The 72,089-nt window shown below is 44.4% G+C and overlaps 1 long non-coding RNA gene across 1 annotated transcript; it reads left to right on the top strand.

Annotated features, from left to right (window-relative positions):
* The first annotated feature begins 16,505 nt into the window (after nt 1-16,505).
* LOC132250069 (uncharacterized) lies at nt 16,506-36,468 on the top strand. Its single transcript, XR_009461662.1, has 3 exons — nt 16,506-16,612; nt 17,225-17,280; nt 35,434-36,468. It is a non-coding gene; the product is annotated as an uncharacterized LOC132250069 (long non-coding RNA).
* Nucleotides 36,469-72,089: the final 35,621 nt, after the last annotated feature.

Below are 72,089 nucleotides of genomic sequence, written 5' to 3'. Positions count from 1 at the left end.
TAATCCTATGCACACACCTTTTATGAAGTTATGCTGCTGCCATTCAGTGTTACAGTTATTAATAACAGCAACATCAATAGTAATAAAAGCAGTAATAAAAAGCCACACTGTAGTGTTCCCAGTTAGCTTAGGGAGGTTGTAAAGTTGTTTCCTTCATTCCTTCCTTTCCCTGCTGATTTTCCATTCTTTTCTGTTGACAGATTCCTAGAGGGTGCCCGTGCTTCTCAGTCTGAGGGAGACTGTTTAGACAGTGGAGTGACACAACAGATTCAGACATGCTGAAAAAGAAAACTCTCACAAGGATCAGACAGATCTAGTACTTCATGACACCTCTAGATGTCCTTCTTGAGTAGCAAATGGATACTCAATTTTTTTCATTCCTGCTAGTGATGATTGAGCCTTAGAGTTTCCCAGTTTGTTTGGATTAGTGCAATAGTTCAGATGTATTTTGCAAAATGTTGGAAGACTTGCAGCTTGGAAGGACATGAGACCAGGCCAGTAACATAACTAGGGTAGGATGAGCAGGGCGCCAATTCAGTGGCAGCTTTCAAGTGCTTAGTGTCAGGTCTTTCAGTGCCAGGGGCTTTCAAGTGCTTAGTGTAGGGTGCCAAAGTGGCTAGTTATGCCTCTGAGCCAGGCTCTCTCATAGCATGTGTTACTTCAACTTCAGATTCCATCAAGGACCAGGAGGAACTGGGGGATGTACAAAAATTTTAGTTAAGCAGGATTCTTTTAATCTTAAAGAAGATATCCCTGAAGCATGGCAAAAAGTTTTGTGTTGGTTCTAACTCCTGAACTGACTCACGAATCATTAGTATAGTCACAATCCATGCTTCATGTGCAGGGCCAAGTTTCCCTTCAGTGGGACGGAGATGCATATTGTTTCTATTTGTGCTATCCTTAGGGGCATTAGAGAGGAACTGCCATCTGGGGCTTCACCACATAAGGGCAGCATTCACATTCATAGCAAATGACACAGGCGCTGCATTGGTATAGGCTGCTTTGGAAATGCCATTTGCCCAGCCACGGTCTGAGCCATCTGAGCCAGTGTTACGTATTTCTTTACCTGTCCTGGTAGCATGTGAGCAGAAACGTAACTAACTCCTCTGATGCCCTTGGAAAAGTGGAGGGGAGAAGGCAGGATGCTATGTGGGAAAAGCAAGTCTTACCTCACTGGGAGACTTGAGGACTGTGGTGGCTACTTCTGTGATGTGATGTCACCACACTCTGGATGCAGCACCTGATGCACTGGGGGTGAAGGATGGTGGTGGCTGCTGCTGTGGTGGACTTAGACTGTTCCTGCTGCTGTAGTATAGTGTCCCAAACAGCAGTTTCAGCAGCCTCTCCCCCTCCATTCTGGTACTCAACCCCTCCATCTGCACCTAGGGCTGATGCCTCATCAGCCATCATCCACCCCTACCGTTTCCACTGCCTGTGAGCTGCTTCTATAGCACAACCTCACTTAGCCTATGGTGGCATTTCTAACTCCAAGGGCCCCTGCCAGCTACACTGGCAAAATATACCCTCCAGTCAAGTGAATCTGCCTTTCGGTGCCTCCTGTGTAATTCCATGAGTGAAAGCGAGTGATGATAAGCATGTGCATCAATTTAAGCTCTACTTAGGCCTGTCTGTTAATATTGGACATGTCTCTTGGAAGATCTTCCTGTCTCCATTTTTTTGCCTTCATTTACACTAATGCAATCTCTGCTTCAGCAGCATTTCATGGAAATGAGCAAAGAATTTCTCCCAAAGGGAAATAATATTGTTGGTGATTGGCCCTTCAGGCTTCCCCTCTTTAGGTTGTCCTTCAGGTTTCCCTGCTTTGCTGCCAGTAAAGATGTGATAATTTTTGGTTACCCGTTCCAAGCTGTTAACTAGCTGCTACTATAATATACAGTTAACCATGAAGGGCCTAGAAAATTGTCTTGGATAAACATAGAGGTGCTTTCAGGCCCTTGTATTAACTTCCCCTTTTCATTCAGACAGGGTGTTGGCTGCCATGGTTTTCCTGGTTTACCTGAGACAGGTTAGGGTATTTGCTCTGTCTTGCATTGTGTCAGGGTTGATGATAGTATTATAAAAAGTTTAGATTATGAATTTATGAAGCATGGTTTGGATAGGAATGATTCTGCCTGAGGTAGGGGTTTGGACTAGATGACCCTGGAGGTTCCTTGCCTGCTGATTATTGCGCCCCCCCGTCAGGAGGGAACAGCACGAGAGAGAAAGGGGGTGAGTCTGGCAGTGCGGGGGGGGGGGGGACACAAGGCCAGCACTGGTGGTCCTGCCCCACCCCGCACGATGTCCTGACCCCTCCCCACCCTGTGTTGCCACCACCACCTCCCAGGAGGAAGGGGGTGCCCCCATTTTGTCTGCTCTGTTGCCACTGTCCCTCACCCCCTGCTCTGTCCCCTGTGTCCCCATCATCATGGCAGCACTCCACTGCACCACCACCTCCTGTCCGAATGCTGTATTCACACTCTGATTGGTTGTTTCCATCAGCCAATCAGAGTGTGAATAAAGCATTATAGACAGACAGACAGATAGACAGACAGACTATGGCTTTTATCATATTAGACCGATACTAACCTGGTTAGCATTTTCCATCCCCTGTTTAGTATACTCTTCAGTGAGGTCCATTATATTATAGCCTTTCCTCTTTTTTGGGCCCTCTCTCACTTCTTCCTTTCCAGCTTCATACAACTCTTCTCATGTTGTGCAGCCTTTTTCTTTCCATGCTTTGTGACTTCAGGGTCCTACAACTAAGGACGCGCCAAATTGGGGCGAGATGAAGGGAGCCAATTTTGCGGTCTTTCTGCCGTAGCCCCGCCCCCCAATGCCAATTGGCCAATGGGCCCTGGCAGCCCTGCCCCTCACCCAAGAGGCCGATCACTCATCTTCAGACTTCAGAATTGCTGCAGCTTTGCATCTGGCTTCTTAAAATATGGCACTTAAATGGTTTTTGCTTTCCTGTCTAGCACCTTCACTAAGTCTATGGTAGTAGCTCAGCCTCTCAGTAGCTCTTTCTCAAATCAGGTGCTATATAGCTGCAGGAATTGCTGTGCTTTCTTTGTATTCTGGTAAGCTTTTATTTTTCTTGGGCAATTCCATGCAAATCGCAGGAAACTCCATTTCTCGTGGTGATCGCAGAAACTGCTGTTTTTCATTTTCCGTGAAAATCACAGAAGCATGATTTAAGTAGGTCCCTACCTATAACTTTTCTTCCTTTGAGGGTCCTGCAGTAAATTCCCTCACTTCTGCCAAAAAATAAGGATCCACTCTTTAGTCTCTCAACATGTATTTCTCTCGCTTGGTTTGTGTGTGGTTCATACATACCATGAGGCATAGTAGCTGGTAACTAGTTGAGCTGTGTTTCTGCCCATGATTCACAAGTACCTAAAGCAGACTGTACAAGGTTGTCCAGAAGTGATTCTACAAGGGTATCCAATTTACACATCTGCTTGTGTATTCCTGAGGGCCTCAATTTGAAATTATTTGGCTAAGGAGCATTCATCAGTTCCCTGAAGTGTGTTCCACAATCTGATATTCACAGTAAGGAAACATCCTTATATTCAGCCTGCATTTTCCTTTACTCAATGCTATTGCATTAATCCTGGCTTTAGCCTGTGGCTAACCCAAGGGGATTAATTAGGAAGGGATTACGAGCAGATACTGTTGCACAGCCTTATCAGATATCTCTTAGGAAAAAAATCTGTTAAAGAATATGCTGGAAACAAAGGATAAATTTGAGCAAAACTCCCTGTCATAGGATGAGCTGGCCCAGGATGAGGCCCTGGAAAGAGAGGAAGGGCAAGAGTGTAGTCAGACCTGATAACCTATTTCATTGTTCAGTTCCACAAAATTTGAACATTTGATAGTGTTCTAGTTTTCTTTGACTTGCAGTGATGAGCGGGGCACAATGATGTAGTAGGGAGTGGGAGGAGGTCCTTGTTTGAAAAAGGCCTTTTTAAAATAGGACTTAAATTTTGACTAACTCCATTGACTACCAGCATCATGGAAACTTAGGGCCATGTTACACGATCACTTTGGGTGGCTTCTGGAGCTCTTAGGACCTGGACTATCTGCACATTAACACCTGAAAGTAATTTTAATTCATTTAACTCACTATGCAGCTCAAAGTTATCACTCCAGAGCAGGATTATCTCTGATCTGTATTACCCAGCTTGTGTTCCATTAATGTGTAACCACTCCCCACAGATGGGCCACCCAGGTTGCAGTCCTCCAGTGTCTGAGCATGCGGTGGTCCTTCCCCAACCCTCTGTTCTGTGTGGACAGACTTTCCATTCCCTGCATTTTACTACATAGGGGGCAGTTCTGGCACCAAGCCAACTTCCCCTTCTGCCCCTGGAGGTGCAACCCCATGCAAAGAGCCTGCAGATTACATGCTAGCTAGCAACACACATACTTTTTGTTGATTAATGTCCAACTCACTTGGCAGGCATGAGCCAAAGGATTCCACCCTGGACTCTGTAAGGCAGACATCTAATTTAAACTGTGGAGAGGACTATTGCAACTACAGTGAAGGAAACTAAAAGGAATCAGCAGAATCGGGCCCTTTATGAGAGGACTGTGGCGCAGATAGTGACACAGGGGCATCAGCAGGCCCTGGCTCCAAGTCAGGATCAAGATAAAGTCCCTGAAATCCCTCCACATGAAGGGCAGGGACTCCAACAGGGGATCAGGGTCCTGACTGCCCCAGACATCCTTCTGCAATTGAGCTCGCAGAGATCCTTGAGAAGGATCATGCTGTGGCTCCTCACCACACAGTCCGATGCACAGCCTCAGGGCCAGTCTGCTGTGACAAGCAAGAAAGGGACAGCAGTGAAGCAGCAGCCAACTTCCCCCCCCCCCCCCCCCCAAAAAAAAAAAAAAAAAAAAGTTCTGAGGACCTGGTGTTCTCTGTGATCCTCTTCCTGAGCCCCATTGCTGAACTTGGAACTCAGGAGACCCAGGAGATGGACCTGGGACAGGATGGTGGCATCTCAAATGATGTGGAACTCTACATGAAACCTTTCTGGTAAGTCAGGGTTTGGGTTGGGGAACAAGTGGCTGGTCTTCAACTGGTGTTGTTGTGTTTGGCACCTTTGGAAGGTGGTGGGTGGGAGCTTGGGCAGGGGGGCTTCAGGCTTTGGTCAGGGCTTAGCTTGGGGTATTTCTGGGCCCTAGCAGGGGTGTGGGCAACTTTGCACACTGGGCTAGCTAAGTGCTGGGGTTGCAGGCAATGCTGATTGCTGGGGTGGAGGGGAAATCAATTGACCAGGGAGGCACAATCAGTGGCACACCCATGTATTCCATGGTCATCCAGCCAGGCTTGTTCAAGCATTAATGATTTAATTCTTGGGCCATCCCCATTCCTATCCCCATCCACCTCCCCTGACCATGGTCCAGCATGGCCCAATCTCTCCCAATACAGCAAGCCCTGCCTGTGGGCTCTACCCTGTCCCACTGGCCTCCAGTCTTGTTTATCCTGGCCCCTCCTTCTGACTGGTTCCTGCCCTGTGACCTTGCCAGCTAGCCTCCATGCTGCCTGGAGCAGTTGTGGGAAAATTTCAAATAACCATGGGCAACTGCAGTGTATTGAAATGGACATGACTGCCTGCTGCTGGGAGCTCATTGCTTTGCCAGAGCCCTGCTAGGCCTGGAGGCTATTTGGGACCTGCCATAACTTTCCCCTGCTCCCTGGGGCTTGGGGGGAGGGAGGGGGTGTTGGGACTGGCTCATCTGGATGGACTTGGTGCTGGTGGGGAAAGGTGCTTTGCCAGCTGTTCCCTGACTGGACAGCTGTGGGACAAAAGCCCTGATATTGGGCTCTTCCCCACTTCCCAGGGCTCAGGGGTGATGGCCAATGACCCCTACTTGGATGGGCTTGGCACTAGTAGGGAGAGGTGCCCCCACCAGCTGGGAACAGGGGAAGGGAAAAGCTGTGGCTGCAGTCTCTAGATCACTGCACTGAGCAGCCTGGAGTGGGAAAGTCCAAACTGGCCCCCAGCCTTGTTCCATTTCCCCCCATGCCAGCCCCCCCCCCCCCGGACAGATCCCTAGCCTGCAACCTGGCCAGCCAGCCTCCACACCAACTGGGTGGCTATGGGAAATTACAATGAACTGTGGATTCAAGGCCTTCCCCTACCTCCCCCCTTCCCCCCACCTTTCACCCCTTCTCACAACTATAACCGTCTCCAGCTGATCTGAGCTACCAGGGAGATTGGCCACATGCTCTCTGCTTCCCCACTTCCATCCCTGGCCAGCAGTTGCCACCTGGTGTTCACTGGGACTATCAGGATGCTCCACAGGTGCAATGTGTACATGCCTTCTCATGTTACAGCCCTCACAATCCCTGTTATGCTGCCATCCCCCAAGGATGATAAAATAGCAAGTAGGAAGTGTGGGTCTGAGTGGCATGTCCAGAAGGGGCAGCCCTTCTTCCCTTTCCAGGGGGGCAGGGAATGCCACTGGCATCCCTGATGCCTGCACCCCAACAGGGATGGAGTGCCGTCAAAAGATGGCTGTTAAGCTTTGGTGATGACCTGACTCAGCTCCCCAGCTTGCAGAGCCAGAACACCCCACCATGCAGATGCACCTCTCAAACCCTGAGAAGCCCCTCATGTCAGGCTGGGGTGAGGTGCAGCCAGTGTGCCACAGAACTCAGACACCAGGGGAAACAGAAGCCAGCCCATTCTCTGTGTCATGGTTTTGTTTTGCAGTTTGCACTGTGTTTTGCTGTTTGCATATATGCAGGTTTGTTTATGATTATTGGGGGTTTGCAGTTTTTGTACACGTCTACACTGAACTATTTGTGCTTCTTGCCCATGTGCCCTCTCCAGCTCAAGGCCCCAAATATGCCTTATAGGTTCCCCACACGCTTCCCTCCAGCCTGAAGCTGGGTAGGTTTTGGGAGGGGGCACAAGATGAGCTGACAACTGTGTACCTCAGTTTCCCCTCAAACTTGAGGCCACAAATGCACCCTGTGCTATTCTCCAAATTCTCCCCTCCAGCTTGCATGTGTCACCTCCATGCCCCACCCTGGCGTCTCAAGACCTTCACTCCCACCTATGGAAGCTTCACTGCTAGGCTGGCTTCTTTCCCAGGAGACATGTCCTGTCCTGTACATGCACCCTCCTTCCACACTGTGGGGCAGTTGTTATGGGGGCATGAACTGCAAGCACAATGCTGCAATACATAAGTCTTCCATGATGTATCTGGAGAGAGAGCCCTCGCCAGTCTTAGGACAGGAATGCACCAGTGAGCACATTGACCACTGCCAGTCAATCCTCATGCCCCCTGCCCGTGCCAGGCCAGACTAGCTCCCAAAGCCTTGTGTTCCACTCCTGTCATAGAACCCTGGAAACCCTGCTTCCTGCCCCCACCTGAAACACCCAAAATGGGGAACATCATGTTCTGCTACTGAAATAAAAGGCATTTATTGAGAGGAAAGTTTCAATGCTCAGTTCAGTTGACCCTCCTGCCCCTCCCCTGAAGCATCACATTCTTGCAAAAAGTAGTTGGCCAGGGCTTCCCTATGAAGTGTCCCCATGGTAGGCCTGCTTGTGGAACTTGTCTGGGGGCCCCCCTTTACTGGGGCCACCATGTGTCCTTGGCTCAGGAGGCTGCCCAGAAGGACCAGTACCCAGCGCCCTGATGTCTGGAAAGGCTTCCCCCTATAACTTGAACACATTATATAAGATGCATGCTGCAGCCATGAAGGTGGGAACTGCAGCTGGATCTCAGGGCAGACACCCAGGGACTTCCAGTGTGCCTTTAATTGCTCTAATTGACCACCATCGAAGTAGCTGCTCAGGCTGTAGTTAAAGTTCTTCTTCCTGGGGTCCAGCTGGGCACTGTACAGTTTCATGAGCCATGGAAGGAGCAGGTAGGCTGGATCTCAGATGATTGGGGGTGGGATGGACTAACCAGCCAACTCCGTGGTGGGAGCCCCAGGAATGAATTCTTCCCATTCTCTCATGTCTGGGAACCCAGAGTTCCTAAATACATGGGCATCATGGACCTATCCTGACTACTCAACATTTATATCGGTGAGCCAGGCCCAGCGGTCCATGACATCCTGAAGAATGACAGAGAAGAAGCTCTTTCTGTTGATGTAATCTGAGGCATGGTGAGAGGGGTGCAGAATGGGGGTGGGGGTCCCATTAATGGCCCCCACACAGTTTGGCAAACCCATCTGCTCCAATCCAGCAATCGCTTCTTCCGGATCCCCGAGCCGGAGCATCCAAGGCCCCAACTACTGCAGAATTGCCTTGCACACTTCATTCTTGACAAGCTTCATTGTTATCTGCCCCACACCAACTGGTTGGCTATGCATTGGGGGCTGTCAGAATTTGTTGGCTTCCAGATTACCATTGTAGCCCAATTCTTCATACTCACAGGGCACTGGGGCCCAATGACCCAGGACAGGGGGATGAGCTTGGAGCAAAGGTCTGTGAATGTGCCAGAGGACATTCTGAAATTCTGTATCCATTGATCGTGGTCCCAGGTCCTGAGCATGAACTGCTTCCACCAGTTTGAGCTCACAGGTAGAGCCCAGCATCCTAGTAGGATCTGAAATTAGGCACACAGAGCTGTGGCTTCAAGGTAGTGATCCTGTGCCAGCAGGACACCCACAGAAACATTGTTGTTCCTAGCTATCCAGGTCAGGCAGCAGGCAAGGATGGTGCTTTTTTTGTCTGAAAAGTTTAGCCAAGGCTATGATTTCTGCAGCTCCACTGGCTGCTGTCTCAAGGATCCAAAGCTTGTTAGAGTAGTCAGCTTGGTCAGGGAGATTATGATTGGACCAAACCAGTGCCTGACCATGGGGTTTGAATGCTCAGCTATCAGTGGTTGACCAATCAGTGCATTTTGGTTCTCTCATATGTCTGGGTTTTCCTGGACATGTCCTCTTTTTTGGACCCCCGTCCGGGTGGGTTTTTAAAATGCGAGCAAATGTCTGGGTTTTTGTTTTGCCTCAGCTTTCCCAGGCTGGCTGCTTGGTGCTGGGAGCAGCAGACAAGGTGATTGGCTGTTAGGGGTCACATGGTCTCTGTGTGGGCCCCGGTGAACTGCTCCCAGGTGTTTGTGTGCACGTGTGATGTGTGGACAGCAGGGTTGGGGTGGCAGGGGCTGCAGGTTGGAAGTGAAGTGCACTAGCAGGGCTGGGGGGGGCTGTGGGTCAGGAGTGTGAGGCACCAGCAGCCCTGGGGGTACAGGGGCTTGGGAGTGAGGGGCAGAGGCAGGGCACAGGAAAATCACTGCCCCCCACATCATATACCCCTACCCCCTCTCCTTCTCCCCCTCCCCTCCCTGCTGCCCGCAGGTGTCCACTTTTTTGGTACTGGAAATATGGTAACCCTACCTCAGCCAGCCCAGCCAGGCAAAAGATAGCTCACACAAAGAGCCTGGTGTCTGTTTTCCTCTGTGAGCTTGGCAGGGGGGAGACAGCACAGCAAAACAGTTTTGAAAGCATCTCTTATATTTATCTCAGAGGACCCCATCATACTGTACTGTATATTCAATTCCATTAAAAAAAATAGCACCATTTTCTAATGGTTTTGCTTTCTTTAAAAGGGCAAACAGCATTTACATTTCCACCTCTCAGCCCATCCTGGTGACTGATCAGTGCCTGCCCTCCCAACCCCAAGCTCTGGGGTGCAGGAAAGAGCCCTGACGAGCAGCAGTCAGTCAGTCTTATAAGTTTCAAAAGAACAGTGTTTACAAGCGGTTAAATTAAACTTTCCCACAGCCGCTGAGGCAGCTGCCAGTCTGGTCGCAGGGCACTGGCCAATCAGAGTGCGAGGAGGCTGCTGGGAGGGGAGCAGGGGTCAAAACTGGGGGAACAGGACACAGGGTTGTATCAGACTTTCCCTTCCCAGGCAGGTCAGTGGAATGGTGGGTACTCTGCTCACGGCTCCCTCCCTCCCCAACCCATACTAGGTGTGTGGGATGGAAGCCATCACCAGCCCTCTAGTGGCAAGTTACAGCTGTGCAGGTGGGGGACAGTCAGGGAAGGTTTTTAGCCTTAAGGTGTGACTGCTCCAAACTCCAGCTAGCACTAATACTGATCAATGTTTGTGTGGCTCAAAGTACCGCGTGTAACAAGGCCCTCAGGTAGCAGCCTCTTCGTAACAGAGACTCAGGCTATTGCAATGGTTGAGGAAATCACTTGTAATCAGTGCTGCTTGATCATAGCCATGCTGTTTATGAAACAGAAAGCTCCCCAAATTAGTAATGTGCACAGAGGTCAAATATCCACATTGTAGGAGCAGCTTGAATTCTAAAAGGGATGTTGGTGCCAAAATTGGTCAGTCAAACTTTATTTGGCTTTAATTAGTTCTCCCTGTACCACCCTCACTGCTTATAAAAAAACAGAGAAATTGTCATTGGAAGCACTAGCAATCATTTTCTAACACACTTATGTGTGTGGGAGGGGGTTGTGGAAATGTATCTTTGCAATAGACATGGGGACCAAATTCATCTCTGGCATAAAACCAAATAATAAAAAATGTTATCCAAAGGTTGAAGCAACATAGCTGACCATTGCAAAGAATAAGCAGTAAGACTGAATCCATGGTGTCATCCATCATACAATATAATGCTTTACTTTTGAACAGGCTTCTGAGAATTAGGTTTCACAATCCTTTCTGCATTTCCAGTTGACATTAGTATTCTGCAAACAAGCAACTTGATTTGTTGTGTGTTACTTGGACAAATTGCTTTCCCCAAATGGATAAATTGTGGATCTTTAAGGAGGAAAAAGCAGAGGAGGAAAAAATCGCTGAAGCCATCTTATAAATAGCTTTAGTTCCTGTGTTTTAGAAGCTTCTAATTTAAAGTTCAACAAAGAAGATCATTTATATTTACAGATAGTGATATATATACGTCAGTCCTAGATTAGGCTATATTCAGGAACCAAATTAAGACATAATGCAATGTCTCTTACTAACTTCAGTGATTGAATGGCTTGTGTCTTTAGCAACTATTTTTCCTGCTTAAAAAAAATATTGGAGTAATAGTGAATAAAAATCAACTGTTGCCTTCATACATTCATTGCATGCTCAATGGATAATGTATGCAAAGAGGAACTGAAGTGAATGGGAAAATGAGCCCCAGGGATATAGTAGAAGGAAAATGGCAAGTTCAAAAGATTAGAAAAATGTGAGGGGACAAGTAGGGATGAGAACTACAGGAAGTTCTTGGTCTTCTTTGTGTCTGTGCGTCTTATAGCCTTTTCTCAAAATACAGCAGAACTCTGGAGAGGATGGGCTTTCAAGGCAGCCATAGTGAAATGTCTAGGATGATCCTTAGAGACTACAAAGGCACCCCTTTCTGGAATGTAAAACACTATTTTTGCATATGCACGTGGAGAGGAGGAGGAGGATGGCCTACAGAGGGATGAAGGCCTCACCACAAATATAGGCTAAGCACTTGTGTTCTTGAAGTTTGAAGGATTAGAGCTCTGCTTCCTTATGGACATGATACGCCCTGTATATAAACTGAAATCATAATAGTAGTATGTGGGTATTACAAAGCCATAAGCTGACATGTGTAACAACTACTGTATACAACAACAAAGAGCACATCGTTTTATAAATCCAAGGAAAGTAGGGAGAGAGAACTTTTTTTCTCTACTGGTTCTCAGGTTGTCTTTTCTTAACGGGGAAAAAGCTGCAGTTTAGAACAATGTGTCTTTATTGGCTTAACAGAAAAAGCTTTAATGTTGTGGGCCAATGTCATGAAATAATACAGAATCCAGGAAAGCCTTGGAGTTCTTATCCTGTATTGAGGCATTGTAATGACATGGCTAGTATGCATGTTCTCGTTTGGGTGGAATCAGAGTTGTGTAGGTGGGTATGTAAGACTCCAAGTGCAGAGAATTATGAATGATTGTCCTTTAGTTCTAAGGTGAGTACCTGAAATGGGAGGATATAATTCTGCTGATGCTGTGAAGTTCCAAGTGGCAACATAGGCCAGCCTAGTGCTACCCTGTCATGTCTAAGATTGTTTAGGTACAAGCACGTTCTACCGAATGCCTTGCACCATTCACCTTGTAAGGCTCTTGTTAGCACACTCCAAGTTCTGCAGACTGCTGGTTAAAAAAATTATAAGGTGAGATCTAATTATAAGCAATAGTAGCTTCAGGCAGTGTGGCACTCTTAACACTAGACTTGAAGACTCTTTCCAAGCAGAAAGCAAATCAATACGTTTTAACATTTAAAACTACTTTAGTTCTTCACAAGGAAGAATTGGCTAGCTCTAAAGCTAGGGCTGGGTGAAAGTTTTAATACCTGTGCAGCTCCCAGCATGTAGACTAAGGAGCATCTGTGGCATGAACACTTCATAGAGACTACTAGATCTGTTAATTTGATGGAAAGGAAGTCTTGAATTTCATGCTCATCCTAATTGTTCTCTCTCTCATTGAACTGACAGTTGTGTTTTGTCTAAACACAGCAGCTGTCCTCACTGTTATTATTTGGTACTTTGTTTTATATCTTCCTGCCTGTCAATATGCTCTTGCTTTTCATAGCTGTCAAGATAAAGTTGGGTCTTATGCTTGACCTGACGTGTTAAATGGATATATTATCTTGCTGTGCATATCTTTCAACCTTCTTCCTGATGTTTGCTTTGCAATAAATTTATAGTTATAGCTATAGAAATATATAAATATAGATAGTCTCCTTATTTTCTCTCTTGGTTGGCACTAAACAAACCACCTGACAATACTGAGTAAATAAAAAGCACATTAGTGGTGCCATGGTGCATGAATAAGGAAGCACGTACTTCTGAAGAAATGGGTTCCTGTCAGTACCTTGAAAATGGCTACCCAAGACTGCTGTAGGTCTTTGGCTAATCATTGTGGCAGAGGTTCATGGTTAGGGACCTACTCAATTTGTGATTTTTGTGGAAATCAGGAAACTGGGCAATGTCTGCAAAGTCTGAGGAAAAAAATAACTTACTAAAAATAAAATGTTGGCTCCCCAGAGGGAGCCAGCAATCCTCATGGCCAGTGTGGCCCAGTTGTGCAACCCACTGGGGGAGGCGGGGTGAGGGGGGACAGCCAAAATGGCTGTTGTCCCTGGTCCTTGCCACTGACTGACTGAGAGGGCTGTCTGTTGTACAGCCCTGCCCCTCTCCACCAATCAGGGCTGAGGGGCAGGGCCACATGACGGAAAGCCCCCTCAGCCAGTCAGTGGTGAGGGGTGGGGCCATATGACGGACAACCTGTTAGCCTATCAGTGGCAAGGGGCAGGCCATCAGGCTCCCTCATCCAGAGGTTGGGGGGCACTGTGATAAGCCCATGAAAATGGTAGCCAGCCCCGTGATCTGCCAATGAAAGCAGCTGCCTGCTTCCTTGATTTGGATAGGTCCCCATTCATGATGTTATTCTGAAAGGTTTTGATACCTTGGTTAGGTGGTAGCAGAAAAACGCCTGAAAGTCAGCTGCTACTCCAGAGACTGAAGTTTCTAAACTGTCTTGGTGCCACTGGTGAACATATGTGCTATTGTTTGTCCACTGAAGTAGCCAGAAAATATGTGAACACCACACCCTGAGTCTTTAGGCCTTTGTGGACTGGAAGCCAGGCACAGGAACTTCACTGCGGGAAGCATAGGGAAGATGCACGACAGAAGGTTTCTGGAGAGTTCTGGCATTACATACTTGGACAAGCTGGAATTTCATTTCATCCCAGTGATCTTGTCCTCAGTGAGGGCTGCTAAACTCATTATAACTTTTTGAGGTGTCTTCCTGTAGCTTCTCACATGGGAACCCACAAAATTCAGTTCAACTCTTTGCAGTTGTAGAATGGTGCTGGAGTGAGCATTTTGAAGGCTGAGGGCAAGTAGTTATTGCCTCCAAAATAGCCTGGATGCCAGTCTTGTATTTGCTGTGTGCATACTTGTGGCCTGACATTTCTCATATGGCATCTGAAGCTAGAAAAGTGTATCTTGGCATAGAGCTCTGGACTCCTGAACCAATTTGCATAAGCAGAAAATGCTTCTATAGATAACAGCAGGCAAAATAAAACTAGGCATGCACCAAGTGGCAATATTAATGAGTAATCCATTTGATAATGCACATGCTGTTTTGTGGATAGCAAAATCCCATGGGCATGTTGTTGTAGTAATATGTTGCAGGGCTTCAAAATGCCTGTTGTGCTGACTTTTTAAAATTTCCTCCTGGGATTTGGGAGCTGCTAATCTCCCTGGAATAGTTTGTGCCTGATGAATGTTATAGATTGCATTAAGCAAGGGCTGATTAATTTGCCAAGCAAACAATTCTGCTTGTTTGGGGAAAAGGAGTGCCAATAGATTAACCTATGTAGACTCTCCATCTCTCATAATTTAAGTAAACCTTCTTAGCCTAGATGTGATTTCCTGTTTCCTTACTGTTAAGTGGACAAGTGCTTTGATTAAACAACTTTCCTATTCCAAGTAAAATTTGAGGACAATGCAATCAGACTACTAATCAGTGTATGCTTCTTTTATAATGATCAAAGTGCAAACTCAAACTGAAGAACAAAGAGAAATGCAAATGGCTTCAATGGTATATGATGCTTGCAGTGCTCCTGATGTTTGTTTTTTGTTTTTCTCGTTCCCTCCACAACTGTTTTGTGTGATATGCATAGTTTGAAGGAGAGAAGACTCTGCTTCTGAGTTGTTGGTAGTACCTCTAGGATTTGGGCAGCTCCAACAGTTCCACACCCTGAGCAGTGAAGGGGCAAGGGCTTGCAGTGTGCCTGAGTAAGGCCTATACATCCCTTCAGGAAACCAAGGCTAGACCTCTGTACAAACATGGACTATTGGTGGTGCCTGGCCCATGTGCAAGGGCCTGCACAGGACTGTGGGATTATGTACAGCCTGGGGATGCTCAATGCTCTGAACGGGTGCTTCATGAGTTCTAGGCTACTTCCTTTCAGTGGTTCTCTAGGTTTCTCTGCCCCGTTCTGTGGTGCTGACAGTAGCTTCTGGGCTTCTGTAGCTCTGGCTACAAATTGATGTTGCATTTGTCCTGGGAGAAACCATTTTATGCTGGGACAAAGTGCAGTTGTTCAGACGCCCATGCCAGTTGTCCTGGGACAAACCTTAAAAGGGTTCACAGGATAAGAAGTGCTAACAGTTTGTCCCAGGACATCATAAAGTATATCTGAATGGTTGTCCCAGGATTATATCATTGAATCAATGGCAGAAAAGTGGCAGTGCAGTCAGTTGCTCACTAAACCCTTATTGGAAGGACGATGTGGGTACATGCCAATCCCAGGATTTTTCTGTTCTGAGACAAATACAGGCACAACTTGTTCTAGGACAAATGCAATGTCTGTTCCTAGCCTTTGTGCAAGATCATTGGCCATCCAGATCTCAAAGTGCCAAGTCTCTTTTGGCTTTCTGGAGGGATTTCTTCAGACTTCATGGCTAGGTTTTTTTTGGTTTCTTTTTAAACTCCTCTCCCCTCTCAAAGGTCATTCTTAAAATAGATATCATGTTACCTGTCCAGAGAACAATGTTGCAGGGTATATGAATCAGAGCCTCTTGGACCAACTTGGGTTCCTGTGTGTTTTATATATGCAGAGAAGCCCATAGAGGACAAAAACACTGCAAGTACCTGAATGAAAAAGAGGTGACCTTTTAGTCGTGGAGGGTTCTCTCAATCTACAAAAAGGTGGTAAAGGGCCAGGTGGCAGGCAGGACTATACACCAGTGACTAGAGGGGTTTTGTTAACTTCAGAAGTGTATCAGCAAAGCTTATCCTACCAGATGAGCAAAATTTGACAGACTGACAGTCCTGTGCCATGACAAACCTTGTAACGATCACTTTCCCTAGGAGTGAGACACTAGGGTTGTGTCCAGATGAGCATGAACGTGTTGTATGTGGCACTGCAGACCCGTCAGTGGTGCCATATGTTGCACATGCTACACATGCAGGCATTCTCCATGCTGCTACTTTGCAGCACAAAGCTTTTTTTACCTCAGGAGATCCCAGGGTCAAAAAAATCCACACCAAAAAAAGCGGGGCAGCACACATGGCAGCAGCGTGTGCTGTCCAAAACTGGAGCTTGGCCAGCTGGAGCCACGCTCTGGCTACCAGCCAGGATCCCTGCTGCAGGAGTGCTGTGGCTACAGCTCCCAGAGATCCCCAGGACCCCAGGTAAGGCTGCTAAGGTCAGAATAGCTGCTGGCCCCAGCCTCCCCTATCCCACCCAGGCCAATGAGCCACGTGCCAGAGTGCGCATGGCATAGGTGTTCCCTGGGGACAAGTCTCATGGGGACATGCCCCCAGGCTAAGTACAGACAGTCCAAGGCTGAGTTTATTCAGTCTTTACAGGTTAGTCTAAACTTCAGAGATTAAATTGAAACAGAAGCGAACAGACATTTACCTTTGATTCAGGAAATGCAGCCACATGCCTGCAGTGGCTTAGGCCAGAAGCCAGGGGCGCTAAAGCATGGCTTTCTGGCATGTAGGCAGCATGGGCTGTGTGTTCACTTCCTCTTCCTGCTGTTCCCAAGGTCTCTGGGATTTGCAGTCCAGAGTCACAACAGGAGGACTCTGTAGGGTTGCTTATCACTTCCGCTTCCAGGTGCCTCTGGCATTTGTTGTCCACAGCTGCAGCCAGCAGTAAGTTTGAGTGGGGCAAGGGGTACTTACTACTTCTCCCTGGCCCCAAACCTTAGCCGGAGTTTGCCTTGGGGGCACAGCCCCCCTGTAGGCTGGGCTGCATCCTCAGCCAGGCTTACCTTGCCCCCTACCCTTTTGTCAGCCAGCCCTCATTGCTCCAGCTAGGGAGCAGAGGGCCAGGGCCAGCCTTGTTCTCTGGAGCAGACAGCACAGCCCAGGACTGCAAGCATTTTGGGGGACTGTGATTTAACTTGAACCAGGAAGGGTTCTGGGACAGAAGTTTCATAAACTGTTTTGATCCAAATCAGTTGTGTCTGATACTATATTCAACTAGGTTTATCTTAATCAGTTTTAGCCATTTTGAAACTGGCTTATGTGCACTGAACTTCTATTCTGTTACAGGTTTAAAACAGTTTCTGATCACTTAAACCAGTTTATGTGTAACTTCTGGCTCTGTCCCTAACCCTCTCTGTTTTAAGAATTGCCAAGGGAGATGGGAGGACAAAATTTGAGTTGTATGCTAAAAAATGATTTAGTAATTAATTGCCAGAGAGCCTGGGTGGTCACTAGAACCTTTGCCAAAACTTAATCTACTCCCTCCATCCATGACAGGCTTCTATGGAGAGATTTGCCAGGGCAGAACTGACTTCTCATAACATATATCAGTGGTAAGTCAATTGAATTTAACCCAATGAATTCAAATGCGTTTTCAAGTCTGAGTTCAATGTCAGATAAGAGGACAATTAAATGAATTCTTACTCGAAGCCTGAGAGATTGATAAAGTAGTTGCATTAAAGGAAGCAACCAGGCAATGTCTAGCTAGGTTTTCAAATTGCAGAGAATGTGATACAGGACTCTTGTTTCAATCATAACTGGCCAAACTCATCTCTAGCAGAGCTCAGCTGAGCCTTGTTGTGGCAGGGAAGAACTTGTTCACTGTTCAGTTTCTGCCCTTTTAACTAGCCAGGAGTAGGGTTAAGAATGTTATGGTCATGGAGGGTGTAATGTAGTGTTGGCACAGCTGCTCTGTATAATATGGCTTCTAGAGGGTTTTTAGTATTGCATGCTGATCTCTTTGACTCTACTTCTCCTCACACTTACTAATTGGCTACTTGAGGAACTCTGCTGAAATGGTTCAAAAGAGATTAATATTTTCAGAGTCTTATTTCAGAGGAAAATATTTTTTGGTTTCAGAGGAGTCTGTTTCTACTTCCCATTAGGACTAGAAATAATTATGTATGAAATGTCTCAATTAGAAGTTTGAAGGTCAGATCCTATAGTGCTGACGCTTTATTGATTTGAAAGAAACTACACTGCTTTCACAAGCTGTGGATATGGCCCTTAGAGAAACAAGTGAAACTGGGAAGTTAAGAGTTGAAGCTTGTTGTTTGCAGAAAATGGTCTGCCAAGTCCTAGTTCAGAGCTATTTGCTTGAACTGCATCTTGCCTGTGGGGAAAAAGTAAAGAGCTTCTGCCTCCAGTGCTGTCAAGACGTGTTAGAGGAGCTAATGCCAGATATACCAGCAATATAAATGTGAGTGGGTGGCTAGATGCTTTCCATCCAGTAGTGATGGGCCATGACAGCTGGTGCAATCTTATGTAAACAGACCTGAAAATTAAAATGTGCTTATTGATGTAGTCAGGAGAGATGCTGTCCTGCATTGGTTTCTGGAGCCTGGAAGAATTTCTCTAAGCAAATGTTTTCTTGGAGGTGCATCCTGAATTAGGAATTAAAACCATTAGTCTGTGTTAGTGATTCTCAACCAGGGTGCTGTGACACCTTGGGGTGTCTTGAGATCCTTGTAAGGGTGCTGTGGGGTGCCACACAGTGTTAGCACTGTTAGGTATGCAAACATGATTCACAAAATTAAATCCAGAGATTTCATATAGGACTCCATAGTATTAAAAACATTTGGACCTGTTGTGATATTTCTGAGTTCTTTGCAACAGAAGAGTTGCTCTATTATTCCATAGTCAAAAAAAAGAATGAAAATGAAGAACTGGTATTTTCTGAGGGATGCCTTGAGCTCGTAAAGGTTGAGAACCAGTGGTCTATACATTCTTCCTCAGAAAGAACATAATTATACATATATAGCACATTGTCCATCATAAATTCATATGACTTAACATCTTATGTAAAGGAATACATTAGTTTCAGATCCAGTTTTCCTTCTAGAAACATTGTGCAGAATTCTGGCTCAGAGAAGAAGCATGACTAATCCACTCTGGAGTCTTTTATGGCAATCTCTTACAATAGATTACAATAGTTCCATGGGAATGTGGGTTGCTGAGCTTAAATGAGAAAGGTACTGTGACTACTCTAAGTTGTTCCAAAGGGCAAATTTATGTCCCATAATGACAGAGTTGGATGGGGGTAAAATCACCTTTGTTTTCTCCTTCCCTACTCAGATTTCTGTGTGAAGAGTTTAGACTCTTGCAAAAGGATTTATTTCCCTGAGACTGGGCTCCATTTTGATTCAACAAACATGAAACACTTGGGCTAGGGATAGCTGACATCTGGCTCTGGCATCTGGTGGAGGGGACAGCAGGGTCTGCCCCACCTGGCCACAGCAGCCTCTCAGTCTACACTCAGGGCAGCATCTGGTGGAATAAGCCTCCTTCTGCCAGGGGAGCAGCAAGGGGGAAGACACCATAATGGGGGCAGCAACCCCTATCTCTGTTTCCCTAAGAGCGAGCTTCTTCCCGGCAGGGGCTGCACTGTTGAGCTGGCAGAGCTGCTGTGGGGTGTGGCGGTGCTGGTGGAGGGGGGAAGTTTGGGAGGGCTCTGGCCCATGCTGGATGCCAGTGCTGCCATGTGCAGCCCATGGTAAATCTCCCCACCTCGCAGCGCAGCACAGCACCGCGCCCCCACTGGAAAGGGGCTCACACTCCCTGACATTATGATAGGGGCTGCTGACCCCCAAGAAGGGCCCTGCCCCCTCCCGCTGCAGTGGTGGGGCAGAGGCATGGCTAGACAAGGCCCTTTGGAAGGGGGGAGGCAGGGACGGGGGTTATTCCCCCTCCCTCTGGCGTCCAGAGGAGGAGATAGCAGGGGGCTAGTCCGTCACAGGGAGTGAGCGCAGTGGCGATGGCAGACAGATCCAGCTGCCAGTAGAGTGGAGACTAACCCTCCTCCCTGCCCCCACTGCTTCAGGGGCCATGGTGCCCCGCTGCTGCAGCAGTGAGGGGGGAGCACCTGGCAGACCCAGCTCGGGTCCCTGTTGGTGGGACAGAGAGGGGGGAATGAAACCCTTCTCTGGCCAGACCCTTGCCTCTGTCTGTTCCTCTTCTGGCTGGGGAGCAGAGGGGTGGGGCTAGCCTGGCTGGGCTGGATCAGAGAGCCTAGCCCAGAAAGCATGCTGGGATGCTGGGGGAGTCTGGTTTACCTTAAATCAGGAAGGGGTCTGGGACAGACATTGCATAAACTGGTTTGAGCCAAATCAGTTAAGTATGATACTACATTCAGCCAGGTTTATCTCAAACCAGTTTCATCCCTTCTGTAAACTGGTTTATGTGCACTGAATGCCTGTTCTGTTACAGGTTTAAACCAGTTTCTGATCACTTAAACCATGTTATGTATAATGTCTGTCTCTAGCCTTAACCTACAATCCTACATAATGCCATTCTCACTGAGAGAAATCCCAAATAGGCTTTATTCAGTTTGAACAAACATTATGTCTGACTGTTCACTGTCTTTTCTCCTTATGAAGTTATTTCCTCCTATACATAGTGGGAGTCAAATACTCCCTTGTTGTAGGTGAACTGTTATTTGGCATCATCATACCACTTCTACAACACTAAGTACAAGGCACCTGAAATGTCATGTAACTTGAATTAAGCATTTTTCCCTAATAACTGAACCAGAGCAATCATAAAGTCATTAGAAGCTGTAAGACCAAACCTTTGTGATAACACTCCAGCTACTTCACAGTTTTCTTAAGGCAACCCCTGTCTGTCTCCATGCAGCCACATGTTTCTTCAGTGTAGTGACATCCATGTTCTTTATTTAGTAATACAACGACTCCTTCAATCACCAGTCTGCTTTATTCAGCAATGGAATCTAGCCATAAGCAGGAATGGGAGAAGTTTTCAGTTTAGAAGATTTAATTTTACATGTTGTATGCAAGGGACATGGGTGTGATCATCCCTACAGATACCAATAGCTTCTCTTTATGTGAAGCAGAATTTTGGGCCACATATTCAAAATTGAAGTGTAAGCAATGTGCATGTACCTATACATACTGAAAACTACCACAGGTACATATCCTATATTTACATACATCATATGTTTGTGTCTAGTTGTGTTCCTGACTGGCCATGTGCACATAAGTGTGCACATACCTCATTTATGTTTGAGCATGGTTTATTAGCACATCTAGATAGGGTGCATGTGAATAATGTTTTTAGATTGCATTTTCAAGATAGATATATTGACCTTAAGCTTAATTAAAGAATCTACATAATACTTGGCATAACTTTCTGTGGGCTGGCTTTTCACAAGTTGGAAATCCTAGTTTGAAGTTTTAAATCAGCTTTTATATATAGCAGCAAAATTCACTAATATGCGATACACCCTCTGCTAATCTGGGAATTCAGGCAAGTGCTTGAGTCTGTAGCAGATGACTTCATCTGCTAACTTTTTTTTCCCCTCTGCCTCATTATTTTAAAATTGCAATAGGTCGTGTCTCTCCTGATTTCAAAAGTCAGAATAGTTTTTGTTCAACAGAATTGGCAACCTCCATCCCTCCACAACACCCCCTTTGTGTCTCATTAGGAGTGAAGCAGGCTATTTTCACCCACAAGCAGTAATTTCTTTTTTGGTACCGCAGTTTGCAATGCATGAGCTTGAAGGGCGAAGCCTTTCTGTTTAAGGAACCAAGGCTGTAGCAAGGGCCTATGCAACTGCTTCATTAGCACAGTAAAAATAAGTTTTGTTGGTGTCTTTACCACAGAGGAGGCGGCTTTTAGGTTTTACATGCAATTTTTGTTATCCCCAAATTACTTTAGTTTTGCATCCAAAATTTAACAAACTCTCAAAGTATCCGGGTGGTTAACCACTGGAAGAGATGATCTAGAGAGGCTAAGGAATCTTCATTGGAAGTTTTTAATGACAGGTTAGATTAATATAGCTAGGGGCTTTGATTAGATGACCTCTTGAAATCCAGGCCAGCCCCATCTTGTTTATTTTGTTTTGTTTCTTCCTCTTTCCCCACCCATCTACAGATGTTTTTATAGTGTGCTCATCACAGCAGTCTCTGGACACGATCAGGTTGTGCATTAAAGTGTTGTAAGTAATGCTTGCCATAAGGTGTGCTCACCCTCACTCCTCCTAGGGGAGAAATGTGCTGTGTCCAATGCTGTGTCCCACATTGTTTAGGAAAAACAGAGCCAAAGAAGTGTCGCGCTTTGAGCAGGTGTTGATGAGATCTGTGAGAGCCTTTAGTCTTTGGGGGAGTTTGTTGCATGGTCTCCAATCTGCTTTGGGGGATGCGTGTGTGTAAATTTTGCTGTTTGGGACAATGGTCCAGTCTAGTGCAGCGATGTCAAACATAGAACCCACAGGGATAGATCATCTGGCCCACTGTGCTTCTGACTGTGGACAGAACCTCTGTCAATCCAGCTGTGAAGGAGCTAACACTGCTTCCATTTAAACCCCGCTGTATCAGCTGCTGTTGCAGCATGCAGTGGCTCTTTATTGCTGTGGCCCCTGGGGGAGTGGGAGGATGTTAACACTTTGCCTGCTTTTGCCAATACTCTGGCTCTGGCAGCTGCAGGCTGGGGTTGGATGTGGGTTGCCTTGCTCACGAGGCCAAATGAGTTTGACACCCCTGGTCTGGTGCAAGCTGTTATGCTGCATAAGCATTATGCTGCTCTCCATGAAGCCAACAGTCATACTGCTGATGTCATGCCCAGCCGAAATAGCACTAATTAAATTTTTGTTCCAGACTTCTTCTAGGTCACGTCAGAGAGTAGGATAGTACTAGTAAATGTCTGGCCTCTAAATTTAATGTATCACTTGCTAATTGGCACTGAAACCACACTTGTTTGTTTTCTTGTTTGTTTATTTATTTTAACATAAATTCCCCATCTTGCACGGCCTGTTGGGTAATACCTTGTGCTGGCGTGACTATGTAGGCCAGCACAAACTGAGGAATGACTTTGTGCCCATCCTCAGGTTGTCTAATATCTTCCCCCAAATACACATGCAGTCAGTCCAATGAAAAGGTGTGAGAAGCGAAATGTACTTGTTAACATAAGACTACCACAACAACACCGCTATGGCTCTACTACATCCATTTTTCAGAATGTTAAGTCAAAGTCAGCCATTCAGATGGATTACCAATAGAATGGGTACGTGTTTTGTTAGCATTCAAAATCATTTCTGTAATATTAAGGATCATATGTTTAAAGGAGAACTGTGATAGGTTTTTATAGAGCCCTTTCAGGAGCTGTCACCATATCTTTCTTGTATACAACATGTCCTGGAAAATAGCGTGCACCTTGTTTTATGAACAACTGAATGAAGAAAAAAAAGATCTTTACGTGTAGAAAGTAACTGGATAGTAGCAGCTAGGGAGCGGAGCCTGCTTACTGTCCTGCTCCCTGTGAGTCCATGCAGATTTTACCTTTGGTTTTAGCCAGCAAGCAGCAGAACCTGGTCTTACCATATTTTTTGCATATAGTGCATATAATGCAATTCCAAGCAGCTGGTTACTGGGTAGAAAAAGATATGTGTTGTTTTAAAGAAAATATGATAACAGGCTTTAAATTTGTGTTGGTTCACGGTAAACTGAAGACACTTTTGGGATCCAGTGTTTTTTTTTTTTTAATATTAGCCAGGAATTACTTTGTTACAGTGATTCTCTCCATTTGTCCCCCACCTGCCCTGGACTGAGTACCGATTTTGCAAAATAAGTTTTGCCACAGGAGGAGATCCCAAAAGGTAAAACAAACAAACGTATTTTAGTTGCTGAAGGAACTGAAATGGAACCTCTCCAGCTTCCCCCTCGCAGAACTTTTTCTCCTTCCTAGATGGGGAACTTGTATGTTGAATAAGGAAGAAAGGTGATATTTTTGTTTTCAAATATATGAAGTGTAAGGAGTTGCTGGCAAATATGGGATTAGATTTTTGTGGGGAAGGGAAGAGAAGAAAAATAGATTTCCCAAGACTAAAAAAAATCCTTCTTGGAGCAGGATGAAATAAAGACCTTTGGTTTAATATTGGGAGTTGGATGATTTCAAGAGACCATTCCAAAAGAGCCATTTGCCTGGTAATCAAGAATATCATCTCATAGGTGGATAGTATGGGTTCAAGTTAATGATTTCCCCCCTCCCTCCCTTCTGGATTCAAGGCTTGAATAAGAGTGTCACGTACTATAGGATACTTTGTCTATCAGGCTATTGGCTCTTTTGGGATGGTCAGCGTGTCTGACCAGAAATTCATCCTCAGTCTGCTGAAAAGTTTAATGAAAATTGGCATGTTCCTGTGACAAGCTTTTTGGTTGGATGAAGTGGTATGTTGGTGATGAAAAATTGTTTTAATCAAAAACATCCTGAGCAGGAACAGAAAAAAGCAATCTTCACTCTTAACTCAATTCTGGGTCACCTCTGGTGTGGACATTCTCTGATTGATTTCCTTCCCCCCAACATCTAATTCAAGTAATTGCCCCTTTTATAAGCTAGACCTCTGACATGCACGTGAGGGCTCAAGTAGTATTTGTCCCATAGGACATTCCTGCTATTTCAGTGAGCAGATGCAGGCATCGTTTCAAGGGAGAATGTGCTGGCAGTACTTGCACTGAGAAGGATTCCATTAGCTGTCCTTGTCTGCCTGCAGACTCGCCTCTTCACAAATTCAGGGTAAAGCAACTGACAAGCATTGTGGGAAGTTCTCAGAGTCATTTTTAAGAAGTGACACATTTTAACTGGGTAACTGGAAAGTGCAAGAACAGTTCTGGGGTTGGAATTTTTTTTTGAGTTGTGATTAGATTTTATCAGGCACACTCAGAGAAATGGGCTTAAAAGAGCCCCAACGATATCCTTCATTACTTCTCAGTCCTATACTTGCTGTAGACCAGGCCCTATGCACCTTAATAGAGCAATCTTTGAGTGTCTCTAATTTAACACAAGCTGAAATATGCGGCACAGAAACAGTGTACGGCAGAGGAGTCTGACTGCCCCATTTTCCTTACTTGTGATCCCTCTACTCTATGTCACCAATTGTGCTTTATGTAAGCAGTTGCACTGACAAGTTCTGCAGCTCCCTTGCTTTTTTAGCTTGTAAATTAACACTATTCTCCCATCAAATTCCCAATGCATGCACTTTTAGAGTCTATAGTAATTTTTGTACCATCTCCTGACTTGAATGATGAACTTATAACAGTTTGGCAAGGACTTGATACATAGGTGACTGGTAGGGGGTGCACAGGGGTGAACGTGCCCCCTGATGGCTGACACTGATGCTGTAGGTAGGGCTGGTGCCCCCCCTGACAGGGCCACTGCCATTAGCGGCATCTGCAGGTGCCCCCTGGATTCAGGAGGCACCAGTCACTCATGACTTGAAATGATGGTTTGAGTTCAGGGAAGGGTCAAAGCACCTGGAGGTATTTCAGAGACACTATCAGAACAGGCTGAAATGAGACTGTTATTATTTTAAGCACAGTAGCACAAGTGAACTTAGTGCTAGTTATTGGGCCTCATAAGGGTTCTAGTGAGTTAGAAACAAATAGATACCAAGGAAGCAACGTGGAGCAAGACAGCTAGTGAAGATAAAGAGCTTCTGAGAGGGAGCAGCTGGCTTAGTGGAATCAGTCTTCAGGCATGTGAGTCACCTGTATGCCTCTTCTGACACTGGGCCAGCCAGAGGCCAAACTTGTTCTAAGGGGTTTGTTTAATGTAATGTATACTTGGCAATTCCTAGAAGACTGAACTGTCTTCTGACCAGGGATTAGTAGAGTCTTCTGTTTTGGCACTTTAGTACTAGCTGGTTCTGATCTGCCTCCCCGTCTGATGCAAACAGAAGTCTCCCATTCCTTCCTATCCCTAGCAGTTGGTCAAAGACTCTTGTGCCATTCTTCCCAAGGTCTCACACATGGGTGGACTGAGAAATCTGGCTCAATGATTTAGCAACATGAAAGTAAACCCTTTCACGTTGCTTGATTACTAAAAATTATTGCATTTTTAGGTATCCCAATGAAAAGTGCTACCTTGTTTGCTGAATAAATGTCTGTTGGTGCTTAGTGTACCACTTTAAAAAAAGCAGGCTCCCCAGCTCGCATCTCTGACAAAGCTAATGAGTTTGGTTTTGTTAGCCAAGCTGAAAGTCCCTTGGAGCTGTGCTATATTAATAAAGCTGACAGATCATCTACTGAGCATTGTTGTCACTGTGCTCTGAGAGATGTTGCTGTCCACTGCTTTCCCACAGCAGATGCCATGAATGCTTTGGCAAGTGGAGAAACAGGATTTCAACCATTCATGAGTCACTGATGCATTTTCAGCATAGGGGGAAAAGACTCTGCCATCCCATTGGGCTCAGGAAGAGTCCTTGTGGCAGAGACAATGAGAAGCAATGGCTGCTCCAGCCCAGGTTATGCTTCTGTAAATAAGGCAGTAAAGACAGAATGATAAGGAGATGAGATGCATGGGGGTATTCCCAGATACTGCCCTGCTGGATAGGAGCACCTGTGTTTCTTATTTTGCTCTCAAGGTCCTGCTTCTAGATAGTGGTGATTCGAGGAGTGATGGAACGTGGCAGTGATGCTGAAGCTGCTGTTGATGTAGGAGCCCTCAACAGGGGAAAGACAAGCTTCATTTTTCTAGTGTATGTCTAGTTAGTATGCTGAATCCTAGGGCCAAAATCCTGCCCCACAATGAAAGTTCTGATGTCACCACTCCATGTCGCAACCTATGAACTGGAGGGGAGAGTGCTAGCAAAGAGCTTAGGCATTTGCCTTGACCAGCTGATGCTTGTTGAAAATGTGCAACTGCATGATTCTCAGTAAAATTTTAACATGCCTTAAGGTGTAAGACAGAATAAGAGACCAACTGGGAGATGAGGGGTCTGAGCATGATGGCAGATTGCACTAATGGCAAGGGTGCATCTACACAAGATGCTTACTGCGCATTGGCCTAATAACACTGCGCAGTAGCATGTCATGGCAAAAACCATACTAATAGCCTACCGTGCAGTGTTATTAGGCGAATGTGCAGTAAGCACTGCTAAATAACCGTGTCAGTGCTACTGTGCAGCAAGGTTAGGTACAGTGCATTCAGTTAGTACTTTATTAAGGAAGTACTAAACTAAATGCACCGTATCTAAGGTACATTAGTGAACGTAGACGTGTCCCATGATGCATTTTATTGGGGTTGACTTAAGCTCTTACATTCATATTGGCAGGTAAATGGTGGGGATGAGGATGGACTTTTGTAGTGCTGGTGATTGGATAGGGAAATCTAAAACAACTACACAATGTCTAAATTGGATCCCAAAGAATCCTCCCGAGGATGGAGCATTCCTCTGATTCATTTATTAATGGTGCTCTGGTTAAGCCTTATTCTGATGTTGGGCAGCCCCCAAGCGTTCAATGGATTAGTCTAAAAATTTGAATTGAAACACCCCTGAATCAGGAGGTGACATTTTTGTCACCTTCAGAGTTTCTGATCTGAATTCTTCAGTTTTCTAATCTAGTGTTGTTCCTGCCCCTAGCACAGACTCCTGCTGCAGCACAGGCAGAGATGCACAAACAATGCTGTTTTCAGGCTGTGGATTTTTTAAACAGATGGCACTGCTGCCCAGCACCATAGAAAACCAGTTCATATAAAGAAGCTAGCTCATATTAGCATGTAAAGTATAATCTGGATGTAATGCCCCCTTGAGTTTGTATGCTACACTACTGGGGAAATCTTAATATAGTGTTGGGGTTGGAAGCCACAGCAGTCCCTGAAATTTATGTAGACTTATATGAGCTAGTTTAGGTACTACGGGTCACAGCAACCCTTTGGGGAAATATTTTGGGGAGTTAACCTGCGTTAGGCTCTTTGCTACTACATTGTCATCACCAAAACCAGCTCCAGGATGCCTATAAGCTGTAGGTACTGCAATGTTGGATCTATCCTTAAAAAGTAAACACACAGTAGACTTTTTCTCTTCAGGGATCTGTTGTTGCTGTTTTAAAATGGCAGATACTAAGGATTTTGTTTCTGTGTTTGCCCAGTATGGGAATGCTGCTTCCTGCCACTGAGAAACATCCTAGGGCTGCTGCAGAATCCATTTGCGTAGTAAAAGCAGGTGACCCTTCTGCCCCATCCCCTACTCCATCTGCACGCAATACTGACACGATGCCTCTGGGTGGCAGATGGGAATAAAGCCTGTTACAGTTCAGCAAGTTTTTGGCTGAAACAAACCATCCAGGTCACCTGCCCAAAACCTAAGACAGGGTAAATGTGCCTGGGCTTTTCTGTTGGTAGTTGCCACTGGATTCCCTTAGTAGCAGGAAGGGAGCACATGTACAAAATTAATCCCTGGTGTGACTTTACTGAAAAAAGATGGAGTGTTGTATGGGGTGATAGTGACTCAGAACACAAATGGCTAATAAAAGATAGCATTTCCTGATGACCAGTCACAGAAAAATGTGGATTTTAGGTTACTTTTTTTAATCCAGAAATTGTGGATTTATTTTTATTAGAGAAAACCAGGATCCCTGATAACATTCGGAAGCTTTCCCCTGTAGCTAAATCTTTCACCTGACCATATACCTCTAGATAGAGATGTTTTATGGAAAGCACCTTTAAGACTTCAGATAAACAAAAGAAAAATCATGCTTACATAACCACAGGGTGTAAGGAAACTATTCTCCTTTTTTGTGCTGTCCTGCTCCTCTAAATGTTTGCTTTTTCTTTGTTCTTTGTATACCTTGCATGTTAATTACCGCTCACACTGACTAGCACAAATGTGTGTAACTGACACTGCTAATTATGACCTCTCTGAATTTGGCCCACCATGATAACCATAGTGCTTTTTCAGAGGACTTGCATTTCCAAAGATTATTGTGCCCTTTTCCAATTTCTAATGATAATGAAGTCCTCTAAAGTCATGGGAATACAGTACCACTCCATTTAGCTTGTTAAGTTGGGTCCATTTTAATGATTTAAAGTTTAATCTTAGTTTGTGGACTATGGCTACCTTAAGGTCATGGGACCTGAACTAACCTTAAACCTTCCCCCACATGCTTTTCCCCCACACCCCCTGTACTGTGTTGAGTATGAATTGCTCTATGTTTTCTATTAGTGATAGAAGCTGGAACACATACACACTGTTGGAAAAACATCCATACTTATGGACAAGACTGTTCTCTGTTTCCATAAGGAATAGGGAAACCATTCATTTAAGGCCAGAATATTTTTTATCGTGTGATTCCTTTAATTTCTAGTGTAAAGCTTATCTGATGTTTGCTAACTCGTTTTCTGTCTATGCAGCAAATTAAAATAATTAGCAAACAAAAGCCAGCTTGTAGACTTTCCATTGAAACTGCAAAAGTACAAACAGACGCAGCAAATACCCAGGCACTTTTTCTTCTTGTTTAAACATTACAAATGGCATTGCTCATTCTACAGAATGTAACTTGGATGGGAAAGGGGGATCTAATAGCAAAGTCAAGTTGGCAGAGGATGGTGAAAAGCCATTAGAGCACATGTTAACTCTGGTACTCCAGTTCCCACTACCAGTGACTCAAGCAAACAAGATTCTTTGTGATAGCAAATAATGAAGAATATTTGTCTAGTTCAGAGAAATGAACTGCACGGTACAGCAAACAGACCCTGAAAGACATATTCTGAAAGCCATTTTTGTTTGCCCTATAACCTTGTCACTAAGTTAAGTTACTGCCTCATGGTGGAATTCTGTCTGTTTCTCATGATAAACAGGGCAGTGTTAGGTTAGTATCCAAAGAATATATATGATACTTCAGGAAGTAAAAGCAATGGTATATTTTCAGTTAATATAGTTACGTGGTAGATGGGGAGGCTGGAAAAAAATTCTGATTACTTGTCTGTTGGTAACTAGGGCCCCAAATGTGGTTGTCTAACAAGAAAACCCAGTAGTTTCTCAGTCACGTGAGACTTTTTTGGGGAGGAAACTGAGTGCGGGGCACAGTAGATGCTTTTTTTCCAAGAAAAGTGAAACATTGTCTAAAGGCATCTCTGCCTTCTGCTCTCAGTGTTCAGATTGATGATCTTTCTGTCTCTCTTCCCTATGGCCAGAGCTGAGTTGGTATAACAGACTAGATCCTTAGTCATGCTGAGCTCCTATTACCTGCAGGTCAGGTGGCTGAAGGCAAAAGAGAATTAGCTGCCTTTTCACCTTTTTATAATTCTGGCCAGACCCTGACATGGCCTCTGGATAAAATTAGAGCAGGTAGACAATGGAGTGAACCTCATTTGGAATGATCTGCAAAGAAAAATGCCATCAGTTCAGGCTTGCCTGAATGTAGTATGTTCTGTACTTGTGACACAATCTAAAGACACAGGATATAGTTAATACTGGCTGGCTGTCCACAAATAAAACATGGACTTCTCTGTTACCATGGCTGAAACTGAATTTGTCTTTACAAATCAGTCTTACAAATATCTCAGGAATGGATGTTGCACAATTTCTATATAACTCAATGGGTAGCCCATTTCCCAATCCATTTATTTCTTTTCCATAAGATACTAAATGTGTCCATAAAACATGTGTTTTCAGGGGGAATAGGAATTCTTATATTTGCACTTGGTGTCAAATGACTCATACAATCAGTCAGTGGGTAAGAAAGTGTTAGAGAGATGGAGGCAGACATATTTTCCTGAACTGCAGCTCCTACTTTCGTTAAATGAGTCACGACACAAAAATATATGAAACTCTTGCTTTCACATCTTGTGATAAATGTTTTCAGTATGAAGAAAATAATTTTTAAATTGAAGATTTTAAAAGAAAAACCATAGATGCAAAGTTTATATCCAAATATTGGTAAACTCTAAACTGACCTCTTTTGAATTGTGCTTAACAACTTGAATTGCATTTTTTCTTCCTAAGTATAGAGATGGCTCAGTTGTGAAATGTGGGTGATGCTTGGATCCACCTATCTTGTATTCCCAGGACTTCTTTTATTTCTAAAATCCTCTTGAGCAATATTTAATAAAGAACTACTGAGAAGCATTTGATCAGATATAACATATAAGCCAAGTTCTCAGCTGGTACAAACTGGCATATTGCCATTACCTCAAAATATTTTTAGAAATAAGTAGGGAGATTACAAGGAATAGGAAAAAGGACCTCTCTGTATAATAATCCATATCTTAGAGGTCATGAAGAATAGTTTTTTTTTGCATTGCTGCAAAAAGTCAGGATGAGTTAAGTCCCATGAAACATAATGAAGCACATAGCATATTCCCTTGTTATAAATGGAGAGTAAAGAAAGAAGTAAAGCTGTAAAGCAGTGAAGATGGGCTAGAAATTAAGGATAATTGAGGTACAAACCACAAAATAAATACATGTTTTCCCTTTTTGATGCGTGTGTGTGGTGATGTTGAGTGTGTGCTGAGTGTGTGTGGTGATGTTGACCATATGACAAAGGTTAATGAGAGTGAGGGTATGGGAATAGAAATTACCACAAATAAAGTAGAGGCAAAACTCCAAGCATAGGGTACTTAAATCTAGGATGAGAAGCCACATGCTTCTGTTGAGCTATGAAAATACAGGCCTGGTAGGTTTGACCAATAGCTAGTATTGACCTGGTGATTGCTATCAGGTTGTATTTCTGTCTTGCATTTAAGGAATAGGGTGGGCAGAGGGTGATCTAAGAAACTACAGGCCCATTAGTCTGTGAGGCCTTTTAGCAAATTTTGAAAGGGTGCCTAGTTAAAGACATGGAGATGGATGGGGAATGGGATAAAATGCAGCAACGGTAAAGATTTTTCTAGGCAGAGGAAAACTGTCTGGACTTCAGTTCTGCATTTAGAATGGAACCATTTGGTAACTATTATGTAAGCCTGAGAAGATGGGAGCATCTTGAAGGTCTGTTGGACAAGTCAAACTTCAAATAAAGATATTTTGTTAAGAGCAGGCTACAGGAGGAAGCTGCTGATTAGCATCAGAAAGAGACAGTTGGAGTTTCTCAGACACATTATGAGGAAAGAGGAAATTGAAAGTCTGGTCGTAATTGGAAAGACTGAAGGAAAGAGAGATGGTGGAAGACAGAGGTTGACTTATGTCAGGAGTTTATCTAAATGGATGAATGCATTGACACTGGAAATTCTGTATGCCTCAAAGAGAAGGGATCTGTGGAAGACCAGGGTCACCAAAGGCCTGTTTGGATATGGTACCTAGAGAGAAAGAGTAAAGATGGGAACTAGTGGAACTGTGAAGTGAGTAAGGACCTGGCAAGAGGGGAAAATAAGTGTTGTGGAAAGGGGAAGGATTGGGTCAGAGGCACTTTATTGGTAGTGTCCCTCAAGGCTCAGTCTTAGGTCATGTTTTTAAAAATATTTTCATTCATGTTCTTGGCCCAAAAAGTAGAAAGCAGGCATTGAAACTTCATGTGGTGCTAAGTGAGACAACATTATCACAGGAGCATCAAGAAGAAATGGGTGACCTTGAGGATTGGAGTAATAGAACTAGAGTGAATCCAACAGGAAAAAGTGCAAGACCATACACTTAAAGGGCTACAATAAGACTTTCTGCTGGGAGGGAATGACTGAGGAGGAGAGAGAATCATGTGTGCTGGCTGACCAGAGGGTGACAAAAAGCCTCTAATGTGATTTAGATATGAAACAGGTGAGCAGGACTCTAGGCTAGCCATTTTTAAGGTGGACCTTAATCAGTTTATGAAAAGTCTTCTGTGATGTGGTCATGTGACTGGATTAGACCTAGGAGGCTCCTTCCTGTCCCATGTTCCACACTGGGGTTCTGCTGACTTACAGAGCCAAAGTCCCAGTGGCAGTAATCTTTAAAGTTGTAGCGTATCTGAAGACAAATGTAGCATTTTACACATCATGAAATGCTTTCCTTTAGAATAAACTTCATCCTCTGTGTGTGTTTTCAGGTGGTTGTTCTTGCTGTCTTCATATGCAGGGATTTTCTTCTGGATGTATCTCCATGAATAACAAGAGCTGTTCCTATTTCTGTCATTTGTGCTGCAGAAGAAGTTTAAAATAACAGTAGCCATTTATTACTTGACAATCACTAAATGAGTCATAAAATTGACAATTGCTACTTGTATTGACAAAGTTCCATCCACAGATATCAAAGCACCATTCAAAAGTCCCAAGCCATCACAGGTCCCCAGTGAGTGCTATGTGGGTCACTAGTGATCTGAAGATGACTATTTCAGAACTGATAGCAAAATGTATAAATGCCCAGTTAGCAACCAAATAACACATTTTTTTTCAGCATTTTTTTCACTTTGTGGGACATAGATTTGCATCAAACTCACTGTGTTGCACTAATACTGTGATTGGTATGAAACACTAGTACATGATGCTCAAATGGGTAGCCCCATTGAAATGTAAGAGTCTTGCTGGGAATATTGACTCCTTGGCTTTGTAAGAGGGAGGAAGGGAAGAGAAAGCTACACACCTTTCCAAAATTATCAGCTGGGAGTGTAGCTGTTCTTTCTCTTGGCAAGATGCTCATTCAGGTAAAGCCTGAATGAAATGAATGACACTTTCCTGACTGCTAAGACCTAGCAGTAGGTCTACTACTGCTAAGACCTAACAGTAGTATATTTAGGAATGAGGTAACAGAGGTGCAGACATCTGCAATGTGGATGTGCCATGCATGTACAGTGCACTCTGTGCTCACCAGCTGAGTGGGGTGGTGTCTGGCTGAAGGGGAAAGGAGGGGATGAACAACAGTGGTGATAACACTCGCCCCCTAGGTTCCAATGTTATGCAAAGACATGGTTTCAAACTAGATCTCGTGATGAGAGCTCACGTGTAGCATAGCCAAAGGGTAGTGCACCTGCCCCCATGGATCCATCTCTGAACCCTAGTCTTGGTTAAATATTTAAATAAAACTAAACAACAGGAGTCTCTTCAGGAATCTGTTCAGTCTTGAAGTTTAAGAGCAGTTTTAGATACCTCTGATCACAACTGTCATCTTAGATATGTGCATGAGGGATCACAAAATGAGTGGAAGAGGTAATGAAACCTTCTGCATGTAGACTTTTAAGGCAGATGGTTAGAAATTGTGCACATCAATGTGAATTTTCTATTACAAATGATTGCAACAGAGAGGTGGGGGATGGATATTACAAGAGTTTCTTTAGTGTGGGCGGATGGTTAACTTGTTTATGTGATGAATGCCCTTAGTGCCTTGACTTGTACGTGCTGTTGAAGGTGATGTAGTAATTTCCATATTTTCTCTGCAGTCCCCTATTCATCTTGACAAAGTGCACTGCAGCCTAAACTCCAATGCAATAACAATTCTGCCCCAGGTTGAGGTGCCCTGAAAACTGAACTTTTCTAGTGAACTAGAATAAAGAGAAGTATTTGCACATAGTCAGCAGACATTATGGAGGGCTAGATAGCAGAGCCCTGTGGCTTCAGATGCCAGACAGTGCTTCATAAGATAGTCAGGATCTGTGCCCTTAATAGCTAAGTTATGTGCCTGGTTTTGCAGTGATTTTAAGTTTCCTCCCCAGCACCAGGGTCTGATTTTGTCTCTAATGGGGGAAGGTGTTCCTCCTTTTTTTTACCCCATCCTCCAAATATCATGAGGGAACCAAGCAGTCCCCAGTTTAAAGAGCCAACTGCTATCTCTAGAATAGAGTTGTTAGCCTGAAAGAGCCCTTTAAAGCCAAAGAGTCCCCCCACCCCAATCTTTCCTCTTTAAGAACTTATTACTGATGAAACTAACATTTATTTATAATAGTAGTTGCATATCTTTGTAAAGCAGGCCATGTGTTCTGGGACCCTTGGGCATTGGGTAGCTTTGGAAGCAGGTATCTAAGAGAAGAGTGGTGGCCTGTCTTGGAACTTGTCACCTCCTTTGGATCTGAACAGCAGCATACTGGAGGGGAGGAAGCAGGAATTGCTGGGCAGTGAAGCAGAAGCAAGTGAAGGAGATGATGCCTCCTCCAGGGGAGCAATGCTGGCCCCAGCTTCTATCCCTGGTACTCCCATGGGCCACCTACTGATGGTTCATATCAAGCACAACTACACAACAGCCAGAGTAGGCTATCCCAGAGCAGAGCACTGGGGGTTGGAGGGATCTGTCCCTATGTTAAATTTTGTTGTGGAAAAACTTCCCATGACAAAAAAAAGCTTATTTTTGGAACAGCAACTTTTGTCCTGGATCCACCGTTTTGTGGTGGATCGTTCTTTTCTTAGAAAGACAAATGTCTTGAACATGTGAACAGATGTCTTTCGGCATGCTGGCAATATGCAAAATGACATATGTTTAGGACAGGGCGGGCAATTATTTTGGCTGGAGGGCCGATTAATGAGTTTTGGTGAGCTGCCAAAGGCCACAAAGGTAGCCCCACCCCTTGGTAGGTGCTCTGTCCCCTGGTTGCCATCTTGGGACTCCTGCCCCAAACCTCTGACCTTTGCCACTGGAAGTCCCTCCCCTTGCCTCCCAGAAATATTCCTTTTGGGAGGGAGGGTTGCCATCTTGGAACCAGAAAAAAGCCAAATCATATACTAAAAGTCTAACATCTATTATATAATATGTCACCGGTTAGGGTGACTATTGGCCCACTCCCTGAAGGGGCTGGATGTGCCTATTCCAGGCAGCCCATAATCCCCACTGAAGAACAGGGCTATTAATGGATTAAATTTACCTGCAGAGTCTGGAGCAGAGAGACAGGAGTGGCATGTGTCTATCTCACACCGTTTTAAAAGCACATACTCCCTGCTTATTGGAGGATGCGCAGAGAGCAATGTCATTAGAACACGCCCAGAGACAGAGAAAAGCCGGGTGCTGGAGTCAGCAAAGGGCTGCCGGGAGCCAGAACAGGATGGAAGCTCTGAAGCTCCAATCCTAACCCAAGCCTGGAGAGCTGAGCCGGGGCAAGAGTGCTGAGAGCAAGAGGAACTCCAGTAAGCCAAGCAACCAAAGGTTCTGGAGTGTGACTTCAGGAGAACCTGTATGGAGAAAACTCGGAAGAGTTTTCAATCTTAAAGAAACAGGCACAGAGAGCGGGACACCAACTGATGATCAACAGGACCGCAGATAGTCACTGAGTCGGTCATGTGAGTCAGATGGACAGCACCAAGCTGCAAGGTGACAAATCTATTTCATGTCCCTTATTTCCTATGTTATACATTTTGCTCCAAAATTAAGAGGTGTGCAAGCTAGCTGTGGCACAGCATAAGTCATTTATTATTTGGACAATATACTAAGTCGCAAGTGTGATAAGCCTGTTATGTTTTATCTATAAGTTAATCATTTGAATTCAGCAGCTTTAAAGTAATAGCATCACAAAATTACATGCATGACAAGAGACTGCCTATTGTGATCTCATACCGGGATGACACCACTATTTCACCACCATGGTTGGCAGGTGGAAGGGGTGTAGGGGAGGTGGAACCCCAAGAAACATGCTACGAGGTAACTCTTACCTAAAGGGGGGGGGGGGTGCAAAACCATATAAGTCTGGGGCCTCCTTTCTTCTTTCCAATACATAATTAAGTGATCAAATTGTGGCAGGCGAGTAAAGAGGGACTTCGTGCCCCCCACTTTTTCAGGCTAGATGCCCAGAGGGTGACGATATATTTTTGCTTTATTACAGAAAAACATTTTTGTCATGATTTGTGTTTGTATAGTGTATCTAGAGATGATTTCACAATAACTCAAAAATAGTTTTACTCTTGTATATTGTGTGTGGGGTTTGGGGTGTGGTTGGGTATATGTGTGTATTGTGGGGGTGTGTGGAGGCACCATACCTGTGTGGTGTGGCTGTGTGTGTGTGTGGGGGGGGTAATAGGGTGAGTTGGATTGTGTGTGTATATGAGGGGGTTGTGTGGACAAGGTGTGCGTGTGGGGTTTGTGGGGTGTGAGGGAGGGTGAGGGGCTGTGGGGACCCCACACACACTCCCCACTGCCATGGTGCACCACCACTGCAACTGTCAGCAGAAGCAGATGGGGATGCTTGGGGTGCTCATGCCCGGTGCAAGCTCTTCTGCCTGGCAGCTTGCAGCTCTGGCCAGTGCTGCACATAGGGGCAAGAAGCACAGCCAGGCTAGCCCAGCCCAGCTCTATCACACGGGGCTCTCCCAGTGCATGTGCAGCTCCCACAGTCATGCACCACTGTGGGAAGCCCCACGATAGAGCCAGCTGCCTTTGCTGCTCCCTGCCACACAGGTCCTGGGACTGTGCTAGAAGTGAAGGGGACCTCTGGCCCCTGCTTCCCTATGGAGTCCTGGAACCTGTGTGGTAAGGAGCAGTGAAGGCAGCCAGCTCCATCACTGGGGCTTCCCTCAGTGGTGCATGAGTATGGGAGTGCACATGTGCTGCAGGGAGCCCTGCATGATAGAGGTGGTCCAGCCTGGGTGTGCTCCTCGCTCCCATGTGCAGTGTTGGCAGGAGCCAAACATCACCACCTGTAGCATGAGTGCCCCAAGCACCCCTGCCTGCTGCTGCTGCTGCTGGCAGCAGGGCCTGTGTGCCATGGGGGGAATGTGTGGAGAGTCCCCATGCTTCCCCACCCTCCCTCACCCCCACACCCTGATCACCTAAGCTCTATGTTCCCGCCACCCCACCATGAGTGTGGGCTCTTCATTGTCACCAGCTCCAGCCCCATGCTCTGCAGCTCCCCCCTGCCTCTGCCTCCACTGCTTCCCTACCTGGTGCCTGGAGTGAGTGGGATGCTTGGGAAGTCAAGCAGGTCCCCAGGAAGCTGCAACAGTGGCAGCACCAGCCCTGCTCAGAAGCTGCATGCTGGCTTGGCCAGGCCTTTCTGTGCACAAGGGTGAGAGCAAGGAGCACAACTGTATGTGTATGTGTTGGGGGGGGGGTCGGGTCGTGTATAGCAATAGCATGCCAGGGAGGTGTATTCCTCCTTGGTGGCTGCCCCCTGCTTCTACCGTCTATAAATCTCTTTCTTTGCCCTCAGGCTTTTCTGGAGTTCCCTGTTCAGCCAAGGGGGCTTTTTTGTCCCTGCACCCCCTTTCCTGTGTAAGGGGCTATACTCCTTTTGTGCCCCAAGGATCACCTCCTTGAGAAACCTCCAACCCTCCGGGACCCCTATTTGCTCAATGCTCTTGAGTTCCACCACCTCACTAACTAGCCTTCCAAGTTTACTAAAATTGGCCCTTCTGAAGTCTAACACTTTAGCCTCACTGGATATTTTTCCCACCCTTTGCTGGATAGTGAAATCTACCAAGTGATGGTCACTATCTCCCAGGTTACTGTGAACTTGCAGGTTCCCCACAAGATCATCCCTTGTTGCTAAGACCAGGTCTAGCAAGGTGTTACCCCTGGTGGGACTAGACACCACCTGGGTTAGGTGGAGGTCCTGCACACAGCATAAGAACCTATGTGAGCGGTTTGTTTTGGCCGTGTTTTGGCCATCTGCTCCTCCCAGCATATGTCTGGGTAACTTAGATCCCCCATGACCACCGCCTCCCTCGCCTGAATGGCCTCTGAGAGCTGCCTGGAGAATACCTCGTCTAGCTCATCGTCCTGATGAGGAGGTCTGTAGTAGACCCCCACTACCAAGTCCTTTTCCCCTGGCCCCCCCTGAATCCTAACCCACAATGCCTCAGTATTCCCTTCCACTATCCCTGCCTTGATGATGCAAGATGTGTACTGCTCCCTAACATAGAGAGCTACACCCCCGCCTTTTTTCCCCACTCTGTCTCGCCTATACAACCTGTACCCCTCAATGCCTACTGCCCAGTCATGCATAGAATGACTGGGCAGTAGGCCCACCATGGTTCAGTTAAGCCGACTAGATCATACTGTGTGCTAGCAAGTAAGAGCGTGAGCTCCTCCTGCTTAATCCCCATACTCTTGGCATTTGTGTATAGACACTTTAGCCTCCCAACTTTAGCCCCTCACATTTTGCCAGCTGGAATCACATCTTTGTCTGGTGATATACTCAGAAAAGATGGATCCCCCTTTCTGTCAATTGGGAAAGCCTGTACTGTCAAATCCTTGGGAATCACAGATATCGTTGACACTAAGTGGTTTATAAAAAGATAAGAAAAATGATTTATTATAAGAAGCAAGAATGAGCATAAGAGATCTGTAACCATACGCTGAGATACAAAAGAAAATATTAGAACAGTAACCTGTTCTTAACTGCACTTTAAATTCAAGGATGCAGTCTGTAGCCAGCGTCAACAGGTTAAAAATCAGCTTTTTCTTCTGCCCTCACTGCCAAGGCCTCCTGCAGTTTGTTCTGTCAGCTTCTTTACTCAGCTTGTTTTGCTCCGGCTAAGACTCCAGTATCTCCATCTACCCAAGGGAGACAAAGCCATCCTCTGGAGGGAGGCTTAAGTAAAGTTGCTTCTCTGCCTGTTCGCATATGTCATCTCTTGGATTCTTGGGGATCCAACACCATGTATAACTTCCACCCCCCCCTCAAAGGTGCGTGCTTGCCAGAGCAGAAATCTTTCCTGATCTAATTAAGACCAAGAGCATACGTGCTTCCTTTCAGACACTGAGATTTTCTAGTCTGTTGTGCTGTCTCTCGTCCCCCAATAGTATGACTAGCTAGGTGTTATTTCTTTTAAAATGTAAATTTCAGGGAGTAAGTAACCAATCTAAGTCAAATGCTAATTCTAAGCCATCTGCTCTTCAGCGTGTGAATAGATGAGAGCCAGGTATGTAAATCACTGCCTCACTAAAACAGCTGTGCTTATAGTATAAAGATATATCAAAATTTACACTTGTATCAAATACTACAGTGCATAGAAGCATAAGGTTGATAAGGTTACATACAGCTTGATATTACCTTTACGTAGAGATTACACATGCCATGCTAGTAAAATAACCTTAAGAAATCATTCAAGACACCCTGTAGACCCCCAGTTTGCTGCATTTTCCTAATATGCAGATTTACTGACAACATTCTCCACATATGCTAATAAATACTGTTAGAGACAAGTAGAAGGAAAATATCTTACCTTATGGCAATTGTCTCTGAAATGAAACTAATTTAAGCATTTTTAAGTTAAACTAATTTTATTCTTGCACTGTTATTTTGGGCTTTTAAAGATAACTTTTCAGATTACACTACAAAAAATATATACAAAAAGGAGGATTTTTCTGGTGCTTTTTGGTGACAGCAGCAATTCTAGGCACTTAGCTTTGTAACATAGAGGACAAGCTGTAGTATGTACATTTGAGGAAAAACAAGCAACCCATGACAATGGTTGGTTGTATCTGATCTGTCTCCTTTGCCCTGTGTTACTGGAATGTATGTATGTTTTTACTTATCACATTAAAATTGAGCAAATGACTTCTAAATGCATAATTTGTTCAGATTTTACTTTATATGAGTCTTTTTGTATCCTGTTTCTGGGCAAATTGTACTATTATATTTGTTAGTGCCTTAGACTGGTTATAGATCATTCTGAATATAAAAATAGAAACTTGAATGTGTGTAAATATGTGCTGTGAATTCTGATGTTGAATATCCAACTAACCTTTGTACACCAGACTTTATGCTATTTCACTATGTGCAGAATAGAAGTAATGTGTGTTTCACTGTAACAAGCTGAAAATAAGATTGACTATTCTTGTGCAAAACTGACAATCTGAAAATTGATTTCTGCACATATTCAGATGTGCAATCACGTAACTTATTTCTTGCTAGTAGTCATGAATGCTCATAGGAAGCTCATGAACAGAGTCACAAACAGTTAGAATTTATAGGAGGCTGGGATCTGGTCTGTCATGAACAGTAGATTCTACTACTGCAAGATACAGCATGTTTTGTTAACAGGGCTGGATTAATGCATAGGCAAACTGGGCAAATGCCTAAGGTCCTGAACTGCAGGGGAGCCTGGTTATTCCCTCCATGGTGGTGGGATGAATGGCCCCATCTGCTTCCCTTCCCTTCCCTTTCCCTCTCCACTTCTGGCTTCGCTACAGCTGTGGCTACTTCCTAGTGGCGGCTCTGAGCCTCGTTCCCCCAGGGGTGGGGAGGGTGTCTTGATCGGCTCAGAGCCCACAAGTTTGCTTGCCTAGGACCCACTAAAGAGTTAATTTGGCCCTGTTTGTTATGTGCCTGCATACTACATCAGACTTAATCTTAGTTTAGACTTCCATGAGCAAATGAAAAATGAAGGTTTAAAGGAAGAATGGAGGTTGCAGTTTTCTAGTCTTGGTACAGGTCTACTATTATACTTCCTACTAGCCTGAAATACAGGGCAACAAGAACCCTTTTATCTCATTTTTCTGAGTGAAGGTTGTTAGGGTGACAATATTTGGATCTTGGGGAACATTGAATTTGCAGCTGAATACAAGGCTTTAGCCTGTGGCCAGCAAAGCTGCTAACCACAAGGCAAAATGAGATATTAAAAGTAACATTGCAAGATGCTTAGGCAAGCATTTTCCTAACAATGGAGTAGTGTTGTAAAGATATATAGCTAATTGTGTAAGAAAAACAAGATGCAGTCCATCAGCTATCATCAGGAGACAGAGCAGAAGTAAGACCTTGGAGATGAAGAAGGAGTCAGCAAGAAACAGCAAGTGACCAGGAAGCTGGGTTCACAGTCTTGAGCATGTACTCATAGCAAAAAGTCATGTAAATAAATGAAATGCATAGGCAATTCCATGCTAATGAAGTAAACAGTAAACAGAGGCGGAGATTGAGATAGGAGGAGCATTTTTCATCTGCATTATTGTTCCAGGTGACAACATATTAAACTTGGTTTGAGGATTATTGTTTCAGTGTTACAAGCAACAATGTTTTACATAGCCTTATGCTTTTAGAACAGGCGGGGTTGGAAGGGAAATGTGAATGGTAGCAGTTTCTCCTTTTGTGCTTAATTTTTCCCTTCCAAGGTACAACATAAGGCTGCAGCCATTACTGGGGGATCATCATTCTGATGCATTCTCTTTGACCATCCCTCCTCTCCATAACTATTGGCTGGTACTTTTAAAAGCTGTAGACAAATGACTTTCCAGGTAAAAAAAAATGGATTTGAGCTTCAGTCGGGCATTTTTCTGTCCCCTTATCTAATCTTCAAAGAAACTGTGATTGTGTAATTTATCTAAAATTTATTTTCCTGTGTAAGAACTAAAAAGACTGTCTAACTATTTAAGCTACAGCTAATGAACTATGTTGCAGTGAGATTACCTTTCAGTCTCCAGTTATAAGACATCAAGTGTAGAATTAAATAGAAAAGCTGAAATATGAGGGAAAAGCAAAAATATTCATAAAAGCTTTAAATATTTTTCAGATCAATAATCTGACACTTTGAGAACCTCAGTGCACCATACTCTGAACAGTGAAGTGTCAAGAAAGCGGAGAGAAGTCTTAGATTGCTGAGTGTGCCAGGGGACACTCTCTCACCATTCAGTTCTTTGTTTGGCTTTGATAGTGGTGATTCTTGTAACCACTCTTGTAACAACACTTATTGGAAAGGAAAAAGCCCTGGTCTAACTGAAGTCAATAGGAATATTTGACAGGTTTTCACTGTGTGTCTATTATTAGTTCTATAAATGGACTGGATTCCTTGGGTAACACAATATGGTGTGATTATCCTGGTTCATTTGATGTTGTTTTAAAAAATAATGCCTTCCCACAACACCAAAAAAATTGCCAGAGCTGTGTGGCTACAAGTCCATGTGAAGCCCAGATGAGAATCTGATCAGATTATCAGCCTTGTAGGTGCTGTGTTTAGACCAGGTTCTCCCAAACATAATTAAAACTCCAAGCTTAATATGTAGAATACATTTTCATTGTTTTGCTGCAAATTCAAAAGACAGCTTTTAAAAAAAACCAAAACACCTTTAAATAATTCCAGTTGAAAGTGGCGTGTGGGGAGTATGGATAAATTCTTTTAGATAGAAAAGTGTTTTATGTAAATTTCTGTGTTATATCACTGTCTGGTACAAAACTGCAGGCAATATTTATCACTCTTGGTAAGTCCACCATACACTGAGTGGAATGAAAGGTGATTGGGTATTTGTTTGTTGTTTTGCACTGATGGCCTCTTATCTAATATCTTCTATTAAGTAATGTACTCACTGCAGTAATATCTGGGAACTGTATGTACAGTGAAACTAACTATCAATTCCATCTTCCAGTTTCCCATCACCATATAGTTTCACAGAATCATAGAAAATTAGGGTTGTAAGGGGCCTCAGGAGGTCATCTAGTCCCACCCCCTGCTCAAAGCAGGACCAGCCCCATGTAGATCATTCCAGCCAGGGATTTGTCAAGCAAGGTCTTAAACCTCCAAGCATGAAGATTCCACCACCTCCCTAGGTAACCCATTCCAGTGCTTCACCCCCCTCCTAGTGAGAAAGTTTCCTAATATACAACCTAAACCTTCCTTGCTGCAACTTGAGACCATTGCTCCTTATTCTGTCATCTACTCCTACTGAGAAAAGTTTAGCTCCATCCTCTTTGGAACCACCTTTAGGCAGTTAAAGGCTGCTATCAAATCCCCACTTTGGTCTTTTCTTCTCCAGCCTGAGAAGCCCAGTTCCCCCATCCTCTCCTCAGAAATCATGTTCCCCAGCCCCTTAATCATTTTTGTTGCGCTTCACTGGACTTTCTCCAACTTGTTCATACCCTTTCTGTAATGGGGTCCCAAAACTGGAGACAGTACTCCAAATGTGATCTCACTAATGCAGAACAGAAGGCAATAATTATTTCCCTTGATCTGCTGGCAATGCTCCTATTAATGCAGCCCAGTATGGTGTTAGCTTTCTTGGCAACAAGGACACATTGCTGACTCATGCCCAGCTTATTGCCCACTGTAACCCCAAGTCCTTTTTGTAGAGCTGCTGCTTAGCCAGTTGGTCCCAAGCCTGTAGCAGCATGTGGGATTGTTCCATCCTAAATTCAGGACTTTGCACTTGTCCTTATTGAACCTCATGAGATTGCTTTTGGCCCAATCCTCCATTTTGTCTAGGTTGCTCTGAATTCTAGACCTACCTTCCGTTGTATCTACTACATCCTCCAGCTTGGTGTTATCCATGAATTTGCTGAGGATGCACTTCATCCCATCTTCCAGATCGTTAATGAAGATAGTGAACAAAACCGGCCCCAAAACTTACTCCTGGGGCACTCCACTTGATACCGCCTAGCAACTAGACCTCAAGCCATTGATCACAACCCAAAGAGTTTGACGATCCAGCCAGCTTTCTATCCACATGGCAGTATGGGTTGGATGAATGGACTGCATCCGGTTGCTTGCAAGAATGCTGTGGGAGGCTGTATCAAAAGCCTTGCTAAAATCAAGGTAAATCACATCCATTGCTTTCCCTACATCTACAGAGCCAGTTATGTCATCATAGAAGGCAGTCAGGTTGGTCAGGCATGACTTGCCCTTGGTGAATCCATGCTGACTGTTCATAATCACTTTCTTCTCCTCCAAGTGCTTAAAAATGGATTCCTTGGGGACCTGCTACATGATTTTTCTGGGGACTGAGATGAGGCTGACTGGTCTGTGGCTCCCCAGATCTTCATTCTTCCCTTTCTTAAAGATGGGAACTCTATTTCCCCTTTTCCAATTGTCCAGGACCTATCCCAATCACCATGAATTTTCAAAGAAAATGGCCAGCAGCTCTGCAATCACATCAGTCAATTCCCTCACCACCCTCAAATACATTGTATCTGGACTTGAACATGTCCAACTTCTCTAAATAGTCCCAAACCTGTGCTTTCACCACTGAGGGCTGTTCACCTTCTCCTCAAACTGTGCTGCCTGGTGCAATAGCTTGGGAGTTGACCTGTTTGTGAAGACTGAGGTAAAAATGGCCTTGAGTACATCACATAAGCATTTTCCTCCTCATCTGTCACTAGGTTGCCTCCCCCATTCAGTAAGTGTCCCACATTTCTCTGACCTTCCTCTTGTTGCTATCATATTTGTAGAAATCCTTCTTGTTACCCTTCATGTCCCTTGCTAGCTGCAACTCCAATTGCACTTTGCTGTCCTTATTTCACCTCCTTTCTCAAAGGGGATACTCACAAGTATCCTTTCAACTGAGTTTTCTGGGTCTTTTTATTCTGTTACTTTTCTTGGGATCTGTCTGCAAACTTCAGTAAAAATAAAAGTAACAGTGGGGAATTTATGTGTGCTCCCTACTTTTGAGGACTTTTTGGAGCAGTCTGCTAAGATAGGAGATTTCTGATAGGGGCAGTTTCTTGAATAGGCTTGATTATAGTTTGGAAAGGGATTTTTCGGTTGTTCCCATAGCTTGAATCTGTGTCTCTGAACCCCCTAGGCTGTTCTAAGGAGTGAACATAAAGACTAGTTTATCTTGCTTCTGATATTTTCATGCTCTGCTCTTTGGACAACATATTAATAGCAGTTTTCACACAGGAACTGCCACAATTCCTGTTCTGAGACTTAGGGAACCCAAATCTAAACCTGTCTTTAGACCTGGAGAAAAAATGCTAGTGCAGCAAATGCTGCTACATCTATATACTCTGAAATCTAACATGATGAAGTGCTCAGTCCAGAACTGTTGATACCACTATTGAGAAACTCTTGCTACTCCTTATATTCAGCTGCTAGCTCATCTATGTCCAATATCTACATTTATCTCCCTTATAGTGTTGGTTACCTGGGCAATGCTTGGATGTTGGGTGCCAGAGTCTATTTTGTGTTAAGACTTTCTGAAGCATACATCTGATTGTAGACATTAAACAAAGGTACTGACTTCAGGAACAAGACAGAGACTAGAAAAATGTGCCTAAAATTAACATCCTGCTTTCATCTATAATGGACCAGTTTGAGAGGTGATATATTTTTACTCTAGCTTAGACTTCCATGCACTGGTGCTATGAGGGTGTGAGATTGCTTAAGTTGCTGTAATGGATATGCCAGCAGAAGATGCAAGAAGGTAGAAGTTGAAGTAGCGCTCCTTAGTTTTTAGTGTATACTTCTGTGTACCCTTCAGTTCCTTGGCATGTAAATGAGACCAGTGTTGGCTGTGCATATGTTGTGCAAGTGGATATGTAGGGTTCAGCAGAAGTGTAAAGTATGCTCACTTGCACATCATCTCACCTCAGAATTTGCTCCATAATTAATAATAATAATAATAATAATAATAATAATGTCTTCCTCTATCATGGTAATCTAGAAACAGCTAGAACCTTTTTGTCAAGCATGCCACAGACTAACTCCAATACCCTCCTGGATTTTCACTCCAATCGCTTTCCTGCTGTCCAGTCCACAGCTTTGCTTTCTGCTCCCTGCTGTGTCTGTTGCTGTGTTATCTGCTTCTTCCCTGATATGCCACATGGCCACAGACCACCCCTGGCTTAGAATAAACTGCCTGTCTTCCTAGTTTAACAGCAGTTTGTATCCAAAATGGTAGTCTGGTTAGGGATTAAATACCAGTCACATCTTTGATGTGGCTGTAGGCAAATGGTTCCTTTTCAGTTGTAAGATGAAGATTCATTATTAAAGCCTCATTTAATTTGCCTCAGTTAATGTCAAGCTATAGTCTTGTTTAGATTCCCACGTGAGTCTTGTACAGATTGTATAAATAGTGCTTTCAAAATGTGGCTGCTGTTCAATGTTCTTCTGCACAGTTTAGTTGTGACAAATTGGCACAATGCAAAATACCTGCCAGGCATCATCAAATTATCCTGCACAGACAGTCTAGACCAGTGTCCCAGCTTTGCATTACACATTCTATAGGTGTAGCTTCACACTTTCTTTTTCAGAGCTCCCAGGGATACTGAAATTCAGAGGCTTATTAAGGGCACTTTGATCTGACTCCCTTATTAAATCCTGCGGCAGTGTGTGATGCTTTAAAAGAGCGAAAAGGTCTGTCTCAGCTGCTTCAAGAGAAAGATGTCCTCATTAGTCAAAACTAACAGGCTGCTTCCCAGGTAAATTTCATGCATTCATTGCATCAAAGAATTCCCCAAAGACACTGTCCTTGCTGTAATCAGACTAAGCCAGGATGGTAGATTTCATGCTGTTGAGATGCAGTGCATTTTGTGCACGACTAAACTAACAAAAGAATAATACTCAATTTATTCACCACCTCAGGGAAAATTTGGGAAAGAGTCTGATGTGATTTGGCCTTCACAATAGGGAGGATCAAGTTTAAATTTCATTGCCTCCAATTCTTGGCTCAGTGATGTGCGTGGAAAGCTTTGATGAAAGCGAAATGTCCTATGAGGCAAGGCTTTGTTTGAGACACTGTTGTGTGGATTTCTGGGAACTGGAAAACGGAAATTAAAATCAAAACTAGACAAATGGTAGACAAGTAAGGACCTCAGGGGGTCATCTAGTTCACTACCCCTGCTCAAGACATGAAAAAAAATTGGTTTCTGTTAACCAATCCCTTTTTCCCATTTAAGAAAAGGACTAGTCTCTGAACTAGTCCGCTACTCCAGATTGGTTGGTTGGATTACCTTCAGTATCTCCAAGTTCATGGATGGGCACTACATTTGTAGTCCTTTTAAGTGCTACGAAAAGTGAGTGTTTGAGTGACTTGAACAGCTGTTCGAGTGGCTTGTTGTGGGGAAAAACACATGATGGTGCCATGAAGCAATGTTAACTCTTTCCAGCAGCATCTTCTCACCTGTGCTCAATTTTTACCAACACATGTAACTTCTGTAGAGCTATGTGTAGTGCCACAGGGCATGGCTCTGCCAACATCCCAGAAGGCTCCTTGAGCCCTACCCCAACCCCAGTGCTCCCGGGAGTCTGTCTGTCTCAGCAAATTCTACTGCTCCATGGAGGTGGGAGCTAGGTTCACAGGTAGCCATGTGAATTTTCTGCTCAGCACCATCTTTCTTTACAAACAGGATAAAATCCTTCCTGCTCAAAAAACGCAATAGGAATCTGTCCTCAAACTTCATGCTATGCAGAAAAAAAACATATTCATGTTGCATCAGAATTCCTGGTATTGTCTTTGAGCCAAGGAAAAGTAATGAACAGCAACTCATGTGTGGAACCTGTGTATGGGTACTTCAGAAAGTCAGCTTTCAGCTTTTATCAGGGTAAATACCACTGCTGGGGTGAAGGGGGACTCTTCAGTGCCTCATCTGAAGCAGAGGTCATGTCAGACCCCTGTGGGGAAGTGCCATAGGTGTTGAATAGCTGATTTAATTTATAAAAGCTACAACTGGGGGAAGTGCCAGTGCATCTCCTGAATTGGAGCTAGTGTCAGAACCCTGCCCCTGCTGCTGACCGCTGTGAGTTGACAACATAGGTGAATCATAGTGCCAGCATCCACTGGATAACCAAGGATGCCTCTTGCACTGCATTTCCCATGGTAGACTCACCTACACTGAGCTAGTTGGCAAACCAGAGATCATGGCCAGGGTCTCAATTTTGTTTGCATAGAGGTACATGGCACTGAGTGCCAGCCCTCACAGGAGCTTATTGAGCTCTCTGAAGAAGTGATGTCAGGCCTTGACTTTGTGCTGACGGAAGTACAGCACATGCGGGACCTGTTGGTGTTGGATTGGAAAGCCTAGGTCACGCAAGAAGTAGGGATTCATTGCAGGCTGGAAGTGAAATTTATGAGCCTTTGGCAGTGGAATCTGAATAGGTGCATGTTGCCTCTGCACCACAGCACAAGGGTGGGCATAGCAGGGACACCTGTGGGGTATCCTGGGTGGCCAGGTAATCAGCACTTTCATTTGTGCTCTGCTCTCCTAAGGGTAGAAACAGGCAGTAGAAAGCCAGAGGAGGGAGGCAACAGCAGCAGGAGAGCAATGGAGGGGGCCTGGGTGGCTGCAGATGAACTTGTCAGGGGCCAGGTGTGGCTGGTTGGCTGCCAGTTTGGACACCCCTGATTTAAGAAGTATAAAGTCAGCTACTGGCAGAGGGTAGCAGTTGAGGGAGCCAGAGCCCAGGCTGAGTGTGGTGGGAGCTCCCTGGACATTGGCCCACCGTTGAAGGTGGTTTCATAACACACTCATACTGACACTAATCCATATTAATGAGTGGTTGCTTACTGCATGATATACCTTGTACAACTTGCAGGGCTTACTATAGGTTTAGCTGGAATAAATTTTCATGAGTGGTTTGAGAGAGTAGAGTGATGGATTGCTCCTCTGGTCTGCTAATATTATACTTTTAAAACCTGGGACATTCTACAAGATTGGAAGGAATGGTAAAGTTCTGACAATATTCAAAATGGCAAGTGGGGTGCCCAGTTAATTATAGGTCATCAGCTCTACATGAATCCTAAGCAAAACCACAGAACAACAGATGGAATTCAGTTGATCAAGAATTAACAAATGGGCATGTTATCAGGGGAAGCTGAGTTGGTTTTATGGGAAGCAAGTTTTGTCAAACAAGCCTGACTTCCTTATTGATTATAGATCTGGTTGGTAAAGGTAAATGAGTAGATTAAATTTGTTTTGTGTTTTGCTTAATACCACATGACATTTTGATTACAGAACTAATAACGCTATGTAGTATTGATAAAACATGCTTTAAGTGGACTAAGAATGGGCTAACGTACCACTTAGAAAATGCAAAAAACAGTCAGTAATGTGGATGATAGTTATCACTGGGAAAGAAAACATGCAAAATACAGGAATCCTGATAAGTAGGAATAAGGACATAGATGCATCATGGCTAATGATGATCTCTGTGGAACACTATTTATTCCTTGCTAATTTTCTGTCATTGAAACCACTTCAAGCAAATGTAAATGAGTATAATTTGCTCCAATAGATCTTCCAAGTCTCTCTCACTTGAAGGGAGGCACCCTCCTTCTGCAATAATTTTAAGGAGTATAAATGCCCCATGCTTTACCACCAGCTTGTGCAATGAGTTTTAATGACCCACTTAGAATCTTACTTTGAAGTTCTTTTCTGCAATCTCTTGCATTCAGTATGCCCCAGCTTGATAAACAAAATCTGCTCCAGTACATCATGCATAAACCCTGAATGTTTTTTACATCCCTGGTTAACCCAACATTTAATAGAACTCCATTTTAATAGAACAGACATTCAAAAAGCCTGATGAGGAATCAGTCTGTTACACAGCTTTCTCTAAGTGGTGTAGTTTAGATTGGTAGTGAACAGAATACACGTTCACCCTTGGTGGTGGGGTAGGGGAAGGCAAATCTTACACTGTGTAGTGGTAACACCATTTTTAAAGCAGTCTGTGTATGCTGAACTTCTGTTCTGTTATGGGTATAGACCAGTTTTATATACTGAACTTCTGTTCTGTTATTGTATAGACTGGAGCAGGCAAAATACGGCTCGTGGGCCAGATCTGGCCTACCAGGCCATTCTATCCGGCCCGCAGGGCCCCTAAAATTTTTAGAAAACTAATTTTTATCTACTCCTGTGTGCCTGTCAAAGATGACAGGCAGCCAGTGAGTAGTAGGACCCAGGGGGAGCCTAAGGTAGGACTCAGCTGCTGAGGAGCAAGTCTAGCCCGGTTCCACCCCACCCCTACTCCCCCACTCCCACCCCGAGTCCCAACCAGAAGCCTCTGTGGCTTGTGACCTTGAGACCCTGGCACTATTCCCTGCCTCCCTCCATCTGAGTGGAAAGTAAGATAAGATTGGACAGAGAGAGGGGTGGGGGACACCGTGATGACCCACCCAGCAGCTGGGAGCTGGATGGTGCTTGCTGGGCCAGTTCGGAGCTGGAGTGGGAAGCAGTGGCTGGGGGGATGGAGGGAAGCAACAGTGGCAGGGGGGCCATGGGGAGTGGCAGGGACTGCAGGAACCAGCACGGGGACTGGCGGGGACTGTGGTAAGTGGTGCAGGGAGAAGCAGGGGGTATGGTCATGGCAGCAGTGAGCAGTGGGGGCTGCGGCCATGGGGAGCATTGTGGCAAGAAGCAGGGGCTGTGGCCGCAGTGAGCAGCTGGGGCAGCAGTGAGTGGGGTGGGCTGTGGGGATGGGAGCCATGGGGAGCAGAGTGGCAAGCAGCAGAGGCTACAGCCATGGCAAGCTGCAGGGGCCATGGTGAACAGCAGGGGCTGTGGCTGCAGAGAGCAGTGCGGTGAGCAGCGGAAGCTGCGGCTGCAGCAAGTAGTGGGGGCGGAGGTTGCAGCTGCAGGAAACAGTGGGGGCTGTGGCAGCAGGGGCTGCAGAGAGCAGCGTGGCAAGCAGTAGGGGCTGCAGGGAGTGGCAGGGGCCATGGAGAGTGGCATGGCAAGCAGCAGGGACTCTGGCCTGGGTGGAGTGGCACAGCAAACAGTGGGGGCTGTGGCCACAGTGAACAGCGGGGGCGGGGTTTGCAGCAGTGGAGGCCATGGCAGCGGGGGTCTCAGGGAGCAGTGCAGCAAGCAGCAGGGACTGCAGCTGTGGTGAGCAGCGGGGGCAGCGGCATGGGGAGTGGCGGGGGCTGTCGCAGCGGTGAGTGGTGGGGGCTGCAGCAGTAGGGAGTGGTGGGGGCTGTGAAGAGTGGTATGGGGAGTGGCGGAGGCTGTGGGGTGTGGTGGCAGTTGGGGAAGTGGCAGGCAAGCGTGCGGGAGGGAAATGGTGGCAATGAGCGGGTGCAGAGCCCATGTAGGTGCACCGGCAGGAGTGTAGAATCTGTGTATGGGGTCTGCCTGGCTGCATTGTGTGAGGCTCATATGTAGTCCGCAAAAGCCTCATGTAGTGGAGTCGGCAGCCCAGCCCTGTCTCTCTTTCTCTCCCAGCCCGCCCACCATACCGACACCCTACCACACACACACATGCACGCACACACACTCCCCAACCACACCCCGCCATATACACCCTCCTTACCACCCACACACAACATACTGTAGGTCTGTTTTTGAGCTATTATGCGGTGACTTCTAGATACACTTTGTAAACACACAAATCAGTACAAAAATATTTTAAAATAAAATTAAAATAAGATATACAAAAAAATAAAACATCTATTATATGATTTGGGTTTTTTTTTTTCTGGTTTCAAGATTGCAGCACCTTTCCTCCCATAAGGAGTACTTCTAGGGCAAGGGGAGGGACTTCTCATGGTAAAGGTCAGGGGTCGGGGGTAGGACTTCCAGTTCCGGTATGGCGAAGGGGGGCAACTCATGTGGCCCTTGACATCTCCCCAAAACTTGGTAAGCAGCCCTTCACCCAAAATAATTGCCCGCCTCTGGTATAGACCCATTTCTAATCACTTATACTGGCAAAAGTGTAATGTCTGTACCTGGCCTTTGAGACCTTCAGTGCCCTGTGGAATAACTTGCTATAATGTGGAGGTTTGATAGACTGCACCATATATATTTTTTAGCACTCTGCAGTACTTTCCCAGTTGCTGACTATGCTGCATAATTTTAATTTAGCAAATATTGGTAAGCAAATATTTTTGCTCAATTTGGGGGAGTGGGGGAGGAGGGGGTTGGGAGGAGTGGAGGTCTAGATACTTTTCAACCCTGAATTTGGAAGGAACCAGAGCATGAAGTAAAAAATATGGTAGAAAGGATTTTAATTAAAAAAAGCAAAAAAAAAAAAGCTAGGAAATCATGGTTGGTTTGTTAACAGCAAATGTAGGGCCTACATTTAAGAGGGGAAGAGGGAAAAATGATTTGTGAAACTACAGACCAAACAGCACATTATTGAAATCAGACTGAAGTCTTTATTTGAAGTATGTTTTTGAGTTTTTTCTTTCACCTTGGTGGCCAACCTCCATTTCCATTCTTTATGTCCTAAAAGCTTTATTAAACTAAAGCAAGTTATTGATTTTAGTTTTTAGGTAAGACTTAGATTACTTCCAATCTGTATCTTCTCTTCACTACATAGCACCATACTATCTACATATTCTTACTTATATGCCTAAAGGACCTTTTCCTATTTGTTTTCAACGCTCCCTGCCAAGGTCTAAGCAAGCTAGACTTTCAGAAACTTGTCACTTTTACTCCTACTCTTCCTGTCCTGCACTGCAAGATGGCTTTTATTTGCTAATTAACCCCTTTTCTATTCCTGGTTAACTCTCTCTCTCTCTCTGTCTCATATATATCAGGGAAGAGGTGGGGGGTCTCAAGCAAAAAACAGATCTAACATAATCAACAAATTTCTCCACCAATTCCCATTTCATTTAAGAATAGCTGTGCCCTACCATTATTAATAGCATTTGCTATCCTATCTATATCTGGGAAGTTAGTCTACCATCATAACTCAATTTCCTGGAATCTCTCTCTCTCTGGGGGCTCCAAAACACTCTTAGTGCTCTCCTATTAGAACTGCTAACCATCCTCCCCAAACATATTTAATTCTGTTTTAATTCTCATTTCATAGTCTTCAGTTGTTAAGGTACAATACTATCCTGTCACCTTACCTTTTACTTTTCTCTTTTATGAACAGTTCAAGCCTTTAATGCTTGTGTTCCAATCATGGTTGCTATTCAGCTTTGTTAATTATCCTTATCCCTTGTGGCATAATAAAAAAACAGAGTCTTTCTATTGACTTCAGTGAAATTTGTGTGTCAAGTCTGAAAAGCCCACAAAAAAGAATAGGTTTTGCTTAAGGCAAGTGAGATGTAATAGGATGACACCAAGACCTCACAACCATTAAGTCTTACTGGAAGTGTGACTAAAACTTTTCCATATAGCAAATGACTTTTCTTTAGAACAAAAAACTCTTCCACTCAGCAGGAGAAACTGATTCCCAGATGCATCTTGGGACCTCTTATAAATTACCTGCATGAAATGAAAATGACTTGCTCTCAATTAGTTTCAGTTATTTTGAACACACGGATCCAAACAAATGGCCAGATGTTTAGACAAGTCCCATCTGCTCTGGATTCATTGGCTAAGGAGAAGTATTTCAGGTAGTACAGTATTTCCATTCATTACATATAAACAGCATTATTCATTCCAAGAATCTGCTTAATATTTTTTCCTACACATCTTTTTTATTATTCTGCTGAAACCCTTTTGTATAAGCTTGATGTCATGTGGGCTGTCATCACTGCAATACTTCTACCATGGCAACCCATTACTTTACAGAGTTGCAAAGTGTGGATGAATGTGGCACTGTCCCTGTGCATATTAAGTTTTAATTTAGGTCAGTAGTCAATGTTGCCAACTAACAAAGTGCAGTGGCAGACTGGCACTGACATTTATACTGGAGGGACATGAGCTTGCACCAAGGCATTTATGTAGGTATTGTGTTGGAAATCGGTATGCATACTTTTATTTTAAGTTGTATTTTAACATTGTGGATTTTAACTTTAGGTTTGTTCTATTATTTTTTATTGTCACTTATAATGTAATTGTGGGTGAGCTCAGTTTAAAAAAAACAAAAGAAGAACATCCAGGTTTTTAAAAGAGCCTGGATTCCTATAGCAGGGCTGGATTGGATGCAGATGGTGGCAGAGCATTCTGAAAAATCTGGCTATTTCATTTAGGTGCCTTAATGGGAATTAAATAAATCTGTATAATATGATCTGGGCTTATTTTCTTTCATAGTATAAAACAAATTTTGGCAATGGAGCAGAAGATACACAGGGGTTTATGCTCTCCTCTGTGCAGAGTTTACTTGTTTTTTTACATAATGGCCTAGTACAGAACTCTCTAACAGAGCAGTTGTGAAGGTCTGAGATTCCCTGGGCATGTCTACACATTACCCTATGGTGACGTAATGATGCACTACATTGCCATATGGAGTGCTACAGCAAAGTAGTGATCACATAGGTCTACATGTGATTGGCAGCTACATAACCATAGCAGCATGCTCCCCAATTATAGCGCACTGCTATGGTGATGTAGCAGTGAAATCTAACTGTGCGCTGCATGCATGGTGCACTATAGGCAGTTACTACGCTGTGCTTTAGCATTTTTGAAAGGAAGTACTAAAGCACAGCCCCGTAGCAACATCACCACATGGCAACATGTATATGCACCCCCTGTGGTGTTCAGAGTGGTTGCTAAGTTCCCTTGAACAAGGTCAAACCTGATGGGCTTTCAAGTTTTAAAATTGTATCTGAGGCTGGAAGTAAATTCTGTGGATTGGATTGGTTGCCCTAGTGTTATTGGAAGTCAGAACTGAACCTAAAGACTTGCAAGATACTCTGTGAGTAAGTAGAACTTGTCATAATCACTGAAAGGGTAGTACAGGGTTTCTTAAAGGCATTAATTACAATTGTCAGTTATCAATTATATTCCTTTTTACTAAAAGACTGCAATGACACATTACACTTAGATCATACTAAGGGCACTTAAAATGCAAGTGTCTGCATATTAAAGCTCATTAACTCACATTAAGTCTCCTCTTGAGTGTCTCCAAAGTTATGCCACTTCGGGTGAGGGGTATCTCTGGGCTGTGCTACCTAGCTCACATTAAGGTAACTTCGTCTGCTCCATGGAGATAAAATGAGAAATTTGCAATCCTTTAGCATCCCAGGATGCCATGCTCCCCAAAGTAGCCAGGATAGAGCCTAGGTGTCCTGGCTCCTAGCCATGTCTCTGCTTTCTAACCCTTTAGTGGCAAGTCAGAGTTATGCATGCAAGAAATGGTGTTAACACTCAGCATGCAACTGCTCACAGCGAGCATGTCTACACGTGTCATTTAATGCGCAATAGCCCAATTTAAGATGCATTAAGGGTGCACATCTACATGTGCAAGCTATCACAGAGTTGTTTGTATGTCACTTAGAAGTTTGTTGGCTCAGTATGACTATTGTTTAAGAAATCCTTTGCAAAATTAGCAAGAACATTTCCATCCCAGATACAAACATTGTGCCAACTTATACCACAATGATTGTAGTGTTGGCAAAAATGGTTTTTTTTGCCCCACATTAAAAGAAAAACAAAATAAAACTCAAGCTTCCAACAGTACTAAAAATACCTTAAGTGAGCTGAATTTAAGAAGCCTGGGTTATAGGAACATGAAACTCTCAAGTGTGTGCGTGCGTGCGTGCGTGCACGCCCTTTTGCATTTCTGCCTCATAGATCTAGCAAAGAAGTTAAGCCCTATAGCAGTGGTTTTAAATTTTTATAGACTCCAGGCATCCTTCACTAGCCTCAAGACACCCCTTAGAAAATGCCAGCTCTTAGCTTTCACTCTTGTCTTCACTATAGAAAATATATAGAGTGATTTTTCTGTTGCAAAGACCTCAGAAAGACCACAACAGGTCAGAATATTTTAATAGTATGGATGCCTATTTCAAACTGACACATGATTTGCAAGATAAGCCCAGATGTGTTTGCACACATAGGATTCCATGGCACCTTGCAACACCCTTAAAAGGATCTCAAGGTATCCCATGGTGTCACAGGACCCTGGATGGGAATTACTATCCTGTTGTATTGGTCATCTATACCTATTCAAATATTGTCTCCCCCATATTGCTCCAAATTTTGAGCTTTAAAATAACAATATAAGCAGACTTGAACTGCTTCCTAGAGCTATTTTGATTTTGTTTTGTTTTTATTATTTTTTCCATGTTCTGTGGAAAGTGGGTCAACACCAGTTTGTGTGGGAACATCTCAGGTCAGCCTCAAATAAATATGTAAATACATCCACTGCTCTGAGGATCTCCACTTACCTTTTTCTATGCCACTTCCCCTCCACCCTTTCTCCCTCAGCCTTCTCTCTGTTGTGGGAAAGTACTATTCCACCTGCCTTCCCTGAACAGATCGTATAGGTAGATGTCCAGATCATGTTCTCTTTGTTTAACATCTAGCCCTTTATGAGTCACTACATGTTGCCCCTAAGTCATCAGCTTTGTGCCCTATTGCACACACAATCTCCTTCCTAGTACCTCCTTATTCTCCTCTGCCCAACATAGGCTGCTTACCATGACTCAGGGGTTACCATCTTCCCTAAAGCCAGCCTGACCTCAGGAACAAAAGAGAGAGAAGCCTTAACTAACCAGGTTGCATACTGACTTTTTAACAGGTTAGCTGTCTTTGGAGGCAAGGCTAGGCATCAGACAAGGGTGATCCCTTTGTGACAGTGAATTGAGCACCAAACTGATGTCAGCTGCAAAAAGACCTGCAGACCTGTGGCAGAACACTTCAGCCTCCCTTGGACACTCCATTGATGACTTGAGGTGGCTGTTCTCAGTCAACGTATCAAGCTGAATGGGAAATTGCAGAAAAAGAAATTATCCACAGACTGGATTGTGTTAAATATGGTTTAAACAAGTACTGTGGATTCTTACCCAATTACCTGCATTAGCTTTTGTGACTCCATTGTTCCTATGGGTTTACTGCATGTTTGCCTCTCCCAGCACTGCCTTCTTCCCTCTCTGCCCCAGCTTCTGCTTTTGTATTCAAATTTCTCTCTCCTTATACACAGCTTTATGTATGTCCTTTCACAGCATCTGATGAAGTGAGCTTAAGCCCATAAACGCTCATGCTACATATGTCTGCTATACATATCTACACATACATATTGTATATCTACTTTATTAGTCTATCCATGCCTTCTACTTGACTTCAGGCTAACACAGCTAGCTACATCTAAAACTTTTATTGACAGTAAGAAGGAACAGGATGAATTCAAAATTCCACAAGATTGAAAGTAAAAATTTCAAAATACTGAATAGCCTCAACAAATGGATACTTTTATTATAAAGCTCATGCTAAAACCATGAAATCTGACAACACTGGAGCACATGAGCAACCCCCTGGGTTCCAATACATACAGTAAAACTCAAAAAGTCAGTGTGGGACACTTTTCTGTGCGTTCTTCATTGAATATTCAGGGGATTGAATTTCACACAAATTGTTTTAAGGGTTAATTTAATCTTGTCCAACTGACTGCTTGTGCCATACATAGTAAAACTTTATGTGAATGTGATACAGAGTTAATATTAACTTTGTACCCAACAAACATTTTGTATTTACTCAAGTCTTCTAAGAATGGGACTTCATATTTTGATTTTGTTTGTGTCTCATGGTGATAATGAAAAGGTCTAAAATGAGCTGTGAAGCCTATGGTATTTTATTCTAGAACTGATTATCTATAACAAGCATTCTTGTTCCACAAATACGATGTAGCCTTGGGAAACTGTACAGATGAGGGAGCAAGGATATTATGGCTTTTGGTATCTCTTTTACTGAGTACAGTGCAGATCTGTTTGCACTTCACTGTCTTTACCGCTGAACAATAGGGCTGTGTGAAACACCATCATTTCATTTTGACATCCATTTTGCCATTTTGAAAGGACAGTGCTTTGTTTTGTCCTTTTGTTTTGTTTCGAAGCACTGTCCCATTTCACTTCGCCAAAACTGTTTCTCTGTTTCAATGTTTCGCCCATAGGCTATAATGGGGAATCATGAAAATGCCTAAAACCTTGTCATTTCTTGCACAATTTGGATGAAAACTGTGGGGATGGTATCCCATTCTGAGGGCATGAAGACTGCAAAGTTTCAAGGAGATAGGTGAAGAGGTTTCTGGGAAACTGCACCTCAAACTGTTCAAACCAAAAGTCCTGACACTTGCCGGCAGCAGCAGCCTTCTCTCATCCAGCATGCAGATCCAGGGGCTTGCACCCCTGGGAGAAATCCAGCACAGCCCAGCAGCCCTCTTGGGGGTGTGAGCCCCCAGATCTGTGCCCTGGTTGAGAGGAGGCTCAGGCTGCTTCCACCTGGGACCGGGGTGGGTGCGGGCTGTGCCCAGCACCAGAGAAGATTGCTGCAGCCTAAGCCTCCTCTCATCCAGTACAGAGTGGGGGCTTGCACCCATGGGAGGACTCCAGCACAGCCCAGCAGCCCTCCAGGGGGTGTGAACCCCTGGATCTGCTCTAGATAAGAGGAGGCTCAGGCTGCTTTTTCCACCTGGGACTGGCGCTGGGCGTGGGCTGTGCCCAGCACCAGTCCCAGGTTGCAGCAGCAGTCTCCTGTCATCCAACATGCAGATCCAGGGGCTTGCACCCCTGGGAGGAGTCTGGCACAGCTGGCAGCCCTCCCAGGGGTGCAAGCCCCTGGATCTGTGCCCTGGATGAGAGGAAGCTCAGGCTGCCTCTCCCACCAGGGACCAGAGCCCCCCACTTGCCTCTCTGCTCCGCTACAGCTCCCCACTTGGCCAGCACCTGGCTCCAGTCCCCCTGCATGGACCCCGTTGCCCCTTGTGGCCCCCAGTCTGCTGCAGTCCACCCCCCTGCAGCTTACCAGCAACAGCAGCCATGCTCTTGGCCTTGTGGCACAGCCCCCCTGCATGGTGGAGGGCAGCACGCCCCCAGCCACCAGGCATCTACACAGCCTCTGCCCTGGTGCACTGCTGCAGCCTATGACAGTGTGGCACGGTGTGAGGCCATATGCTTTCAGGCATCTCTGAGCTGTCACCTGGGGCTGCGTGCTGCTTGTGGGGACCGCTGGCCACACCAGCCCAGGTCCTGCATGCAGAGAAGTGGCCCAGCCAGACAGTGCAGGGCTCATGGATGCAGGACCCTGGCCCATGTGGCCGGCGGTCCCCGCAAGCAGCATGCATCCCCAGGTGACAGCCTGGAGCTACCCAAAACCACACAGCCCCGCGCCACGCTGTGCCATGCCAAGCTGGGCCACAGCAGCATGTTGTGGTAAGGGCTGTGAGGATACCTGGCGGCTGAGGCCGAGATGTGCTGCCCCCTGCCATGCAGGGGAGCTGTGCTACAAGGCCAAGAGTGCAGATGCTGTTGCTGGTAAGCTGCAGGAGGGCTGCAGCCAGGCAGGGGCTGTGCAGAGGGGCCTGGGATGGGAGTGGGTGGGGGAGCTGCAGGTGGGTGGGGGAATGTATGGGTGGGCTGGAGTCAGGCGCAGGCCAAGCAGGGGCCTGGAGCCAAGCCAGGAGGCAAGCCAGGGGAGAGGCAGTCCCTGGTCCCTGGTGGGAGAGGCAGCCTCCAGTCCCTCATGGGAGAAGCCGCCTGAGCTTCCTCTAGTCCAGGGCACAGATCCAGCAGCTTTCACCCCCCAGAGGGCTGCCAGGCTGTGCCATATTCTGCCTGGGGGTGAGGGCCCCCAATCTGCGTGCTTGATGACAGGAGGATGCTGCTGCAACCTGGGACTGGCGCTGGGTGCAGCCCACACCCAGAGCTGGGAAGATTGGTGCTGTCACTGGCTTGAGGCCACCTCATCCTGTCATCTGGCATGCAGATCCAGGGACCTGCACCCCCCCGGGAGGAGTCTGGCACAGCCCCGCAGTCCTCTTGGGGGCGTGAGCCCCTGGATTTGCGTTCAGGTTGACAGCATACTGTTGCTGCTGTTTGTGGCCAGCATCAGCACAAATCTTCCCAGCACTTGGCGTGGGCTGCACCCAGGACCGGTCAGGCGGCAGCAGCCTCCTGTCATTTGGCACATAGATTGGGGGCCTGCACACCTGGGAGGAGTCTGGCTGCTATGTCTTTTATGCTCGACTCCCACATAGTCTTGTGTTCTTCTCGCTCTGCTGGAGACTAATATGCATCATCTATCTGCCCTGCTGTCCACTATTACAGTCTTTTCTTTATTGTGAAATAATGCATAATAAACTGTTCACATGGTAAAAACCACCTTCGCTGCCTGGTACCAGACTGTATGTCCAAAAAGTTTCTGTATTCTTGATAAGTAAGTCTGTTTTCTTGATAAGTAGCTGCATAAACATGGGATGCATTTCTAATCTAGAGGTAAATCATCTGGGACAGTGACCTGTAGAATCTGTGCTTTATTATAATTATGAATCTCATCCAGTGCCTGTTGAAGGCAAGGCATTCCGCTTGACTTCAGTGAGCTTTGGATCGAGTTTTGGGTGAGCGAATTGAGAGGGGAAGCAATCTTTGAAATTCAGTGACGTTTCTAAACATGCTGTGTAATGTAATCTTAATTTTTTGTCTTAAACTCTAGCTATATAGATTATTTTATTTATAAATGCATTTTCCCAGTTATATTTCATATCTATAATCCCATTTTGCTAGTCATCTCTTGTGTGGGAGTTCAGAGGTAGGAGAAAAAAAGGAATGTATACATTGTAAATGACTGCTTAGATACGGTGTTGGAAATTTTCAGTTCATTGTAACTTTCTAGGTATCTGTTTCTGCAGCTCTCAGGTTTTTTTCCCCAAAGTAATTTGCAATTTTTGATCATGTGTTTGTATGATGGTTTTTCCTTCTTCAGTTCTGACAGACATTATGATGATTGGATATTTAACAGGGGGAGGGGGACAGTTTTTATATGTGGATCATATAAGCCATTTTACTTATTCCTATTTTCTGTAGCAAGAACCCTTTCTTTGTTTACATTGACATCAAACTGGGTCATTGAAAATCACAATATGTGAACCCGTACTGCTTGTATTTTGAAAGAAAATGCCTTGTGCTTTTTCTGTTTTGGAAGGACTAATAAGCCAGTTCCAGATTGAATTTATTTAATATGAGTTTTCTTTTGTTCTTTAATGTTAAAATAAACTACTTTTGCTAAAGCAAACAGATATTGAATTGAGCATTGTGTTTAGTAATTCATTAAGTGTGGCAGCTAGAGTAGGAGACTCATGGTTTTTGTCAGCTTCTTTGAAAAATGTATGTTTGCTTTCTTAATGGAGTTGGAATAGAGGTGGGTGCATGAGATGGGGTGCTGGGTTATTTTTTTGTTGTTTTACTGTAAAGAAAATGTTCTTAAGGGAAAAATGTTGATATGTACATAATTAATTAGTAAGTGTGGCAATTACTAGAAGAGGAAAAACAGGCCAATAAAACAGAAAGGGCTGCAGAGTTTTTTTTTTTTCTTCCCTAGCAAGACATTGGCCAGTTATAGTGACTAAAATAAAATATAGTTTTCTGTTGTTCATTAGCTATGACAGTGGGGGGCTAACTTTTGTTGCAGACATGCTACAATTACTCTCTACCCTCCACAACTGCCACTTTGATCCTCTTCTTCTATCCAGTCTGCTGCTCTGTTTCCTGCTCTCTGTCCTGTCTGTGACTGTGCTGCCTGTCCCCTCCCTTGTCTGGTGCACTGCCTGGGCTACTTGTGGCACATGTGGCTATTATATGCAATACTGTTTCTTTAACTGTTATAAATTTATGTGCCTCCCAAGGCACTGTGTTAGCTTCCAGTTTGGGTTCCTGTTTAGAACTATAAAGCCATAGCCATGATAGTTGTTTTCTCTTCCTGGGCTGTGGAGTCCCAAATATATAATAAGTTTAATAGTAGTTCATGTAAGAACTGTCATGAATAATAGGTGTATTATTCATATTTAAAATGGGAGGCTAAGGCTGAGGTCCTCAGCTGGTGTAAATCAGTCTACTGTATTTTATTTCATACAGCATACACCAGAATATAATACATACCTTATATCTGAAAGGAAAAATGAAGAAAGAAAAAAAATCTTTCCTTGTAGTAACTGAGGAGCAGCAACTAGGCAGTTGAACTTGCTTATTGTTCGGCTCCCAGTAGATCACTGCAGATTTTATTTTGTTTAATCTCTAAGGGGTAGAAGCTGCTCTTCATGTATTTCTTGCTTATAATATGCACTCCAATTTTCAGCAGCTCATATTTGGGAGAACAAAGCGCATATGATAAGTAAGGACATATGATAATACCATAGGCCTCAGTGAAACTGCATTAATTCACACTAGACAAGGCTCTGTTCTAAAAGAGACATGACATGCTTTTAGAGCATTTTGTAATTTAGGAGTTCTTGTAGCAGAGCCAGGTGGGCCAAGAATATAATAAAATATTGCTCTTCCTAAATTAAAATAGAAATTTGTTACTATTAATTTGTATTTGGTGGAAGAGAAGGATATGGTAATTCTCCATTTTACTAAAAGCATTGAGGTATTTAGGAAAATACAGTAAGTTTTAGCACAGTGAGGCTAACTGTGAAGGAGCGAGCATGGGCAAGAGAGCGAGCACGGGTGAGACGATGGGGAACAGGGAGCATCGCTTTTGGAGCTGCTGCCTTTTTAGGATAGAAGCTCTGAGAGATAGAAAGCAGCGGGACATGAGGTCAGAAGAAACTGGGAGAAAAGGGAGAGGAGCCTAAGAAAGAAAAAGGAACATTGAGGGATCCTTCAACAGAACCATGAGGAAGCGAGTTGAGCTTATTTGATTTCAGAGGGGACGGGGGAGGATTCCCGGAAAAGCTCCGAACAGCGTGGGAACATCAGTCTATAACTAAAGAAAAAGGAGAAACAAAAAATAGTCTGGTTTTAAAACAGTGAATAAGAAAAGACAAGGATTTATATTTAAAATGCTCTGTTTATACTAAGAGACTGGGGGTTTCTTGATCATCGAGAAATGCAAGGTTACGTATAAGAGACATCTGATGGAAGACTACTCTATTAGTGTAAATGAACAAATTATGCAGAGAGATCTAAGGAGATAAGTTCTCTGCTAAAGTTGAAAAAGAAAAGGAAAGGAAAAAAGCAAGAAGGCTTCTAGGATTGAGATAGCTCATTAATACTAAGTTTAGTAAATTTATGATGTGTCTGTTAAATAGCAACAGTGTTTTGTGTATGAAGAGTTATGAAATAAGAGATATTTGAAAGGCATGCAATTAACGTCTTCTGCCTGACTTTGTGTAGAATTTGAACAAATCTGTAAAAGAAAAATAAAGAAAAGTAATTGATCTTAACCAAACTGCATTTGAATGTCTACTTCAAGTTCTGGTGTCTATACGAGTAAGTGGATTGAATGATATACAGGCACGTCTCATCTTACACAGGGGTTAGGTTCTGAACTCAGCGCGTAAGGTGAAAATTGCGTATAGTCAAATCGTATATTACCTGCCAGTGATTTGACTAGCGGTGACTGCCTCTGCCTCCAAAACCACCTGCCACTGCCGCGGAGCCATGCTTAGAGCTGCACGGCTGGCGGCAGTAGTGCAGCATGGGGTGGTGGTGGGGATGGCTGCGTGCCGCCCGGCCACCACCATGCTGCCAAAACCTGCCACCGCCACCGCAAACTCAAGCCCTGCCCCCTCCCACCCTGTGTATAGTTGAATTTGCACAAGTTAAAAGCATGTATGATGCGACTGTACTGTATGTAGCCTGCATGTGAGTCCCATTAAAAACTTGCGATAAAAGAAAACTAAAGAAAAATAACCCTCCCTATTAATAACATCTAAAATTAAGATGAATAATAATAACATCAAAGACATGGCGGGTGAGAAAGTCGGGGCATACTGCCAGGTCAGAAAATAGTGGCAGGCACATACAAGGACATCATAAACCGTCACAACACTAACCTTTTCAGCACATGTACAGCAATTAGGTCTGAATCCTCCCAGCATACCACTCTGATCCCTTTCCCTTACCTGGTCTGCTATCTAGCTTTCTGCTCTTGTCATTGGCAATCCCTTGAGTCAGAGATGTTGGCATCAGTTTTCTTGAGGTATGCCTTCAGCCCGTCTTTGTAGCAGTTTCTTTATCCCCCTCAAAACCTTGGGCTGTAACTAATCTGCGAGCTGAGAAACAGGGCATCTGCAATAGTGTCTGGTCCAGCAAAGTTGATGCTTGAGGATCGCTGACTCAACATTGTTAACATTGGCTTCAGCAAGGATGCTGGCATTTGTGTGGCAACCTCCGCATCAAATGGGAAGAGTTTTCTGGAGACAGCATTGGTGAAACCTGTCCAAGCTCTTGATTTCACCATGGTAGGTCACCCACATTTTACATCCATAGAGGAGAGTGAGGATGATGACTGCATTGTAAACCTGGATCTTGGTGTCTTTCCAGAAATCATGATGAATAAAGACATGCCAAAGCAATTTCCCAAAGGAGGTACTTATGCACAAGATCTTGTGCTGGATCTCCTCATTAATGTTCACTTTGAATGAGGTGTCTACCAAGGTAGAGGAAGTGCTCAACTCAGTGAGCACAAGGATGACTGTCAGTATATTGAAGGTAAAGGATGATTGTTTTGAATAATTTGATCTACAAGCAAAAATGTTCCAGATTGAATAATGAACAGATGGAGGGTTTTTCAGTATCAATTCTGGAAGGAAGGTGGTCTTTAAAGAGAACCAGGATGATGGCCAAAATAAATGGAAAACAGAGTTGGGGCCATGATGCATCCTTGCTTGACCCCTGTTTGTATGACAAATGGATCTGTTTGTGATCTGCTACAAAAACTGGCCACAGTCATCTGGTTGTGGTGAAGCCTCAGAACCTTGATGTGATTTTTAGGGCATCCAAATCTGTCCACTACTTTCCACAAGGCTTCATGATTGATGGAATTAAAGGCCTTTGTAAAGTCAATAAAGGTCATATTCAGGTCCAGATCTTGTTCCTAACACTTTTCTTGGACTCTGTGGGCAACAAAGATCATGTCAATTGCCCTATGAGATGGTCTGAAATCACACTGAGATGCCATCAGGACTTCCTCAGCAAGAAGTAGAAGACTGTTCAGGACAATGAGGGCAAGGATTGTCCCTGCTGTGGAAAGGAGGGTGGTACCTTCATAGTCCCTGCACACAGATTTATCTCCTTTCTTGAAGGTAGCCACAGTGTTGGTGTTCCTTGGGTCCCCAGGGATTTCTTCATCATTGCAAATTCAGAGAATAAAATGATGGAATCTCAATACCAGTTACTCACCTCCAGCACTATACAATTCAGCAGGTATGCCATCTTGTCCAGTAGCCTTGTTGTTCCTCATTTCCTTGATGGCACACCAGACTTCTAGGATAGGAGGGTTGGCAAAGGATACCTTTTTGGTGTGTTGGGGGATAGACTTGAGGGTGGCATCCATCACCATTGACTCACTATTCAGGAGTGCCTCAAAGTAGTCTTTCCATCTAGTTTGAATAGATTCATTAGGCGCCTATACACATGCGTACAGACTGCTCTGATATGCTGTAATTACAATGCATTGGAAGAGACTCAATCAAGTCTGCCGGAGCATGGTAATTACTGTGCTCCAGCAGGCTCCAGTGTTACATGTATTAGTGCCCCTGCACTGAAAAGTGGTGGCGGGGTCACTTTAACTAAAGCTCATATGATGATCTTTAGTTAAAACGCCCCCACTGCCATTTGGGATGCTGATACATGTCCAGACACTTTAATTAGAGCATCCACTCCTAGAGCACATCTATAAATGCCCATTGTCTCTGAGGACTGTCAAGCCATTTTGCAATTGCAGAAAGTAGGACTGTGAGAAGTTGGGCTGTAGATGACTTTCATTGCATGGAAAAAATATGCATTTCATATTTGTCAGCATAGAGTTGAATCTCCTTGGCTTTATCTTGCCACCATTGGTTTTTCATTTCCTAGATCTTCCTTTGGCCTTTAGCTTTGAGAAACTGATATGTCTTCTTCTGGTGAGATGAGATGACCTCTTGCAAAACAGGACGATCCCTTCTCTTCTGGTCAAGGAGAGCTTGGATCTCAATGTCACTCTCATCAAATGATTCTTTGTATCAATGAGTGGTATAGCCAATGGGTTCAGCACAGGCCATATGGATGGTTGTTTTGAACCTGTTCCAGACTTCCTCAATGTTGCCTTCATTTGTGGGCAAAGCAGAGAGCTTTTCATTAAGACACGGTAGGGGATCCTTGCAGACCTTCAGGTCTTAAAGAGGTTTGGTGTTGAGAGCCCCTCACATTGCTGTTGGCTATTCTTGGTGTTTTGGAGCAAGCCAGATGTTTATAATGGATCTGACAAGACAGCTATCTGCCCAGCAGTCACTGGTTCCTCACATGGCTCATGTGATATGGACATCCATTTAATCACAGGCTCTAACAATAAAGTAGTTGAAGAAGACTCTATGAACTGAGACCTTGTAGTGGTAAAGAGACTTATATCCCCCAGTGATCCCCAGAACTGTGTTGCCTGAAGTTTCACACTCCTGGCAGGGTCACCAACGGTGAACAGACCTGAAGGCAAGTTCCACACAAACTATGGTACAATCCCAAGTCTTCAGTGGCAGATCAGGTGGAAGAAGATGTTAGGATCTTAAAAGCTGTAAAAACAGAAAAAGTCTGCAGTAAGATTGAGGTTCCTGTTGTCTAAGGTTCTCCCATGCTACTGGGCTCAGATCTCTACCTTTCCAGGATTGTGTGGTTACTGTTTCCATGCATCAGCTTCTTCATGTTAAACCAAGTCATGCACAGGTTTCTACTACAGGGAAAAAACATGCAGTCTTGTACCAACTTTCAAAAGCCCTGCAGTGATGGACCAGTGGTGATGGAGACAGGACTAGTGAATCTGAGTTTTCAGCCATGACTGCATATAGGTGGTGTGTAGGCCATATGTGTATCATAGGCCTGTGCAGCATGGGCTATGGGTAATAGTCTGTGTCATGTTATAACCTAACCTGACCTTGAGCTATGTAGAGATGATATAGGTTAAGCATGCACTGTAGACGGTGATTGATAAGGTGCATTAACATAACACAAGGAAGTGGAAAAGGGTTAGCATATCCCCAAAACATAACCAAATATCAAAAACTCTGTGTTAAGCATGAACCCTGGTTAAACAGCTTTGGACTTCTCCAAAGCTCAGCAAAAAAGGAGAAAACAAATTAGTGAAAGTACTCAAGGAAACAGAGAAGTCTGGCCAGCGGACCTGTTTTTCCCCTTGAATCCAAGGCTACGTAAGCACTGTCTTTATTAATACAAATAAGACTTTGCTATTGTGTATCCTAATAAAGTTTTGGAGTTGTGATTGGAAGAGTCTCACTAGTCACCAGTCTCACTCCCAACTCCAGTTAAATTTTGGAGTAACCAGTTGGTGTCCCTGGGTGGTCATAAGAGCAAGATGATCAGTGTCAAAAGCTTTAAGGGAACTCCAAAAAAGGGTTGCAACCTGGTTTGTGGGGTAGGGTGCTGAGACTCAGTTAGGTTCAGGGCAACCTAGGGTGTATTCCCCCTTGGATTAGTGAGTTTAATGGTAGTCTCAGTGAGAAAAGTGCTGCCAGAGATAGAAAAGTGGATGGTAAACAAAACCACTCCCAAATTTCTGGGATAAGGATGTGTTCTGTGGACTGGATGTGCTTGTGCAGTTGTGTAACCAGTGGTCTTCTTGGATAGTCTCTGGATGTAAACCCTGGGTGGATAAGAAGGAAAAGAAATGAGCCACCCTTCAGGGGATGTTGGTGTTATGTAAAGCCTTAACTAAAATGCAGCAAAAGGAGCAACAGTTACAGAATGCAAAGGATGAGGCATGGAAACTGCAGTAAAAGGCAGCTGTTTCAAATGCACAAATGAATGCATTACAAGGGACATCCTTAAAGGATGCAGTAGAAATTGCAAAGTTAGAAAAATAAGTGGAACCTTTACAAGACCAAAAGGAGGATGCAGATAAGGAAACAGCATTGTGGAAACAAAGAACAGGATGCAGAAGACACTATGAGACTGGTCTTGAAAGATTCTCGAAGTAGAACTGGGTCTGATCCTAGTTAGTGCCACCAGAATATAAGAGAGCTCCTATCTCAACAGGAGGCAATTTCCATTGCTAAAAATTTGAGACTCATAAAAGGGGATAATTCTGGGATTTGTTATATTCCCTAAATCAGCTATGGGAGTCAGATATGCTAACAGTAGGAGATGTATCAAAAATTGTAAAGGTGGCCTTGGGAGAAAACAGTTCCTTACTGTCTGAAAAGTTTTGTTAGGGCATAGGAACAACAGAGATGATAATCATTCTGAGGGGTGTTGCAAGAATATTTGTGGGAAATAATGAGGTACTGGCCATGTACATGCAGAAACCAGGTGAGGATGTGCAAATATTTTAGATAAGTTATGACTAGCTGTCCAGACTGATGATTGATTTAAACTTGTCTCAACAAGGTTGAGATCAGAGGGATGCTAACCCATTGCATAAGCAGCATCTGCTAGGAGTGTTCAACAGGGAAACAAGTAAGCTCCCATTGCTGTGTGATTCAGTGTCAGACTGGAATGAGATCCAAGCTGAAGTATAGCAGGTATGGTATAGCAACAAGCTTACCAGAAAGGGAAAGGAAAGGGCATAGCTGTCACCTTTAGCAATAACATGCCAAAGTGGACAGAGCAGTCTGTGGGAGTGAAAGGGAAGGCAATAAAGAAGGCTTTCAGGGAGAATAAAGGAAGCCAGACCCCTGGAAAGCAGAGGTCTGGCACTGGCTGTTCAGTTATGAAAAGAAAGAAGAGATTGATGGCCTGTCTACTGTAGAGATACTCTGACAGTTAGTCCACCATGAAGGAAGGGTAATGCCAGAACCTGATGCTCCGCCTCTATGGTGTTAGGGTTGCCTGGCCCTTTTTCCTAGCACCCATGCAATATGACAGCTGAGGGCAACCAATGATTATGCAGTTTGTGAGTGATCTTACTGGCAGACAGTGCTAATAGACATGGGTGCTTCATTTTCAATTGTGAGTATAGAGGAAGCTCCATTCTCACACTGGAAGTGAGGATGGGAAAAGTGACTTGAAGGGTTAAATGGAAAAGAATAATTAGCACCCTTCTCACTAGGGAAGCAACTTGGAATGGGGAATCAATGGGCCCACAACACATTTGGAATGATGAGATTGGGACAGCAAGGAGTATTGTTTAAGGAGGACATAGTTTAAGGAAATTATGAGTAACCTGGCCAATAATGCAATGCTTTGTCAAATGGCAGGTAACATGGGAAAGCTATTTGGAAACCTGGATGAGCTCCACTATGTAGTTGTGACAAGGGACAGATGCACTGCTCTTAAAGCTAAAACAAAGCATAATAATACTCAAATGGTGAAAAAATGTACAGGCAGACTGATAAACACCCATAAGTGGGGGCACAGCACAAATAAGTGTGGGTGAATTAATGCTCAGGTGTTACTTACCAAGCCTGATCCCCCCCCACTCCTAAATAAATACAAATATGCAACAGAGGCAGAACAGAGCCAGCAAGAAACCATTAATGTCTTAATTGAACAGGGGGTGGTGGTAGAAACCCAAAGTGTAAAGAATGCCCCAATTTGGCCAGTAAGAAAAGCAGATGGAAAAACGTGGAGACTGATGATAGACTGTAGGGTTTTAAACAAAACAATGCCTATGACAGCTCCCATAGTGACAAAGTATCCAGAAGTAATAGTAGCCATTGCTGGAGGGTCACAGTAGTTTTCAGTATTAGATCTATCAAATGGTTTCTTTGCCATACCACTGTGCCCTGACTCCTGGTACAAACTAGCATTAACCTTTAAAGGGAGACTGTACACTTTTACACAAGTGCTGCAAAGGTTTCATAATACTCCTGCAATCTGCCACATGCATGTAATGAGGATGTGGGATAAATTACTGAATAAAGTTATTTCTTATGTAGATGACATCCTGATACACACCAAAACTAAGGAGGAAAATTTAAAAATGTTAGATCAAGTACTGGATTTGATTTAGTATACAGAATTTAAGATAAGCCCACTCAAAGTGCAGCTGTGTAAACAGGAAGTGTCTTTCTTAGGAATTATCTTATGGAAAAGAGGAAGAAGTCCCAACCAGCAGAGAATAGATTTGATCAGTAAATTTCCTGCCCTCACAGATATTATGAATTTAAGGTCCTTTTTAGGACTGACAGTATTCTCAAGAGATGTTATCAAAGGATATGCAAAGAAGGCTGCCCCTTTGTATAGGCTGTTAAAGAAAGGAGTGCCCTGGGAATGGGAATGTCCTGGATTGGGTAAACCCTTTGGGTTACATCTGTAGCAAAACCCCCACTTTTTCTTTTTTTATTTATTTTAAAATGCATTCCCTCCCCTTCCCCAACCATTTCTGACTTTTTCTCTCCCTCTCTATTCCCTATAGATAAGTATAAGTAAGCTAAGATGCAGGATAAGCTTTAACATTTTAATTTAGGTAGTAAGTTTTATTTTTCTCTCCCCTCTTTGCAAATAAGTTCCCTGCTATTTTGATATCGATACCCACTGTTTTATAAGTGATAATTATTATGTTTGTACTGCTTTTATATTGCGTGATTACTGTTTTAGGCCTATATATGTAAGTTAGCGTAAGTCATGTCAAGTTTACATTTTGTATGTCAAGCCTCCATCCTGTGTCCTCTGCCTGCGTTGCAGCTGTATGATTCATGTACCCCTCCCATGTAAATTGGTTCCTGGATGAATGAGAGTGATTGGGGATGACTGAAATACAATGGTAGCAGGCCTCTACTGAAAGGCCTGTAACGACCAGACCATCACCTTGCATTGATTCATCCAGGAACAACGGACCTCATCCAGGAACAGAGACAAGAACCCAGCATTTGAAAGACAAAAGACCCTGCAAAACCAGCAACTCTACCATTGTACCCCACCATTACAGACACCCGAAACTGCACATCCCTGCATGGATCACACATGATCAGTACACCAGGGGCTGACCCTTGCCTGGGCATGCCTCCTGTCACACAAGGTCTGCCCCTATAAAAAGGGGCAGTGAAGACAGACCCAGTGGGATGCCCTCTCCATCTGGACCAGTACCATGCCACACCACCTATCTACCCAGAGGCCCTGCCGGTGACTCCCTTCTAGACAACACCTACTGGACAAGGACCCCTTTCCAGCCTGGATAGGTAGCTATCACCCCCACCCCTTCTTCAACCAAGGACTTGGACTCTGCTTCTCTTCCCTACCTGGACTCTAGCCCTTCCACTGAGTCTCTTTCTCCTGCTGCCATTGTGAGTGCTTGTGTGTGTGTGTGTGTGTGTGTGTGTGTGTGTGTGTGAACCAATAACTTCATGGGGCTGTGTAGTGTGTTGTCTGTGTAATAAAACTGTTATTTGGATCCCTAAGTTGGGTTTTGCTTTACTATGGTTTGGCCCTGCTCCAATTTCTGCTCCTCGCCCCTCTAACTTCTGTCTCATTTCTCCCCCTCCTGCTTCTGACTCACTGCCACCTCCAACACCTGTCCTGAGCTCCTCTCTGCCTCCAAACCCCCTGTTTCTTTGCCACTGTCTTATCCCCACTGCCTTTTCCTTTTCCCCTGAGCAATCAGGTTTCTGCCTTAGTTTCTTTCCTGGCTGTCTCCTCCTTGCCACCACTTATCTGCCCCCCCCCCGCCAATATCGCAGCTGTCTGAATCAGTTTCCAGCCCGTCTTCCTTAAGTAAACCCAAGCCTCAGTTCCTCAGCCAGGTTCTCTGGAGTCTACCGGTTCTAATCCTGGTTCTGGCAACTTTCACTCCTTACACTTTAACTCTCTCTCTCTCTCACCTGAACCTTCCCCCAAGTATCCCAGGTACCCCAAGCATACACATACACACGGTACCATCCAAGTTAGGAAATTACCTGTGTGTGTGTGTAGGTGGGTTGTATGTGTATGAACTGGTGAGTGTATGTGTGTATATATATATGTCATTGTGTGCATGATATACGAATTGGTGATCTGTGTCTGACTTTTTGGGTGTATAGTGTATGTGCTTGAATTGGTGATAGGTTTGGATGTGTATATGCCAGAGCTGGTAGTGTGTATGTGTATGTACCTAATTGATGTGTGTGTTTGTGTATGTTCAATTGTGTCACACCCTCTTGTCTAACAGTGCAATATTGAGATCCTGAGAGTTGGCCTGACCCCACAGGGCAACACAGCTAGCTG

The sequence above is a fragment of the Alligator mississippiensis genome, chromosome 1, assembly GCF_030867095.1.
Source record: "Alligator mississippiensis isolate rAllMis1 chromosome 1, rAllMis1, whole genome shotgun sequence".
Lineage (NCBI taxonomy): Eukaryota > Metazoa > Chordata > Crocodylia > Alligatoridae > Alligator > Alligator mississippiensis.
The sequence above is the reverse complement of the archived record's forward strand: the minus strand, read 5'-3'. Positions and strand labels throughout refer to the sequence as shown.